The sequence below is a fragment of the Trifolium pratense genome, linkage group LG6 (genome assembly GCF_020283565.1).
Source record: "Trifolium pratense cultivar HEN17-A07 linkage group LG6, ARS_RC_1.1, whole genome shotgun sequence".
In the NCBI taxonomy this organism is placed as follows: Eukaryota; Viridiplantae; Streptophyta; class Magnoliopsida; order Fabales; family Fabaceae; genus Trifolium; species Trifolium pratense.
Genome location: NC_060064.1, coordinates 7990806 through 8062894, shown reverse-complemented (window position 1 = coordinate 8062894; position 72089 = coordinate 7990806). Strand labels below are relative to the sequence as shown.

General features: G+C 32.1%; 5 protein-coding genes, 1 long non-coding RNA gene and 1 pseudogene across 11 annotated transcripts in view; 1 reads left to right on the top strand and 6 right to left on the bottom strand.

Moving 5' to 3' along the window:
• Window positions 1-1009, bottom strand: part of LOC123892925 (probable E3 ubiquitin-protein ligase LOG2) — a 5050-nt gene extending 4041 nt beyond the window's left edge. Inside the window, exon 1 of the mRNA XM_045942809.1 lies at window positions 234-1009. Within this exon, the coding sequence (XP_045798765.1) occupies window positions 234-688 (455 nt within the window). The 5' untranslated portion in view covers window positions 689-1009. The remainder of the gene's footprint in view (window positions 1-233) is intronic.
• Window positions 1010-7399: 6390 nt separating this feature from the next.
• On the bottom strand, window positions 7400-9042 carry LOC123892924 (V-type proton ATPase subunit G1-like). Its single transcript, XM_045942808.1, has 4 exons — window positions 8894-9042; window positions 8296-8384; window positions 7944-8044; window positions 7400-7844 (listed from the first exon to the last, which is right to left on the bottom strand). The coding sequence occupies exons 2-4, from the start codon at window positions 8381-8383 to the stop codon at window positions 7701-7703; spliced, it is 333 nt and encodes a 110-aa protein (XP_045798764.1). The 5' UTR covers window position 8384; window positions 8894-9042; the 3' UTR covers window positions 7400-7700.
• An 8431-nt stretch (window positions 9043-17473) lies between these two features.
• LOC123892923 (aquaporin PIP2-1-like) lies at window positions 17474-19376 on the bottom strand. The gene is made up of 4 exons (XM_045942807.1): window positions 18958-19376; window positions 18411-18706; window positions 18143-18283; window positions 17474-17763 (listed from the first exon to the last, which is right to left on the bottom strand). The coding sequence occupies exons 1-4, from the start codon at window positions 19268-19270 to the stop codon at window positions 17644-17646; spliced, it is 870 nt and encodes a 289-aa protein (XP_045798763.1). The 5' UTR covers window positions 19271-19376; the 3' UTR covers window positions 17474-17643.
• Window positions 19377-34598: 15222 nt separating this feature from the next.
• Window positions 34599-35492, top strand: LOC123892922. The gene has a single exon (XM_045942805.1). The coding sequence runs from the start codon at window positions 34696-34698 to the stop codon at window positions 35161-35163; it is 468 nt and encodes a 155-aa protein (XP_045798761.1). The 5' UTR covers window positions 34599-34695; the 3' UTR covers window positions 35164-35492.
• A 5115-nt stretch (window positions 35493-40607) lies between these two features.
• On the bottom strand, window positions 40608-43197 carry LOC123891658 (annotated as a pseudogene).
• Window positions 43198-46655: 3458 nt separating this feature from the next.
• Window positions 46656-49129, bottom strand: LOC123892921. Of its 2 annotated transcripts, XR_006803314.1 has the most exons (4): window positions 48958-49129; window positions 47491-47629; window positions 47318-47388; window positions 46656-46891 (listed from the first exon to the last, which is right to left on the bottom strand). It is a non-coding gene; the product is annotated as an uncharacterized LOC123892921 (long non-coding RNA). The 2 variants fall into 2 exon arrangements; XR_006803313.1 differs by lacking the exon at window positions 46656-46891 and having other exon boundaries at window positions 47088-47388.
• Window positions 49130-53050: 3921 nt separating this feature from the next.
• On the bottom strand, window positions 53051-57605 carry LOC123892919 (cytokinin riboside 5'-monophosphate phosphoribohydrolase LOG3-like). Of its 5 annotated transcripts, none has more exons than XM_045942800.1 (7): window positions 57294-57605; window positions 56241-56338; window positions 56005-56035; window positions 55765-55864; window positions 54122-54192; window positions 53879-54022; window positions 53051-53428 (listed from the first exon to the last, which is right to left on the bottom strand). In XM_045942800.1, the coding sequence occupies exons 1-7, from the start codon at window positions 57417-57419 to the stop codon at window positions 53333-53335; spliced, it is 666 nt and encodes a 221-aa protein (XP_045798756.1). In that variant the 5' UTR covers window positions 57420-57605; the 3' UTR covers window positions 53051-53332. The 5 variants fall into 5 exon arrangements, with proteins under 5 accessions (XP_045798756.1, XP_045798758.1, XP_045798757.1 ...); XM_045942802.1 differs by lacking the exon at window positions 57294-57605 and adding an exon at window positions 56774-56891; XM_045942801.1 differs by lacking the exon at window positions 57294-57605 and adding an exon at window positions 56734-56867.
• Window positions 57606-72089: the final 14484 nt, after the last annotated feature.

Below are 72089 nucleotides of genomic sequence, written 5' to 3'. Positions count from 1 at the left end.
CGGTCCCGCTCCCGCCATTTTAATCATCACCACTTTCTCATCCTCATATCATGTCCACTGATGTTCTAGTATTCTACCATACCAATTTAACCTATAGATTTCTTATGAAAACAACATAGTTTTCAAGCCAATATCCATACAAAAAGAACCACATCTCTCAAACTATTAGCTAAACACAACAATATACAAAAACCCAGAACATTAAAATAACACATTGATCATTGAAAACTAACCTTCCAGAAACGGTAGCATCAAAGGTAAACGAAACAAGAAAAAAACCAGGGTTATCTTGATCAGGTGAAACAGCAAGAGTCTCTTTCTTAATATTAACATCATTCCTTATAGTAACAGCTTTCTGATGCTCAACAAACGGTGCAGGTTGATTCATAACCGGTCCACAAGGATAATACCTGGAAACCCAATCAGGGTCCATATGTTGATGAGGATGATGATGACGATGTTGATGATGAGGATGATGCATAGGTACCGGTGGTGGATAATAACCAGGGTAATTATACTGAGGATAATGCATAGGTGGATTCGGGTACGGTGAAGAACCAGGGTAAACAAATGGATGATTTGTTGAGATTTCGGGTTGTGGTGTTACAGGTGGTGGTGGTGGCCGATTTCTTCTTGAACTGCTGTGTCGACGACGGTTGTTACCGCCGTTGCTTGAGCTGTTTCCCATGATGATGATGATGATGATGATGAAATTGAAAACCCTAATTTAGAATTGATTTTGGTTGCATATGTGGTGAATTGAAAGGAATAAAATTGATTGATTTGTTTGTTGAAGGTGAAAGTGAAATTATTAATTAATTAATAGAAAGGAATGAATAAAATAGAAAGAGGAAGAAAGGAATATAGAAATAGGGTTTTGAAGATGATTATGATGATGGTGGTTGCGTATATCTCCACTGAGGAGAAACGCCATTGATGAACACTTTTTTTTTTACTTATTTGATTAAATTAAATATTTATTGATGAGTGTTTTACAGTTATGAATTTCCAACCAGGCACTACTTTAGGCGCCACTTTTATTATAGGAGAATGTTAACTTGTGCCCTTAAGGGCACATGTTAAGAAGATAAATGTGGAAAAAATTTATTGAACTTGTAGTGTATCCAATTCTCTAAACATTAAATGTTTTCTATCATTAAATGCTCTATTTCTATTTTTAGGTAGCTTAACATGTGCCCTAAGGGCACAAGTTAACGTAACCCTTTATTATATTATAGTATAGTATTGGAGGAGATATGTTATTTTGGTTGGACTTCATCTATTTTTTTAATTTTTTTTTAATTAATCTTTTGGTACTCAAATGAGGATATGATAATTTAAAATTCGACTGCTGAGAGATAAATAAAATTAATCAAAAATTGTTCCTACCGAAGTCACATAGTAAGTCATTATAAACTCATACACATAAAATAAAGGATTCGGGTTTGAATCCCGATTATAATGTCTAACATAACAATTTTGAAATTGAATTTGTAAATATTTGAGTCTAAGATCTTATTTGAGTTAATCTACTCACTATTTATATACACAAATTTAAGATTACTGGGCTTTATTTAATAAAATTTGTCTCATCAATATTTCATTTATGAGTTTTCCATTTTTACAAGAAAATATAGAATTTTTTTTTTGTCAGCAAAATGTAGAGAATTTTAATTACCTATTTTGACAAACATAAACCCAATCTTCTAAATTTAAAATTTAATTTTCGTGAAGATAACTCAATTGGTATGAATATTGCATTTTTTTTTATTGAAAAGAGATATAAATCCAAAAAAAAAATACACAAAAATAACTCGGAGAGCAAAAACTCTCATTACATAAGCTAAACACCAATGCTCAATCTCAACCAGAAGATCTTCATAATAGCTAATTCCTATTGAAGCACAATCTAATGTAGTCAAGGCATCAACAATTTTATTCGCTTCACGGTAAAATACGAATAATATGAACATTTCAATCTTCCAACAATAAATCTTTAATCTTCTAATCAACTTCATACCACCAACACACCCAACCTCTTCACCATTTAAACAACGAATCACCACTAATGAATTCATTCGAATCTCCACATTCACATACCCTCTAGTACACGCTCAAGGAAGATTTTCATTTGAACCCCATAGCTTTGCTATGTAAGCACTAGTAGAACCAATTTGTTTAGCAAAGCCTCCCAACCAACGATGACCAAGATTATTCCCGAAAAACACCTCCACAACCAGTCATCTCAAAATCAGAGTTCGAATTCAAGATTTTTCATTTATTCACCTTAAGAGATAAATTTATAACCATTTGACTACTTGGCCATAAAAAAATTGAAAAATTAGATTCAAGTGGTTAATGGACTTCATAAAAAACAAATTATTCGATTTTGTTTTGAATTTAAATGTCTAATGAAATAATTTCTTGATAATATTATTATTTTGAATAAATTTTTACGATGGATCCAATTAGAAAGGTAATAATATAAAAATGAAGATCGTAAAAATATACTAATGTAAGTGTTTTAAAGAAACATCTCTCTTTAAATTTACTAATATTCACACAGAGTAACCAATACATTGGACTTAAATGGTTAATGAACTTTTCCTAAAGACGAATCGTTCAAAAAAAATTGAATTAAATTCTTAATGGAATATCACAAAAAAAAAATCTTAATGGAAAAAATTATTGATCAAAACTTACTTTGTGGCTGAACTCTACTTACTGAGCCCCAATAAAAATATTCACATAAAGTGGTTAAGCTCGAAGATGATGGTAAAGATAACTTATTTTGTTTATGGAATGGGCAAGAATCCAAACTATTTATCACGGTCCAATACAACAAAGCTCAATCAATTATAGTCTATCAAATGGCAAGGGATGTCACATCAAAATATCTTCACCCCCATGATTCCCCGTCATGTTACTACATGGTGGAAAATCACCACCACCTCCACGATCCACCATAGCTTGGAGAGGAAGAAAAAGAAACCGCCCAACATCCACGTATGAACGGCGGAGATAATAGTGGCTGAAAACCTAATGGACTTTTCCTGGTCCAAACTTATGTAAATCATACTTCTATTTAATCAATAATACAAACTTCCTTGAGTGTTCACCAGAACAGTTTACTTTTATAAATAAAAAATTAAAGGAGAATGTTAACTTGTGCCCTTAAGGGCACATGTTAAGGAGATAAATGTGGAAAAAATTTATTGAACTTGTGGTGTATTCAATTATCTAAACATTAAATTTTTTCTATCATTAAATGCTATATTTCTATTTTTAGGTAGCTTAACATGTGCCCTTAGGGCACAAGTTAACATAACCCAAAATTAAATTAAGTGAGACAAACACCTTATATGCAATATTAACAATGGCCTCATCATGTAAAAAAAAAATTGCCTCATCACATTAATGTTTCACGTCATTATGAGGAATATTTGAAGTTACTACAAGGATGAAGTTGCGAGAGCTTAGATGAGATAATGCGAAATCTAATTTAAATAAGATCTTTGATTTGATCTCTAATTTGAATATACAACAGCAGCGTTAAATTTTTTAGAAAATGATTAATCTTTACAATTACATAGAGAGATATCTGATTTACGCAGCAGCAACAACAACAACAACAAAAGAAATTGCTTGACGCAGCATAAATTTGGAGATTATTGTGTTATTACAAAAAATTTAAAACAACAAATAATATATTAATGCAATATATCACACTACTAAAAAGTTAAATAAGATTGCTTCAAAAAAGTTAAATAAGATTATTGTAAAAAAAAAGTTAAATAAGATTAAAAACTATGTATGCGGTTTAGTTCAATAAATAAGATTATTGTAAAAAAAAAAGTTAAATAAGATTAAAAAATATATATGCAGTTTAGTTCGATTTGAATCGGTTTTAAAAAATAATCCAACATTAGATCCGATCCGGCAATTGTCACGAAAGGACATTAAAAGACATCCAATAAATGTTCTTGAAAAGACATTTAAATACTTAGAAAAGAAACATGTAAGCTTAATTATAGAGATCGAGATCATAATGAAATGTATGTCTATTTCTACGTATAACATCCTATTTCTTCAATTCCATGCATATATTATGTAATAGTGCCATCCTCCAAGCATAAACCTGTACTAATGAAACTCCAAAATATGTTATAAGAAACAAAGAATATGAGATTAAAACTGAATTTAATAGACATAATAATAAATTAATAATAAACTCTATTTAGTACTAGAAAATAGAAACCAAACCACTTCAGCCTAATCTTACCCTAGCTTTCACAGCATGCTTGACTTCTTGTATGCCATTCACTAAGGCCATCAATGTTTTGATGGGCTCTGCAAATGGCATACAGGGAGCCAGGCACACGAAGCATGCTACTAACACAAAAACCAAATTAAAAGTAACTTTACTTAGCCTTATGTCTCTCCTTTGCATGTAACATGGTAAGATGTATATTGAGCTGACCAAATTTAATTTTGTGCCCTTTGATAATCAATATTGGTCCTTATATAACCCTTTGTAAGGGTTATAAACACTTTAAAGAAGGTATGATAGTAGGGTTACATGTTAAGAGGGTAAGGAGGAGATGAAGGGGGGGCCAGAAAATGAAAGCCCTTTTCTGTTTTTCAGTGGTGGAAATGAGATGGCTCTAGGGATGTCTTAGTGTTTAAAACTCTTTTTTTAACAACATATAAAGGGTTTAAGTCTGTCACTTTTGCCTTGAGAAGCTTATTTGTCTGCAAGTGTTTGGATCCTTTAAGATTCTATTCCCCCACAATTGAGTACTTCCTTCTTCTGTCCCTTTCCCTTTTATACTTAGTGTTGTTTCTTTTTCGAGTAAACAATAATTTATGTACTTAAATGTGTGAGGTGTGTAATTACAAGTTTATAAAAACATGTCTAAATGCATTTTCGTCGGTCAATTTAGACTTTACTAGTGTGAATCCTTACATATATATATATTTAAAATAATTACACATGAATGAAAGACAAATGAGCAATAAGTTGCACCGCTATTTTTTTTTATGACAAAATCAATCCTCATGAAATGTGATGACTCTAGGGATGTCTTTCGTTAGTTATCCTTCGAATGAGTCTGTCGGTCGTTAGTTATCTTCCATAAGAATACCTAACAAAATGTGGTGACTTTACAATTGTTACAAAGATTAAAAGTAGTTCAAGTAAGCAAATAGCTATCATAAATATCTCTCATTTTCTTTACTATACATGAGAAAACTGGAGATCAATTAGCACTATCATCTTATTAATTACTCCAAAAGTAGTTTGTTATTATGGCTAATTAATCTCTAAAGACTCTCTCATTATTCAGCAAGAGGTTATTTTGTGTTTGAACATGAACTTGAACTGACACATTCATTTTATTTAAAAAAATTGTAGATTTTTAGATGCACATGCATAAGCAGTGTGACTAAAGCAGAAATAGAGTTCCCTTGTAGTAAGACAGGAATCTCTCAAGTAGAACAAGAAAGTTGCAAATAAAGCTGCAAATTTTTCAAAATAAGAATCTTGTGGTGAATGGTCGATTAGCTTTCAAATATATATATTTTTTTAAGAAAAATAATAATGTATGAAGATATATGATTGGAGCTATATAGTGTACTATTCTATGCAACTCATTTTGCATTGCATGATTGAAGAGAACTTTAAATTGTCTTTGATTTCCTTTTACACAGAACTGACATGTTTGGCAACATCTGTGTGTTTGTAATAGCCTTGTTACACTTCCTTTTGCAGATTCTATACTCCTGCTCTTATTTGTTGCTTTCTTCTTGTATAGCAGATTTAGTTCAGTGCACATGCATTCTGCTCCTCGTGTAATTCAATTTGAAAATCCACTGTCTAAAAAGAATTCTAAACACTTTTGTTTCCTTTTGTCAAAGAATCCTCACATGAATACTTGTGAAATTGACTCCTGTGACTAAAACTCAAGTACATGAATCAAGTTCTCTCATAATTTGGTCCCTCAATAATTTACAGATAATGTAAAATTTGTCTACAAGTCTCCATGTTATTGCTAATTTTGTGACACCTTATGCATGAAATAGGACAACTTCTCATCTCATTAAACTCCCATGAACTAGAAAAACAACAGTAGAAGGAATAGTATTATTTCATACCACAAGCTAAATTTTGTTCCTCTCATTTCATTTATTTCGTAGTGAGTCTCTCAAGTCTGAAAAAAACTAAACCCTCAATTTGGTATTTAAATCATTACTCTCTCTTCAAATTAGTCTCTAAAATATATAAACGTAATAATAAGTAATATCTTTTTTTTTTTTTTTTACAGTAAGAAAATTAACTTCTTTCATTCATCAAAACATTCACAATACAAGATGATATGTAATCAAATTTTTGGTGACTAGCAAAAGACAATGATGCTCTAGCTAGCAAATGAGCAACATTGTTGGCTTGTCTCCTAATAAAACTTATGCTCAAGTTTTGTAATAACAATAACATAGCCTTACAAACAGCTAAAATAACACCGAATTCAGTTTGAGAATTGGGATTACCGGCGACACCATCTACAACTAGTTTGCAATCTAGTTCTATGGATACGTTAGTATAACCCAAATTCCTAATCCAATTTAGTGCTTCCTTCAAGCTCCAAGCTTCGGCTTCATGAGGTAGAGGGCCACCTTTCCTCCACATGGTTTGTGCTCTAATAAAATTTCCATGATCATCTCGAATGCACATACCCGCTCCATAACAATTTCTATCCTTGAAAATAGCGGCATCAACGTTGCACTTTAACATTCCTTGCTCCGGAGCTGTCCAAACAACATTATTCATTACAGTTCGCTGCTGTCCAACTGTTACAGCTGCTGCACCAGCAGGTTCGCACTGATGTTCTCGCCTTCCAGCTCCATAACACGAACTGTCACGTGCATAATCACCAATAGCAGCCTCTGCTGTCTCAGCCAGCAGCAAAACAGAACCTGCATCATCAATAATGTCGCATTCCTCCTCTAGCGTGCACCTGCTTCCATTGAAATAAAAAGTCCCTTGCAAGTTGAAGCGAAATCGAAGGTCGACACTCAACGACCTCCCATAATTTTTCATTTCTTCTTTTCCAAATACACCAAAGACCCATCACAAAATTTTAGTCATCATTTTAGTCCCTCCTATTACGGAACTAATACGACTGATTTTTATATACTATAGAAACTAAAATGAATGATTTTAAATACTTTAGGTGCCAAAATTAATAGTTTATTCTTCACATTTAACATAAAACTACGTCCAATTCTCGTGAGGTAAATGGTAAATTTCATTTTCCCAACCAAAGCTTCAATCTCTTGCTCACGTTTACATCTAGAAACAGAACACCTTTGAAAAACTAAGATTTGATAGGATAATATGGTGTTTATAAAATAATAAACCATTCATTCCGGCATTACTCAAAACATGCTGACAATGACATAATGTTCCTCACACGCCTCTGTTGAAACGATGATACATATGGGCATGTCTATGAATGCTAAATAATTTATTTTAACGAACTTTGAAATAATGTTGAATCAATGTATGGCAGCAAAATGCTAAGCATTATAACCTAAACAAGAATCTTATCTGCACCAGAATCTAGAGTCGTCAATAAACACAAGACAATATTAATATTAAGCACAACTTGAGAGCTCGCAGCACCAATATATCATCAAGGCTTCTAGTTCTTCACGGTTGTTACATACTTGAGAAGAATGGAAACAACATCCCCCGAAATTCTACCAGCCTCGGTTTTCAGGTGTTGGATCTTTGTATCAGTCTCTTGCTCTAGTCGCTTGACGTTAGCACCAGAATCTCCACTACTCTGTATTCATAAAATGAAAGTACACAAACTTATAATAAGATAGAAAGGTAGTCTAATAGCAACATTTTCATTTATTAACGCGGTCAATCATTAACATACCACTGATACTTTCTTTTGAAACTGGTTTTCCAAATGAGCTCGATGTTCGGCAATCTCCTTTGCAGCCTCTTCTTTGGCCTGTTTCAGCCTAGCATATTTATCTAACAGTAGAGATGCATAATACTGATTAGTGTACAAGTTCAGCATAACTACATAACTGCTTCGATTTAAAATATAAACAGTAAAATACAAAATCTGGGAATGGAAACCGGTTTATCTCATCACAGCAATATCTAATTTGTTCAATGACATATATGAAAACACAGGAAAAGAAAACCCATTACTATCATAAAACCAAGAGTTTTACATGTGAAAAATATGAAAATCTAAACTCAAAGATCAGGTACAATACCATTTTTTGCAGCATTCACAATCTGTTGTGCAACTTGTTCAGCAGCCAAAAGTTGTTGAATTCCACCTTGACCATTGTTGGATGCCATTCTGCGATGAAAAATAAGTTAATAACTATTAACAGTAAAATGAAACTACCTACCGGAAACTAAACATAAATCTAAGTCCTTCAACAATAAAGATCAATTCTTTTGCAAACAAGCCACCATGATTTTCAATTGGAAAGAACAAGATACGAACACCAACACATTAGACTCAACAAATTCGACAAATAAGCCACCATGATCAAATTTTAATTTTTTTTTTTAACAGCAAATATATTATTAACTACAAGACCGGTATAAAACTAACTGATAGGGTGTCGTATATATGCGGAACGCCGGCCGAAAATAAACACAAAAATAAACACCACCTAAATTTGAATACTATTCCGCAAAAATCACCAATCCAATCATGAAATTGTAAGCGTCAAGTAATTTATTTGGTCTTGAAATTAACAAAATTTCAAAACGCGGATCAAATTCGGAAATGGTTGTATTGGCATTGAAATTGCAGATCGTAAGAAGAAAAGAACGTGAGAGAGAGAGTGAGAGGCATACCTATCGATCGAATTCTGAGAAAAATACTGACTGCGTATGAGAGAGAGCCCCGAAGATCTGTATAATTTTATTTTATTTTTTTGGAAAAAAACAAAAGAAGAAAGTTCTGTTGTATATTAATTTTTGAACCACCGATTTTTTTTTTCTAATAAAAAAATCTTTTATTTTTTATTTTTACGGGAAAAAATAATGTTTAATTAGAAAGCTCTGTATAATTACACCGTTGTCCTAGCTCATTTTCTAGGTATAGCAACATTATTATTCACCAAAAAAAACTTAGCAACATTATTTAAGGGGTCAAGGTTCAAATTAGAGCTGTCAAAATGGGCTAGCCCGAATGGGCCGGCCCGCCAAGCCCGATTTTTTCCCGGGTTCGGGCCTTGAAAATCCTAGCCCGAATTATTTCCGGGCTTTTTAGCCCGGCCCGACAAAGCCCGATTAAAATATGGGCTAGCCCGAATGGGTCGCGGGCGGCCCGCAAGCCCGAAAAAATTAAAATTTAAAATAAAATAAAATAAAATATAAATATAAATAATTTGTTTCGGATGATTTGAAATTAGTTTGTAATATAAATTATAAAATATCGTCCGCTACTTAAGTAGCAGGAGTAAAAATAGGGCACCCAAGAAACTCGTAGGTAGCGGATGAGTAAAAATAGGACGCGCGAGAAACTCGTACGTAGGGGATGAATAAAATAGGGCGCGCGAGAAAGTCGTAGGTAGAGGATGAGTAAAAATATGACGCGCGAGAAACTCTAAGTAGTGGATGCGTAAAAATAGGGTGCGAGAAACTCGTAGGTAGTGGATGAGTAAAAATAGGGCGCGCGAGAAACTCGTACATAGTGGATGAATAAAAATAGGGCGCGCGAGAAACTCGTAGTAGCGGATGAGTAAATATAGGGCGCGCGAGAAAGTCCTAGGTAGCGGATGAGTAAAAATATGACGCGCGAGAAACTCGTAAGTAGCGGATGCGTAAAAATAGGGCGCGAGAAACTCGTAGGTAGTGGATGAGTAAAAATAGGGCGCGCGAGAAACTCGTAGATAGGGGATGAGTAAAAATACGGCGCGCGCGAATTATATAATATTTATAGCGGATGAGTAAAAAATATGACGCGCGAGAATTATTAATGCTATTTATATAGTTGAGTTTGAACACTAAAAGTAAAAAAAAAAATAATAAAAAAAACCGGGCCGCCCGAAAGCCCGACTACCCGTTCCGGGCCGGGCTCGGGCACTAATTTTGGTAGCCCGTTTTTTATCTGGGCTTTTTAGCCCGGCCCGACGAAGCCCGAAGCCCGACCGAGCCGGCCCGAAATTGGCCGGGCCGCCCGTTTTGACAACTCTAGTTCAAATGCCATCATTATTTTTTTTTTGAACAATAATGCCATCATTATTAGATTAATGGAAAGGAAAAAAAATAAAAATAAATGTTGTCTATGTGGATATAGTTCATGTGGTTTCAATTTAAAATTCTCCAACATGAAATTCTAATCTATTTGACAAAAAAAATTAATGGGTTTATATGCAATTATGCACTTGTTTTGTCTCCACTTCCCAATTTATTATTTTTATTTGTGAAAGAAATTACAAAAGAAAAAAACTAGGTACTTATACACTATTACATCACAACAAAGTCGTTAGCTAAAGGGGATTAAAGAGTAAGTTAAAGGATCAAAATCACAATTTGTGAAAGTTAGAGGATCAAAAATACAATTTAGCAAAAAAAAAAACTAGAGTTCAAAATAACAAGTATTAGTTTCTTTGTAAATATGCTTTGACGAGACTTTATAATCAAGGGCCGAAGGGATGCAATGTTACTTGTGGTTCGCTAAGCAAGTAGAATAACAATTTGAGAGACATTCAACAATAAACAACGTAATGTTTTGGGATAGAGCAAATTTAAGACCTAAGAAAAGATCCCAAAGATCAGAGAAAATATCAATAGACGTTTTAATGTTATAATGTAATCTTTTGATGAAGTTACCATGAGAGTAACATATCAAACCATCGTTAGTCGAGGAGCGATCGGTAGTTAATAATATATTTGCGAGTTTCAGGAAAAGGATGTCAAACAATATGTAACTCAGTTCTTATGTTGGAATAGTAAAGTGGGATACTTTGAGTTGTATATTGAACAATAAGGTAAATCATATTATTTGAAAAATCAAAGAGACTATTATCGATGATAGTTTTGCCCTAAAAATTTAGGTTGTTCCCTCTTTCTATAAATTTTAAACCATAATAACAAATAAGATATCCATTGAGAGATAGAAGCCAATGTCATTGGAAGAAATATTCCATTGCAACAAATTATGAAGACACAAACATCTTGAACCTGTCACAATCACAAAACATTAACTATATAAGTTCCAAGATAACTTTATTTATTTGTTCTTTCCACCATAGCTAATACTAAATTGCACTACAACATTTTATTTTAACTGAAGATAAATCTAATTAAAAGAAGTTTGATCTTAAACATAAGAAAAAATTTGGTGAACAAAAACCTAGACATGTATAAATTTTGATCAAGTTATATTTTTTTGACAAACAATAACTTATATCATTTCATTAATCAACAATGGAGAAATACAAAGAGGTAATACATGAAAGACATAGCGACTAGCCTAAAAAATGGCCACCCTAACTAACGTATGAGCCACCATGTTTGCTTGTCGCTTAATAAACTTTCCCACAAAGTTTGAATTTAAAGACAATACATTTCTAATGTTACAAATGATGGTACTAAATTATGAATTACCTACACGTAAATTGTAAATAGCGCAACTACACTCTTAGCAAATTGATCAAGTTATATTAATTTGTGTTGACTAAACATTTTTTTTATATATATATATATATTTAGAACCGAATAATAAATGTTTCAAGTTAGATTCATTTCATATTTACAAGCTATTTCAACCGTTAATTTTACTAAACACTACAAATTCAATCAACTAACTTATTATAAGTTAAAAGTTAACTTATAAACTATTCGTTATAAATTCATCCGCGATAAACTAACTTGTCCATTTTCTGCTATTTTTACCAATCTTAAAACATTTGGCATATAAAACTTGTACTCGACCTTGAAACGTACACCATACAGTTTGTCCTTTCAAGAATTACTTTTCTGAACTGTCTTGATATCAAAAGGGCTTCAAGCCTTCAACCATAAGCCTAAGTTTTTCCTCCCTTTTCACCATACAGCTTGAAGGTGTGACGTGCAATTTCATATTTGGTTGGCTGGCCCCTTGTTTCTCCGTATTCTTTGTCGAATATTATTGGTATCGTTTCTTCATAAAACCAAACATCTACCTAAACTCTTTTGTTATAGTTATTTTTCTAATTCATAATGATTTTAAGTTTTACAGTTTCATTGTCCATTTTTACGAGGGAGATAAAGACCTACTTCAAGGAGTGACCATAATTTAAGGGAGATGATAAACTTTCTTACGTTCGCTCACATACATGTTTAATAAAAAATAAAAATAATTAAATAATATGTATTTTTGTGCGAGTCTGATCAACTAAATAGATTAAATATTTACGATCATATATATAAATGTTTTTTTTTCTTCTAAATCTCTAGAATCAAGTACCTCAACAAAAAAATTAAACTTTTAAAACAAAAAGAAGACAGCAGATAAAAAAATATCTCATATTAAAATTTATTTTAGATTCAAAACCCTTAGGCTATGTTTGGACTGATGATACATAACGAAATAGGGCGAAATGAAATAGAATGGAATGTAGCGGGATGAAATGAATCATAAATTATATTCCATTTCATACACCCCAAATTGGAGAGGAAGAAAAATGAGAGAAAATGATAAAATGTGATGGAATGAATACCATCACATACCACTCCATTCCACTCATTTTTAACGAATCCAAACAATAGAACCCCAATTCATACAACTATATATCATTTCATTTCATCTCATTCCATCAATCCAAACAAAGTGGTAGTGTAAACCAGACAAAGACTTCGCAGTGTTACTTTTCTTTAAATTCCAATTTTTTTTTGGTTTATAATAAAATTGAAGATCGCACCATGACCTCTAATATACTATCTAAATTCCTCACGATTAAATCAAAACTAGTGGTTTAAATCCCAATTTTAAATCCTGCTGCTTTTAATCTATGTATTGAGTGAATTCATACAAAATTTTATTTTTAGCTTTAATTAAACCACACTAATGAACTATGAGATTGTTTCTAAGTTAATCTGTCCTTGTTGAGTTTCAAAAAAAATAAATTATTGAACGGCCCGCATAATTTTTCCTTACAGTTCTCACTTTTTAAAAGTAAATATACATGTAACCCACTATGTTTGGTTTAGTGGTGAGAGGTTTGAGTAATATTCATGAGGTTTTAGGTTCGATCCTCGTTAACAATTGTAAAAAAAAATATGCATGTTACTTTATGTACCAAAAAAAATATGCATGTCACTTTGTGTCAAAAAATAAAAACTCGTATCTATGCATGTTGCTTGTTTATAAATTGTAAGGTTACTTCACTTTTTTTTTGTCAATATTTTCTTGCCTTATCAATTGCTATACTATTTTATACGGTACTTACATGTTAAGAGAGATACTACATAAACAAGTGAATAAACTAATACTACTGGATAAGAATGAATGTTTAAAACTTTTATGAATTAAAGCTATTTTTTATTTGTGAAGAAACAATAAAATTTTAGAATAATTTACAAGGTAGTACTAATATGTAGGGTGGGCAAAAAAACCTAAAAACCAAACTGAATTGACAAACTAGACCGAACCAAACAAAAAAAAAACTGAACCATAACAAATGGTTTCAAAATTGAACAGAAAGTTCATGATTACCAGTTTGGTTCGGTTTGGTTTAATGGTTCAGTTATTTTTAGTGAAAAATTAGTTATGGTTTGGTTTAAAACCATAAAACTGGACCACTTTAACAGTTCGGTTTGATTCGGTTCGAAAGACAAACAGTTCGGTTCAATTACTATGAATTTTGAAAACAATTTGCTTCAATTCGGTTCAATTTTTCTTCCAAAACCGAACCATACCCATCCCTACTACTATGCAATTTTGTTACTCTTACCTTTCATGACATTTAATCTCATTAGTCGAATATGGATCCTCGGCTGCAAACACCGGTGCTGCAATCCTGCTGCAATAAATCAGCCTCACAATCAATATACTTTTGTTGGATGAGAAACAATTTAGAATGCCGCGTGCCACTTTATTTTCTACCTAATATTCATGGTTGCCTCTGCAAAACTACTCTATATCATTATTAGCATAGTTTTTTTTTCTTCAAATTATTAGCATAGTTTTATATATATTTTTTTAGTCAAGCAATATTTTATGTTTAAGATCTCGTTTGGATTAACTTATTTTTGAGCTTATACAAACAATTTATGCAAAAATATATTTTTCGTTCCTACAAAATTAGCGAATTTTTGTTTTTGTCACTATAAAATAAAATCACATGTTTTCATTTTCAATTTTATTTTTTTAGTCCCTAATGACCAATTTATATTTATTTTAATGTCAATGTTATGACCATTTTATAAATGTGTCTTATATATTATGTTAAACTTATATACATCTATGTCATGTTAAAAAAATGTAAAGAAAATGTCAAAATTTTGCATAAGCTGTTTGCATAAGCTCAAAAATAAACTAATCCAAATGAGAACTTAAACATAATATTTTTTTTTGGTTACGGGGAATCGAACCACGGTTAAACATAAATATTGCTTGACTAAAAAAAATATATAAAACTATACTAATAATTTGAACGGAAAAAAAAAATGTAGTTTTGCAGTGGTAACCATGAATATTAGGTAGAAACTAAGTGGCATGCGGCAATCTAAATTGTTTCTCATCCAACAAAAGTATATTGATCGTACGGCTGATTTATTGCAGCAGGATTGCAGCACCGGTGTTTACAGCCGAGGATCCATATCCCTCATTAGTCCATACTAGTATAACTTACCCGTGCATTCGCACGGGTTAATATTCAATGAAAAATATGAATAATTAAACTTTTAATATTTTGTTATTTTTTAATTATTGAATCAGAAAAAATATTTTGTGATTTTTTAATCATTTGTAAAATTAATTTGAATTTAATTTATATGCATCGTCGGTGTAAAGTTATTTTGCACATGCATCCAATAATATACCGACACATCATATATATTAATTAAAAACACATGATGTGTCACATTCATTAAATGATGTGGCAACGCGTCATTAGATGCATGTGTAAAAAAAAATTACACCAACGATGCACAACAATTAAACTCAATTAATTTTACATTTAATGTAATAATTTATTTAAATATGAAAAATATTGTTATCAATTTTGGAAATTTTAAAGAGGAATGGCGGAATGGAAAATGATATTCCGCTTAAACTACATGTTATTTTATTCCCCGTTTCATCAGTCTCTGCAGGACATATACATATATGTCCTTGTATATTTGTTCTTTTATTTTTGCAAAAAAAAAAAATTTACTACGCAAAATTAATCTAACGGGTATTATGCATCTATTCTTAATCGTCATCTCTCTATTGTAGACCTTCGCTTTCTTCTGGGAATTTACTCCCACGTCCCCGTGTGGAAAAATATTCTCATATGTGGGAATAAAAGAAATCTATAGAATCTTCAAAACTCAGTATCTATTTCAACAATAAATAAATGCCAGATTTTTTTTTTATAAACAATAAATGCCAGAATTTCAATCTACCCTAAAATGGCGAGATTAGTCCATATTTGACACCACAAATAAATTCACCAATAACAACTATCTCAAAGAGAGTGCACTTCCACCATCACTTAACCCATTACATTGTTCACAACACAAGAATGGTAAAAATTTTAAACATTTAGTGACTATTGGAAAAATACATCATTTGATTAATTTGATGATAGATTCATCAAGTAAATACATCATTGATATTCCAACTTGTATCCAACACATCATTGATATTGATAAAGTGCTATAAGCAAGATTTTTTAAAAAAACAAAACTACAGTTGTTAAAACAGACTCCGAGCTCTCAATTCAATCCATTTTGTGAGAATGTGATGCATTTCGTCTTGCCTCTCAATTATTTCCCTGTCACGAAAAATAAATAGGATTAATAAATAAAAAGATGACCAAAAGAAAATAATCTAAAAGGTAAACCAAAAATATACTAAAAATATAAGAAATATCGAACAAAGAAGAAAAAATAAAGAAATTTAAAAAGGTGAAAATATACAGAAAAAATAGGGATTATCGAGAGAGATGAATAAGAGATAATGAAGATTGAAAAATTGTGAGTTTTAGTGTTCAGACAAATGTTATATATATAGTAAAAAAAATGGACAAATGAGTAATTTTGCCTTTAATATGAAATTAAATTCATTAAAGTCAAATATATTGATTCCATTTTTAATTTTAAAAATATATTAGTAAATTAGTAATTAGTAAATAAGACATATTCCATTATATTATAAATAAATTAAATAAATTAATGCACATGAATATAACACACATATTCCAATTATTTTAAATAATAATAAAATATTAATTATATTATGTGACTCTATATAATTATAAAATTATGAAAATATATAATATATATTTTTTTTTACTCTTCATTAAACTAATTTACTTATTTTTAATATTCTCCTCTCTCATAATAAATAAGGGTAAAAGTGAAATTAAACATTTAAAACATGTGAAAATTGATCAAAGTTTCTTATAAAAATGACTATTTTTTTTTTGTATTAGAATTATTTGAATTGAATATTTCCTTTTTAAATAGAAAAATTAATGTCATGTATTTTTTCTGACGCAATTATAATGTCATCTATTAGAATATTAAGAATCAAAAAATATTGTTCAAAATACAGTAATTTATAAGAATAAAATATTTCTATATATATTTATAATTGAGCATTCATTATTAAAGGAAACTCTTAAATCTATATCAAAAAACATAAAAGTTCTAGTTAAATGACACGTAGGCTGTGAAAGCGTTATTGAATGACATGTAGGATGATTTTTTGAGGAGTTTTGAGAGACTGCCACATATGAATTTTATCATGAGAGAGAAACTCCTAAATATATAAATAATAGATAAGAGAATATGCGTGATTATTTCAAATTCAAACACCTTCACATGACTCCAAATCTCTTAAACAGTTAAACACAAATTCTATTCTGGTCCCCAATAATACTCATTTGTATAATAAATGCTTAATGCATACTAGTACTAGTAGTAACAATATCATCCTCAATAGGATACCCTAAAACCCATATAGGACCACACCTTCAATTAAAACAGAAAAATTAATCATCATGGACCACATCAATGCACAGTACAGTACAACGTTAGATAAATCCATTAAATACAACACAACCATAAACAGACACAGCACAACGGTCTTGCTATTAGTTTAGTAACATCATTTCAAATTTACCAAAAAATGATATAGTGAGTAAGAAAAACACCAACGGGCAACGACTCAGTTGTAACTCAAGAAATTAGACTCATAACGAGAGTAATCAGAGTTCGAATTTCAGCACATTCAAATTTAAGACAAATGATGAAATCAAATTTAACACAAAATTTAAAGTGCATACATTAATTTGTTAAACCATAATTAAACAATGTCGATACATAATGATGAGATTCCAATCCACCATGTCTAAGCATACAATTAAGTGATTAAACCATCTCTAATTTGGCCACATGAAATTGCATTACAGATTTGAAGAACTCCTGAAAGAACCCAAAGCCTTCGCTGCTTGTGCTCTCAACACAAACTGGTGGTAAATTGCAGCAATGGCAGCACCAATAAAGGGTCCAACCCAGAAAATCCACTACACACAAACAACATTAACGTTTCAGAACCCAATTAATTAATTAATTATTTTCTATACTAGAACAAGCTAGATATAGTAACTATTAATTAGAAGAACTTAAATTAGGACTTGTAATCTAATGGTACAAAATTCAAATAATGTTGTACTAATAACCGATAGCGTCACTTTAATTAATAATAATTTTCTTCTTCTGTACTCCCCTGATTGAGATGCATCAAATATTCAATAAACATAAAAAGTAAATTTTTTCTAATATTAAGGATCAACTAGAGGGACTTTTTTTAGTGATGGATTTACTATCTGCAAATTTGGTCATTAATTTTTTGAATAATGCAAAAATATAGATAGAAAATTAAAGAAAGTGATGCATATATACTTGGTCATCCCATGCTTTCTCATTGTTGTAAATCACAGCAGCACCAAAGCTTCTAGCAGGATTGATACCAGTTCCAGTGATAGGAATTGTAGCAAGGTGAACAATAAACACAGCAAACCCAATTGGAAGTGGTGCCAAAACCTTAAACAAAAACAACAAAAAAAATAGATTATTAAACTTTAAAAGTACTCTTTTTACACTTTTCTGAGATTAAAAAAAATGAAAGAAAGTACAAAAATGAGAATTAATTAAGGAGTACGTAACATACAGGAACATGAGAATCTCTAGCATTTCTTTTTGGATCGGTGGCAGAGAAAACTGTGTAAACAAGAACAAAAGTTCCAATTATCTCAGCACCTAAACCAGTTCCTTTACTGTAACCATCATTTAACATGTTTGCACCACCTTTGTATCTGTTATAGTAACCTTTCTGAAAAGCTTTTACTAATCCAACCCCACATATTGCTCCTAAACACTGTGCCACTATGTATAACACAGCTCTGATCAATGAGACCTTCCTTGCCAGAAATAGCCCAAATGTTACCGCCGGATTTATGTGTCCCCCTGCCACCAACTCACATAATTTTTATTAATTCAAACTGCAGAAATAGTCATTTTACAACTGTCTCTTGATAAATTTGAACTCGACATAAATACATTGAGAATATAAAGTTAAACTCTTATTACTGAACTAAAACCTCAAGTATAGTTATACTAGTCGGTTACATTGTTTTTCTTTTCGTTAAGAAAAGAAAAACGAACAACTGACTAGTGTAAGTAAGTAATAAAATGATCGTTGATCAGACTTTACTTACCAGATATACCGGCAGTGCAGTAGACAAGGACAAAAATCATGCCACCGAAGGCCCAAGCGATGCCGAGGATACCGACACCGTCACAATGGGTGCCATTATGAGCTGGATCAGTTTGGGAGTTGTAGCCAATGACGGTTAAAATGGTGACATAGAGGAAGAGGAGAGTCGCGACGAATTCGGCAATGAGGGCTCTATAGAAGGACCATTGGCCGAATTCTGTAGTGTCGAAGAGTGGAGCTGGTGGTGGATCTTGGTAGTCCTTGTTTGGTAAACCACCACCAGCTTGAGGTTCGGTTTCAAAGTCTTTTGCCATTGAAGTTAGAGAGTGGTGTTTGTAAGGGTTGCTCTGTTTTTAGGATAATGTTGAGGGAGTGAAGTAAGTGTGGTTTTTTATACAACAATACATGTGAAATGTTGCTTTGCGTATGAAACAGGGAATTGAACTGTTTAATACTAGTACTTAGTTTTATTTTTGGTTTTAATCCTCCACTTTTTAGAAAAAGAGGTCTAAAATATAAGTAAAGTTAAATAAAAAAATTTCTACTCAAAATCAAATTTTTAATTTAGTATATTAATTTTGGTTGTTGTGTTACGTAAGAATTTGAAAATGGATACCTCTTGGAGTAGTTAGTTTTGATTTGGATTATTTGTCTATTATCTAGGCACCGCTTTGTCTCTTGTATTGGTCCCACTCACGTGGCAATGTAATCCTTCTCATGTCCATCGTGTCATGCGTCTACAGAAATACGATATTCTTTGTGTATTTTGCCACATTCTAAACTCACAGCTCTTAAAAACAAACTGAATGAATGAATGTTCCAATAGGATAAATTGAATCGGGTATACTCCATTGATTAATTTTTTTTTTTTTTGTAAAGGTAAAATAACTTTTATTCCATTAATTAGAAAAGTGAGTTAAGTTTTTTTTTAAAGGTAAAATAACTTTTATTCCACTAAATACATGTTGAGATTTATAAAATGGCAATTAAGTCTTACATTAATTGGAAAATTTGAGGTCGAATATTTTATAAGTAAGATGTATTATAAATTAAATATCTTGAAGGTTTTGATGAAATTTTAGTGTCAAAATCACTTGTGTGATTACTTAATATCTAATGTGTTGATCCAATTCAACTTAGTTAGACTCTCTCTCACGACACAACACTATACACCAGTTCACCAAACAAATTGTTATGGACCGAGTTTGCAGCCCATAAATTGAGGGGATCCATCTCCCAATGCCAAACACGGGTCAAAGCATGTTGAGGCCCAAATCGCCTCACTCTGCTCAACGACCTTAGAAGTTTTGACTTATGTAACGGTCGACATCGAAATGATTGACATTTACTGTTAATCAAGACTCCTCGACCGTTTTTCGAAGATTATTGATGATATTGATATGTTCATCAACAGTAATAACCCAGCACTGGAGACTATATATACTCCTCCCATATAAAGGAGTCAGGTAAATCATCGATTATATCAAATTTTACTAATATCACTAATTATTCAAAGTACATGGTAGGGATTAAATTGTTAATAAGTAATAAATTTAGGGACTGAATTGATAGCTAGTAAGCTATTAAAATATAAGGGTTTAATTCATAATAAATGGTTAATCTAAGGGGGGACTTCTAACATATGCACAAACCAAAATAAAAAATATTTGGGCACACACACAATTGAAAAAATTTAAATATAAACTAATTTAGTCCCATCATAATTTAATTTGATAGTTTAATAAAATCAAACACTATCTTAGAATTGAGAGTTGGACCTAACTCAACACTACAAATGCGGCTTGTAAGGTGAGGATTGTCCTCACTTATAAACACACATTCAGGTCATCTCGCAACTGATATGTGACTTCTTAACACATTGTCTCACGTACAACAATATTGCGCTTGCTTGGTGCGTAGATATAAACTGTGGATGACCTGATAGTAGAAACCTGATAACAAGTGGCCCAACAGATAATGGAGAGCTCTCTGATATTATCTTAGAATTAAATATTGAGCCTAACTCATTCTTATAAAACCGACTTATAAAATAAGGATTGTCTTTTGGTTACAAACTTTTGTCCATACTTCTCAACACACTATTTTGAGATAATGATATATAATCTTAAAAGTTATAGTACTACGTTTAATTTTTTTTTTGGAAAAGGCAAATTGGCATTAGAAGCAAAAAGTCTTGTGTACAAGATGTACAGCAAGCTCTAAATGATACAGGATACCAGTTCAGAATAAAATGCACCAATACAATGGAACTCACTAAGCAATAGCTAAGGATACAACATCAATATTACTAAGCAGTTAAAATACCAGCGACAATTATACACCACTTAGCCATTGCTGAGAATGAAAAGCAGCAGCAGGCTCCATCACAGGAGAATTGCCTCCCTTTCTTATAAAATCAGCACTTTTGGGTCACCTAGATAACAATCAAATGCAGAAGAGACAATCCAAGTCAGCTAATCAGGATCATAAGCAAGCAAACAGTCTACAAATGAGATGAGCAATCTGTCCGCGACAATAACAGCTATACCGCAGCGCACCAACAGCTTCCGCGAAACAAACAATCTGCCTTTACATGACCACGGTACCGCAGTACACCAATAGTTTCCGCAAACAAAATATTCCATCAACTGCTTTTTTAAATGTGGTACTTTAGGACCTCTCGCCAATGCCACAAGCTATACTCAGGCCCCAGAAACAAAAAGCGTTTCCATCCCAAGCCGATCCGGGCTAGGCATTTTTGAGGTACAACCAAGGCACCAGCACAAAAAAGACACAGTCTGTAGCTGGAGATACACAAAAATGAGCTATGTTAACTGCAGCCTGTTACACCGCACCAAAGAACGACTTCAAAAAGTATCTAATTACTCTTCTCCGATCTAATGCACCAAATAATGAAGCCGAAAAGTCCCTTGATCCTAGGCAGAGCTGACCGCGCAACCATTTTTGAAAATGGATGATGTGCATTATAACAAGGTTTAAGAAGGAACAATATCTGCATGGGAAACAGAAAGAAGATATGGTGCTGACTGCTACTAGACTGGTGGTGTGGTGGTAGGGAATATCAATGCGCAGGTAAGACGACACGCGTAACAGACTAACAGTAAGTCATGAAAACGTGGACTGGGCTGGGTTATGGTGGTAGGCTCTCATGGCCCATGAAGATGATGTGAAGGTACACATATGAACATGAAAATTTATACGAAAGAGCACAAAGCAAACAACAAATCTCCAGTTCTGTTCTGTACTGCCTTAGTACTATCCAGCTCACCATCTCATATGTAACCCCACTCCACCATCTTAATAACAAAAGCTATGGTTCATTTATTTTTTAGCTATATAGATATTTTAAATTTCGTATTTATTCTCATGTGTGTTGGTGTTTGGATTATGAAGGGATCTTGAGATCGTTACATTAGATTTGAAGGCTTATTAAAAATAAAATAAAAAAGGTTTGAATTAATTACATAAATGAATTTGACAGCATATATATATTTGAAGTTTTGAACTCAAATTCTTAATGCATTATTAGATTTATGATCACACTTATAAAATGTTTAAAATTCATTTTTTCATCAAATGTGAGATTTTTAATCAGACTTAGAATATCAACAATGTATACTGTTAACATTTTTATAAAACAGAGCCTAAAGACTCATTTTTTAGGCTAGACATTCTTTCTTTAGGCGAAACATTATAACATGCAATTCGTGGTAATTTATGGTTGGAGAGTCACGTTGTTTCAGTGATACTTCAATTAGTTTTGTTAGGACTACTTTTTTTTTTTTATAATTCTTTTCATAAGTGTTTGTTAGGACTAATTGAAGTAAGCTTTTGATGTAAACACAAATATATTAGGACTATAACGCAGAGGAAATGGAGGTATAAGAAAATTACGCAAACCAATGCATGAATTTGGACTAAAGTTAGTCTAAATTCATGCATTGATTTACGTAATTTTTTTTACTTTCACTTTTTTTTCATAGAACCAAACAGACCATTAAAGTCCATGCAGAGACCCATCAAAATAAGAAAAATAATTAAATTTCCATTGCTTTTAATCAAATGGAGAGTAAACTAAAATTTAACTATAAAATAAGTAAAAAAAAATATATATATAAAATAAGTCAAATTAACATTCCAACAAAAAAAACATTCAAGCTCTATTTAAAAACACACTGTGCAAAAAAATAAAGAAGAAAAAAATACAAAATACAGAAATTAATTATAGTTAGGAATTAGACATCATGACCAATTCCATCACAAAAAAAGCAACAAAGAGCAAAACAAACAAAAAGAAAACTTTATTTTTGAGATCGGAAAGAGTAGTCAAAGTCAGAAGACTTTATTTTCAATCACCAAAAATGAATTTTCACCACGTTAATTTCACTTTATTAATCAATTAGTGGGTGCATGCAAAATTAAAATTTGGTATAACATAAGATGTTTATTAAATTTTACATTAAAATTATTTTATACTGTGAAATATATATTCTATTTTCTATTAAAATTATTTTTACATTGAATTGGTCCTCTCAAACTAAAATACTCCAATTGATTCATAATCTGTATTTTAAAAAAGTAGCAATAGTAAAAAATTGCACGATATCCATTATGTAGAGTACAATTGCCAGACTATAGTATTGTTGAATTCACACTAGTCAATCAATCTCTTAACAAAATTGAAGTATTACTGTTTGCCAAGTTTTTCTTGGTCAAGGCTCATTTTAAAACGATATAATGTCCGAACAGTTCATCTTATCTAAAAAATCTCACTAGTCAATAAGTTTTTCTGCGTGATAATTTGCCAATTAATATTGTAAATCATGTGTTAGCTTTGCCGGCCCCTAATGAGAGTGATGGGTCTGAAACCATAGGATGGGAGAACACTAATACTCATCAGTTTACGATTTAGAGTGCTTATATTTTCCTACTTGGGGATATTCCCACACATGAGGTAGATTGAAAGTCCTTATGGAATTGAAAAGGACCTCATCGTATCTAAAATTAATAATGAAGACAACGTTCATGATCACTTGCTGGTTTTTGTGGAAGTGGAGAAACAAATCAATTTTCGATGACTTTCAACAGCTAAACAACTCTATTTTGGCATTACATAATTTTACTAGAGGGATGAATTTATGTTCAACTCAATTATCTAATTGAAATATTCAAATAAAGGAGTCGATCTACATGTTGGCGCAGCAGAAGCAAGAATTTGCTTAGTTCAGAGGATGCAAAGTTCAGAGGTTGTGTTGCCTCTGACTCAAAAGTGCTTCAGAGGATGGATTGCAGGCACAAGCACGCAGGCAAGCTCATAGGCGCGCAGGCTTGAGCACACACACAATTTTGCAAAAACTGTGTTAGACAAGATGAAAATCTTTCTTGGTGATTTTGATTAAGAACTGAATATGAAACTTAGGGAAAATAGATAATTTTATTCTTCCTTATTGGGCCACAAAAGATTTATTACAAATGAATGCACTAATTGCATTTATAGGGTGGCTTGTATAACAAGCAAGCTCATCCCTAGGCCTAACCAATTTCCCTAACTACCTAGTTAGTTACTAACAAACTTTTTAACTAATAAGTTGGTTGTAACTAACTCTAAAACATCTAACAAACTATTTTCAAGATGAATTAACCTGCTGGGAATACCCTATCAAAGTACTCCCTGCACTGTTTGTACCAATAGGGAATAGCAAGCCAACTTCCAAAGTACCTTTAAGATATCTGAGGATTCTCTTAGCAGCTATCATGTGTGACTTCCTTGGATCATGCATAAACCTGCTGATAACACTCACATCATAGCATATATTAGGCCTACTGTTGCACACATACCTCAATGAGCCAACTATTTGCCTAAACACAGTTGGATCAACCTTCTCTTCATCTGAGCACTCATCAATTTTTGTGTTTGTCTCTGATGGATTTGACAATGGATTGCAGCTTTCCATTTCAAATTTTTCAAGTAATTCACCAATGTACTTCTGCTGGTGCATCACTATACCATCTTCTCTTCTCATAAATTCCATTCCTAGAAAGAATGAAAGTTCACTAAGATCAGACATTTGAAATTCACTTTTGAGCTTATCTTTCACTTTTGCAATTTCTGCAACTCTACTTCCATTTATGAGCAAATCATCAAAATACAAGCAGATTATGACAATATCTTCATCTTTAGGGCAATGTACATATACACCAAACTCAGCAGCACACTTTTTAAACCCTATCTAAATCAGAAAGTCATCAATCCTTTTGTTTCATGCTCTAGGAGCCTGTTTCAAGCCATATAGTGCCTTATACAGCTTATACACCATTGATTCTTTCCCTTTTATTTCAAAACCTGGAGGCTGTGACACATACACCTCCTCATCAAGTGGACCATTCAGAAATGTTGATTTCACATCCAGATGGTACAGGCTCCATTTGTTCTTACAGGCCAATGCTACAACCAACCTCACAGTTTCAATTCTAGCAACTGGTGCAAACACTTCATTGTAGTCAATTCCATGTTTCTGTAAGAATCCTCTAGCAACTAACCTTGCTTTATGCTTTGAAATTGTGCCATCAGGGTTCAATTTCACTTTGAACACCCATTTCACATCAATTTTCTTTTTCTTGTCTGGCAAGTCAACTAGCTTCCAAGTCTGATTTTTCTCAATTGACTTAAGCTCTTCTTCCATTGCCTTCTTCCACACATTACTTTTCAAAGCATCTCTGTAGTTCAATGGTTCAGAATCAGCTAGTAATGCAAAGTGAATGAGATCACCCTCATCATTCACTACATTGTCTTGAGTAACTTTACAGTCATTCAATCTAGCTGGTACACGTTTGGTTCTCTGAGTCCTTGCAATCATATGAATTCTATCATCATCATCATCATCATTTGATAAGTTCATATTACCATCATTATTTGTACCTTGATTCTGAATAGTTTCAGCAGCTGGCTCACCTTCATCACCTCCATCTGATTCATCACTTGAATTTGGATAGATGAAGGTTGACTGCAATTCACTATTGTACACTGGTTCCTTCTCCCATTTCCATTTCTCTTCTTCATTCACAATTACATCTCTGCTAATGTGAACCTTCTGAGTAACTGGATTGTATAGCTTGTAGGCACCAGTTGGATGATATCCTATGAGTATCATTATTTCACTTTTATCCTCAAGTTTGGTTCTTCTAACATCTGGTACATGCTTATAGCATAATGAGCCAAAAACCTTGAGGTGTTTCACACTTGGCTTCCTCCCACACCAAGCTTCCTCTGGCACAACTTTCAGTTTCTTAGTAGGACATTTGTTCAGAATGTAGGCTGCAGTAAGTACTGCTTCACCCCAGAACTTGTGTGGCAAATTCTTCTGCTTAATCATGCTTCTTGCCACATCTAACAATGTTCTGTTTCTTCTTTCAGCTAGTCCATTGTGCTGTGGCGTGTTTGGAGCAGTAACTTCATGTGTAATGCCTTGATTAGTACAGAAGTTCTCAAACTCTCTTGAGGTATACTCTCCACCACCATCTGTTCTCAAGATCTTAATTGATTTCTCACTTTCTTTTTCAATTAAGACTTTAAACTTCTTGAACACTTCTAAAGCTTCACTCTTTAACTTCAAAGTGTATAACCAAATCATTCTGCTATATTCATCAACAAATGTGATGAAATACTTGCTTCCCCCTAATGAAGCAGCTTCAAATGGACCACAGATGTCACTATGAATAACTTGCAATATAACACTAGCTCTCTTAGGCATTTCAACTACAAAAGGTTTTCTACTGTGCTTACTCTTCACACATATTTCACATATGGACTTCTTAGTCTTAAACTTAGGCAGACCATACACCAATTCCTTAGAATTTAAATCATTGAGGCTTCTATAGTTCAAGTGTCCATACCTTTTGTGCCAAAGTGCTTCAACCTCATCAATCACTGTGGTAGACATGCACATCATATCTACACTTGAGATTTTACACTTGTAGGTTCTGTTGTTTGACAAGCTGCACATCAAAATCAAGTTCTTCATTTTGTCAAACAGCTTCAGTGCATTGTCCTCCATACTTACAGAGAACCCTCTTTGCACCAATTGACCTAAACTGAGTAGATTGCAATTCATACCAGGGACATATAACACTTCAGAGATGATCACTTTACCTCCCTTCTTACTTTTGATCACTATGTTACCAATACCTTCAGCAGCAAGTTTTCTACCATCTGCTAGTTTTATACTAGACCTTTTGCTTGCATCAAAATTGGTTAACCATTCTCTATGTGGTGTCATATGATTTGAACACCCTGAATCAAGAAACCATTCTTCATTCTTCTCACATTCATCCCCTATAGTAGCCATCATCAAGACTGACTTGACATCACTTTCTTCTACAACATTAGCCTCTTGTTGATCTTTCTTGTACCAACACTCATCTGCAAAATGGCCAAGCTTCTCACATTTGTAGCATTTCACCTTGCTTTTATCAAAGTTCTTCTTTTTGTTTTTACCTTTGGAAAAACCTCCTCCTTTAGAGGATTCAGCTTTGTCATCAGTTTTTGAACTCTGATCTTTAAGCCACTTTGGTTTATCTTTGCCTTTCTTTTTGTAGTTCTTGCCATTATCTTCTTTCTTGTTAATTTGAGCTTGCAAGGCTTGTTGATCTTTCTTTTCTGAACCTCTACTGAGAACTTTAATCTCATGTGCTTCCAAAGCACTTTGTAATTCCTCAATTTTCATAATAGCTGTATCTTTCACATACTCTATAGCTATTACTACATTATCAAAGTTTGGAGTTAAGGATCTAAGCACTTTCTCTACTACCATTTCATCAGTGACAGTCTCTCCACAGTTTTGCATTTGATGAACAAGTGCAAGCAATTTTGAGAAGAAATCACTTACTTTTTGATCCTCTTCCATCACCATAGACTCATATTGCCTCCTAAAGGCCTGCAATTTCACCTTCTTGACCTTGGTTCCACCATCATGGTAACCCTCGAGTATATCCCAAGCTTCTTTGGACTTAGTTGATTTTGAAATCTTTTCAAAATGTTGTGCATCACAATTCTGCTGGATATAGAATAAAGCCTTGCAGTCTTTTTTCTTGTTTTCTTTGTATGTGTTTCTCTGATCATTGGTTGGATTTGCTCCCAACTCATCGTATCCATTTACCACTACCTCAAGACACTCTTGTGCTCCAAATAAGGACTTCATCACTGCACTCCATCTATCCCAATTCTTTCCATCAAGAATCAGAATGTTTGTACCAAAACCTTGAGTGTTCATCTTGAATCTTCAAGAAATCAATCTACACAGCTCACTTTGTGTTTCTCCACTTGATTCCTTCACAATTCACTCTTGTTACCTGTGATTGAACCAGGCTCTTGATGCCAATTGTTGGCGCAGCAGAAGCAAGAATTTGCTTGGTTCAGAGGATGCAAAGTTCAGAGGTTGTGTTGCCTCTGACTCTGAAGTGCTTCAGAGGATGGATTGCAGGCACAAGCACGCAGGCAAGCTCATAGGCGCGCAGGCTTGAGCTTGAGCACACACACAGTTTTGCAAAAACTGTGTTAGACAAGATGAAAACCTTTCTTGATGATTTTGATTAAGAACTGAATATGAAACTTAGGGAAAATAGAGAATTTTATTCTTCCTTATTGGGCCACAAAAGATTTATTACAAATGAATGCACTAATTGCATTTATAGGGTGGCTTGTATAACAAGCAAGCTCATCCCTAGGCCTAACCAATTTCCCTAACTACCTAGTTAGTTACTAACAAACTTTTTAACTAATAAGTTGGTTGTAACTAACTCTAAAACATCTAACAAACTATTTTCAAGATGAATTAACCACTTCTTAACACTACATAGGTCGGAAAAAACCCCTTGAAGGTTGGATAAAACTCAACAATGATGGTGCTTCCAAAAGAGGTGAAGAGTCTTCGGTCTGTGACGGCTTATTCTACAACTCTAATGGAAGATGGATGAAAGGTTACTTTAAGAAGATTGGTGAGGTGATGCCTTTCGAGCTGAATTGTAGGGAATGTATTTAGGCTTGGATATGGCTTGGAAGAAGCGCATTCCACAACTCATTGTGGAAAATGATTCTAAATTTTGATTAACATTGTTACAAATAACTACAAATTCAGTGGAGTGATTTCCACTTTGGTACATCATATTTGAAACCTTTTAGCTTTTGGCGTGTTCAATTTCGTTATACTTGGAGGGAAGATAATTGTTGTGTTTATTGACTTGTTAACTCTAGCCTCTATGTAGATTGTTAGTTTGTGCTAGAGTGGAGACTCCTCCTAGTGAGTTTCATAAACTCATTTTTGACGATATTTCTGAGGTTGGTATGCCTAGAAATGTCCATTTAATTTTATAATTATTTTCTTATTTGCCCCTTAGTCCTCTTTAATTTGTACCAAAAAAATCTCACTAGTAACAAATGAAACACGCATATGACCGATAATTCTGGTTGGAATCATACATCTAATCTAATATTTTAAAAGTTTTTACTAACATGTGTCTTACGACATATGTTAATTTTATCAATCATAATAGATGAAAAAAAGAATTTTCTTTAATAAAAATAGTAAAGTGCAAAAGCATCATTGTGAATATCCGACATTCAACTATGTCGACATTCGTGGACAACAACAATTCTTTGTAGCACAACACACCACAAGTATTGAATAAAATTAATATTAAAAAACTACAAAGGGGATTTGGCCAAAACTCAAGAACAGAACTGAAGCAAATTTTTATGTCAAGCCATAAGATTCCTATTTAAATATTCAACAGTAAAAGAAAGGACATCATCCCACCAATGATCACATAAGTTTAAAAAACTGAATCTTGCAAACTTATCAATGCAATGATTCCAACCGGCCGGTTAATCTGACCAGTCTGGTCTAATTACCATCACGATTTCTAAAAATACCTCTAGCTGAGGCATGTCCATGCACCCCATTTCATTGCACCATTCGTATTGAATTTGATCCAAATGAGAAAACTCCCACTTAACCTGAATAGTTTTATTTATTTTTATTTTTTTCACCACTAGTATCTTGTTTATTAAACTGCCTAATCCGGTAAACTTAATGGTTTCAAGAGCAGGCAGCGGATGACTAGAAATATTAAAAGTTTTAATAGCTTGAAAATCAATAATAGATTTGAACACAAATATTTGTGGGTAATCCCTGCTAATTGAATATAACTAGAAATATTAGTGCAACCACACAGACTGCATCTAGAGACAAACAATCACACAACTTCGATACCTCAAATTATCATTCGTAGAGACCTTGTTATTCAAAAGCCACCAACCCAAAAAAGACTTAAAATGGGGAATACATTTTTTTTTTCTTCAAATGAGAGTACCCCATTAACAACTTTGCTAACAGGCAGAGTCTACTCCGACTATTTAGAGACTCTATGCTTAAATATTAAAAATGACTGTTAATAAGAAATAAAAAAATTCTAAAAAATGATTTTTAAAATATTTGTTTCTTTTGTTTCGTAAGTTTAATTCATTTGGTAGGAAGATTACATTATATGCATGAGTCGGTGTTCGAACTCAACACTTTAACTTATTCATCTTTAAGATGAAATTTTTAGCCGCTAAATTAGTTGACAAAAAATAAAAAAATTCATTTGCATGGTGAGCCATTGAAAGCTGAATTTGGCCAACGATTTCATTTTCCTGATTTATTATATAATTGTATAGTACGTACTTTGAGCAATTCATTCACTTGCATGAATTTTTTTTTTCACACATTGTGGGTTATGAATGGACATTTCTTTCATTTCTTCCTTTCAAAAAAAAAAAAAAAGGACATTTCTTAACGACTCGTTGTTTTTTTTTTTTTTTTATATATATTGTATGTAACTATGTATAGTAAACTTTTACCATACACTATTTCAGTTTTTTATCTGAAAAAAATAACATTTTTTGTAAAATGAAAAGAATAAGAGGAGAATAAATTAAGGATTTAAAAAGATACGAACGGTTAGTAAAATAATTTTACACATACATCCAATGAAAATTTATCAATTTCTTGCGTTATTTCACTCTTAGATAATTATTTAGAAACGATTTATACAACATGGAAGACAGATAATTTCTTATTAGACGTCAATATAAAACTATTATGCAAATAATGTATGTCCATTGAACTCAATAAATAATAATGCGCACATATGTGAAAATTAAACCGATCTAGCCAAAAAAAAAAATTGTTATTTTAATATTACTACTTACATTGTTAAATGTCTCTTTATTTCGAGGGCTGATTAATTATTAGTAAACCATATCTTTGAAAATTCAAATGACACGTCTGTCTCTGGCACAGTATGTCAAATTTGACATTTTCATGGTTGGTTCTTTGTTAATGTTACCTTATCTCCTTTGCATTTGACCAAATTAACTTGGTGTATATATCCACGTCTCTCATACACTAAAGAGATTTTCAGATATCAAATTTCCCTTCTTTGCATTGCTAAGATTTATATAATAAAATCAAAAAATAAACTACCACCTCTTGACAAAAAATTGTCATGACGTGTCAAGATATGGTCATCCTAATCATCATTGAATGGTGATGAAAGACAAAGTGGACCACACAGCTTTAACTTTCACTCAATAATAATGAGGATGGTGAATGCATGATAATGGACAATGGACTAGACCAGATGCATTTGTAGTTTTTTATTTTATTTTACAATGCATCATAAGGAAATTGTTTAGTTCCTGTTTATTTTTTAATTAAATTGATTATTTTGATTTGTTCATGTGAATTAGGGACATCACATTTTTGTGTAGGAGTTGAGATTCAAATTTTGGGTACTTCGTTTATTTATTTTAAATTTTTTTTGACGAATAAATATCAAATGTCATTTGACAAAAAAATCTATTTGATTTATTATATTGCATTAATTATTATATCGACAAAAAATAATTATTTGACAAAAATTAATTGACAAAAAAATTAATTGTTTGATTTACCAAAAAAAAAATTATCAATTTGACAAAAAATAATAATTAATTGTTTGATTTAATTATTATATTGCATTAAAAATATTAGTTAAATGTCATTATCTATTTAATGTAATTTCTACAAAACCACTATCAATAAATTAGTTTAACTAAGTGCTAAGAATTTTTTGGACCTCGAAATTTCAAGGCCATAAAATAACAATTATGTCCCTGTTTGGATTAGTTTATTTTTGAGATTATGCAAACAACTTATGCAATTTTTATGTATTATTATAAGTTTGTCAAGATAGTTTATGATAAAATAGCTTATAAAAATACAATTTTCACTGGTATGAACTTATAAAATAACATAAAACCTAATTTATATTGCATAAGCTGTTTGCATAAGCTCAAAAATAAGCTAATCCAAACGGGGTCTATATATTGTCAGTTGTTAATAACATATAGATATGTATCAATTTTTTTTAATGGTAAATTATTAATAAGTTAATTTTTACGTTGCCAGAACAGTACATCTCAAACTCCTTAACCCTTAACTCAATCAGCTCAGCTATCTATAATACCTTATGTATCAAAGATCTAATGGTTGAATGTGATATTTGTGCGTACAAAGTCTTTTGTTCAATTCCTAACATTATTTTTCTGTATAGTTTTAGTTCTAATCATTTTTCAAATTAAATTAAAACTATGACTAGTTTTTATAATATTATTTAAAATTTAAATAAAAGATGATTTTCTTTTTATCCTTTTTAATATTTGAACAAATCTTTTAAATTGTTTGGGACGACCTTCTCTTAAGCATATGGTCGGAGATTTCTTCTTTGACGCATGTGCATGGCCATGGAATAAAATGATTAAAAGAGATCATAAACACATACATTTTATGTTTTATGTTTCTTAATAAATTTTCTGACGAAGATTAGTCACACTAAATAACGAATTTATAATATAATAAAATATAACAAAAAATAAAATATCAGCCAACAAAATTATTGCACTTTTTTCTTTAGGATCCATTGGTCCAAGTGTCTCGTCTAGAAGTTCCATAACTCTGGCCTTATCTCTTTCTGTTTTCTCCAAAAGAGAAGAAAAGGACAACAATAGAAGGAGGGGTAAAACAAAAATTTGGTCCTTTATTTTTCTTTATCTTCTTCTTTCTTTCAAATAGTCTAATAAATTAGATTTACATTTTAAGTACAGAGAGTTACAGAATTTAACTTACAAATGTGAGTGAATATATATATATATATATATTTACTTCAAAGATATAAAATTACAGTATCAACCAAAAAAATAAATAAATAATTACAGTATATTTGGAAGTTTTTTATATAAGCAAGCATGCATCACTCCCTATTGTCTAATGTATGTATCATGAGGGTATTGTTGCTTGCTTTTCCCTCCTTTTAATGTGTATTGGGAAACTTTTCCCTCATCAATTTGAATTACTATATAAGATTGGATTGAATCAAAATTGCGGTCCCAAACTATTATTGATGTTCACGAGGTACGTACTACAGTACAGTTTGAATGATCATTATTGGTGCATCTCCATGGTTAACATAATTGATCAAATTAAGTAATTAACGAATGCCCCATCCTAAACCACGTGAGGTCCATTACATTAAATTCCACTCAACCCATATTCTACTTCAATATTGTATCATGTGAGTAAAAGTCTCTCTCATTTATAGTTTAGTTGGTAGAGACATTGTATGTAAAATATTGGGATCGAGATTCGAATTCTAATACTCTCATTTTTTTTTACTAAAACATAATGATATTCATTCATTCAAATTGATATGGTACATCGATCAAAATCATTACAAATTCAAATTCGCTAAAAACTAAAAGGATGAATCTGCGAACAAGCTCACAACATCCAAATTAATAGCATTAAACGGCTTAATGTAGCATACATTTGATATGACGGAATTCAAATGTCTGGAATAGTCATACATGCCAATACACAACTTTAATTTTTAATATATTTAATTATCTACTCTAAAAAAATTATAAAAAGTTTACATTTTAAAAATATTCGTCGAGACAAATTGAACAATATCTTATATTCTAAAATTTATTTTTATGCATTTAATTATCTAACTTATAATATAGAACAAATACACTGATGATTTTTTTTCACCACCAGGATTCAGCCCTACTGGTTTATGGGTCGGGTGGTGTCTTCTCTGGTGGTCCGGAAGCTGAGAGATGTATTTCTAAGTATGGGATTAGAAGTAGAACTCTATTAGGTGGTGTCTATTTTGGTATTTTTAGGTGCTCCGCTTATATACAACGCCTATGTAGTTCCTCTTTCACCGGTCTCAGTTCGTTTTGGACAGAGACCTGATTATTTATAATAAATATATTTGTCTTTCAAAAAAATTCAGCCCAACTAGACCACTTAATCTAGTTCGGGGGTCAGTTCTGACCTCAAATAGTTTCAACCTCCTCCAGATCGCGGCTGCAGCGAATCAAACTGTGATCTTCTCTATCAAATTTAATATCAATTAGCACCGAACCAACTAACGATCGCTACATTAATGATTTTTTACTTATTGTGATCGTGACATGAGGGAATATAAATTACTTGTTTATCTTTAATCACGCGTAGAGTGAGACCAGAGTATAAATATATAGAGAAAAACCAGAACAATATGAAAACATAGTAACAAAAAAAAAAACAGAGGAAAACAGAGAGAAACAGAGAAAGAGACAAGTTAACTTCATTCAATGGCTTCATCTAGGAAGAGTTTCCTTTCAAGAAAAAGTTACATTTTTCCAACATCAGATTCGACAAAGACAAATTTCAATACAAAATCATCAGAAACAACTGAATTGGAGTTTGATGAAGCTGATATATGGAACATGTCATATTCAAATTCCAACACAACAACAGAACCAAAAAAAAGTATACCAGGTTTGAAAAAAGTTTCTAGAAAAATGGAAGCTAATAACAAAGTTAATCCAATAGGTTCATCTTCATTACCAATGAATATACCAGATTGGTCAAAGAAGAACAAAGAGAATAGTGATGATGATGATTATGATGAAGGTGTTCATTTACATCCTCATGAGTATCTTGCTAGAACAAGAGGAGCTTCTTTTTCTGTTCATGAAGGGAAAGGAAGAACTTTGAAAGGTAGAGATTTGCGTAGTGTTAGGAATGCTATTTGGAAGAAAGTTGGGTTTGAAGATTGATTTTATTTTATTTTGTTAATTAATTATATTATGATATGATTAATGATGCATAAGAAAACTAATGAGTCTAATCTACCTTCATTTTGAGTGTCTAAGAGTTTTATTAACATTTATGATTTGGATCACTCATTATGCTTGTAATTGTAATTAACTATATTAATCCTTTTAATGCATGCTTAATCAATAATCATGTACTATGATCTTTTGTGGCCATGTTTCTTCTTGTTTTTGTTGTCTATGTTCTGTTTTCATTCCCTTAATATTTGTAAATTTTTGGGATAAATTTGTAAAAATACAATTTAAAAGAATAAAATTGAGCAAATGTAATTTAAGCTGACTCTAATTTCTTCTTTTAACACAAAATTAGATAAACACTTATATTTATATGTTTTTCAACTTTTACTATTCTCTTTCACATTGAATAATTTTTTTTCCTCTTTAAATATGATTCCACACTCATTTACATGCGATGTCTCATTACTTTAGCTCAGGGCCGGACTTGTATTGATGATTATGTGTCTAAATAACACAACGGATAAGAATAGGTAAAAATAAAGATCACAACTATTTCTTTGCCTGTGATTTTTTTTTTTTGGATTTCGCTACATTAAAATGAGTAGTTAATAAAGTTGAAATTAATCGTAAAAAAAAAAAGTTGAAATTAAAATCAAAGGTTAATATTTTAACCACCATGTTTTGTTAATTTCACTTTGCTCTCTAAAATTTTTAGAAGAGTCCCATCCATCTCTAAACAAAATTATATGATTTTATCAGAAATCATGCAAGAAATAAAAGAAAGTAAAAATAATAAATTTTTTGTTGAGTAACCCATAATAATATTAACAATCACATTTTCTTCAAACAATTATCATTTAAAACCATGATTATCTATTCTTTGTTGGGTTTTAACTATGAGATTAACTACATGGTATGTTCAAGAGATGAAAAATGCAAGGGCAAGACACGTAACGAATGGGAACATTGTTGAAAACGACGTCGTGTGGAAAATGAAGACGTCATTAGAGTCTGTGGGTAACAAGATTAGTGGTTAACCAAAAGACTTAAACAAACTGGTTGGTGAGAAACAGCAATGGTTCATCAAAGAGTAGCGTTTTTTACACGTTAATTTTTAATAATATACAATCATAAATATTCTAAATTCTAGCATATTCTTTCTTTTTCATAAAAAATAGCATATTCTTTCTTTTATTTTTTTTCTCAAATAAAGAAAGTGTAAATGATGACATACTTACAAGATCATGTACATATATAACTAATTAAATAATGCAAGTAGTCTATAAGTCATAGCTCAACTGACAAATAAATGCTGAAATTATTAGGTTAGACTTCATGATCAGGTTTGGAACTCCGACTCTCTCACTTATGTGTATGAGCTTATACAGAGTAATAACTTTGTTATTTCATCCATGTAAAAACATAAAAATAATGCAAGTAGTGTTGTCTGGATATGGATAGCTTTAATGTTTGTTGTATAATACCCAGAAAATCATCTATATACGGATCAATTCAACTATGGAAATTCTATTCAAATTTTTTATAAGCAAATTTGAGTCTGTTGAAGCTTCCTTTGACCATAAATTAGGATAATTCCTTGTAGTTGCTATTTGTTCCAACTTCCAATTGTTATCTACATCACTTTTTTTTTAAGTAGAAAAATAAATCTACCTCACTTTTTTTTTTCCTTTTGTGATACTTGTTATCCCTTGCCAACTGATTTGTGTCTTTAATTAGTCAGTCCTTGAATAAAAATGTTATAAAAAATTCTTATAAAAAGCGTTGATGAACAAGTCTTGTCCTACTTATTGGGATGAGATAAGTTACATAGGATAATAAACTATATAGTTGAGTAAATAAAATGATATAGGATAGACTAGAGAGGTGGTTGGATAAAATAACAAAGGTTGATCACACAAGGTATCAACATGTTTTCACAAGGTATAAAAACACCATATTAGTTGATTTAATTCAATCAAAGTATTATTGTCAAAAAAAAAAAATTCAATCAAAGTGTATCTTATCACTTTCAGCATCGATCATTGATCATTGCTGGTATCATTTCATTCATCACTTCCTTAGACTCAATTGGTTGGCTTCTTATCATTTCAACCAAAATATATATTGTGACACTTGTAATAGTCTTGAGCAAATAAGATAACTTAATTATATACTGTTGATAGTTTATAACTTTTCATGCTATATATTTGTATGTGCTTACTATTTAACACTGCAATAAGTTCACTATTTAAGATCAATTTAGAGACTGAAAAGTTTTGATCTCATCTATGCATATATATAGTGATTGATTTTAAATATTTGACGCTAAATTCGTCCCTAAATTAGTCCTTCAATGAACTTGTAATTGATTCAAAGATCAAGTTTAATAAGTTGTTATTTTAGATTATCGAGTCCCTTTCTCTTGAGAACCAAAGGATTGACATAAATTTTTTTTTAAAAAAATTGTTCAATTATTAATCACCAATATGTTAGCGACTAACTTAATGACCGATTAATAATTTTGGTGTCTAGATTAGTAACTAATTCGAGCACTGTATAAGTAACGGTGGGTAATTCCACCGATTTGTTATGGTTTCGATCGAACGTTAGTATTGGTCTGGGGAATGGCAAACATGTTGGATTTTGGTGTGAGAAATAGTTTGGTGATATACCTAATTTAAGGACACGGTAGTAGACAAGTTTGTAAGGAATGAGGATGTGACCTTTAAGGATTGGAACTGGGTTTCAGATTTAACCTTGGTGGAAGAGAATGAATTGGTTGAATTAGAGCAGTTCTTACTAGAGATTAATGTGGTTGAGGATAGGGGGGACAGTTGTCGTTGGATATGCTAGACACCGCAGGCCGTTTTTTTGGTAAAATCGATATTCAAGTTTGCAAGATGATATTCGTAAGCTTTGGAAGAATGACGTTTCGTTAAAAATGAGCGTATTTATGTGGCGTTTATTGCTGGACAAGTTACCCACAAGAGCTGTTCTAACTCATAGAAATATTCTGCCTTCTTCTCATGATCTATCATGTGTGTTTTGTTTATCAGTTTTATAGGATATCGATCACGTTGTTTTGTTTTTTTCACAAAAGGCTTTGGACTACCATTTATATATTGGATGGGATTTGGTTCTTGTAGTAGGTGTGTGGGATGTGAGAATTTTCTTCATTTTGGTAAGTTAATCAAATCAAAGAGGAATCATTTAATTTCGCTAGCAAAAATTTGGTGTGTTTGGAGGATGAAAAATAATATTCTTTTTTAGAAGAGAGATAGCTGATTTTTTTAAGGCTAGTTGATAGCATCAAATTTATTTCTTGATTTGGGTTTATTGGTAGGTCGGATTGTAATGTCAAATTTTATTTGTTTGGGTTGGTGTACAAATCCTGTCACTTGTTCACAAAACATATAACTTTACTTTGTGCTCTGGTGTGCTATATTGTAAGGTTATGAGTATCTCTTGTACTCAATTTATAATATCTATTGCTTATAGTAATAATTTAAAAAAAAGAGAGAAGAAAATGGAGACACGATAATGTTTTGAGAAGAATCATACAAAACCATGATTTTGTGAAGTAGATGACGTCTACTTTTTTTTTTTTTTGGTAGATGACTTCTACTCTTGGAAAACATTGCATGGCCTATTTTTTTTTTTTTATAATAAATATTCATATAATCCACGTCATCTCAAATTGGTTAATATATGAATAGAGAGTGGTAAATCATAGTAATTCATAAAAGGGGTAAAGTTTATAAGGTCTAAATCGCTCATTTTAAATTTAGAAGACAAAATCGTACAATTATAAAATTTGAAGGTTAAAAGTGAATTAAACCTTTTATTAAACCAAAATGCTAATGATGCACAAGTATTGTCAAAAATGTATTTAAATGATTTGATTTATGTTTTGAATTATTTAAGTGAAATAAAATGTGATTATCTTAATAATGTTGTTGCTTGATCCACAATTATAAAATCAAAGGATAACAACTAAAATAATATTTGATGTAAACCAATCACTTTTTTGACATCTACAACATTTGATTAATCATATGAAAAAAATATGATTAATTCAGTCGAATAAATTGTTAATTCAATTTAATTATGATTAATTCATTGAACTATGATACATATCTTGCAGCCCTTTGCTGATGTGCTATCGGTAGCCATTATTGCCATCAACTCATCAAACTATGATACATATCTTACATAAGTTGTTTGCATAAGTTTAAAAGGAGAGGAAAAAAAGCTAGGTCAAACGGTACATTTGTCTTCCTTACCTCTTCCTTTTGCTTTTGTTGTAATTATCCTTTGGAGCTTCTTTATACTTCTTGTGCATAGAACTCTTATTAAATAAAATTTTGCAGTATTAAAAAAAAAAGTTTTTCTTTTTAGTTTTTTTTTCCTAGTCTTTTTAGTTTCCTTGTGATGCTTCATGATGAAGTTTTCTAATCACCCACATTGACTAATGGAATAGGATTGAACGCAGTTATTGCGTGCTGCTATAATAGATCTGAGATGTTTGATCTTAAATTAATAATACATATTGTTTAGTACTGATTAGTCGTTGTTATGAAACCTCTGAAACACACAATAGTTTCTCCTTTCTTAACAGATTTTTTCCGAGTCAATGATCAAATTCGTGAGAACTTGTTTCGGACTATGTTTGCGTGTTTAGAGGAGAGGAAAATGTTTTGAAAAAAAAATATGAATAAATAAGTGGAAGGAATAGAGAAATTTGTGAGAAAAGAAATTTTTTAGAGTTATTTTTTCTTCGCAATACAAAATCCTTCTGGAACTCGAAAATTATTTTTCTTCACAATACAAAATCCTTCTGGAACTTGAAAATTATATTAGAAGGGGATTTTGTACTGTTTATATGAATTTTTTTAAATTCAATCATGTTATAATACTCTCCAATTTAAAATATATTGTTGATGTTGAGACTTGAGAGAATCACCCAATTGAAAAAAAAAAAGGACTTTTTTCATTATGAATTAAATATTTTGAATTATCATGTTACATTACAATAATGGTGAAAGCCCTATATATACTATGAACAGAGAAATAAGCTAAACACACTTTAGAAAAAACTAACTAATGGTCAATCTCATATATAAACAAAAATTCATTTTTAGATTCATTCAATAACTAATAGCCTATGAAAATGGAAATTTTTTAAACTGACATTAGTGACATGATATAAATTTCAGTTTTAGATTGCAAATAATGCAAGATGAAACAGAATTGGAATGAATAAAGTGTCATAGTTGGAATACATAAGCAAATTCCTATAATCCTTCTCTCCCTCACATTTATTCCCAACAAAATTTTGCAACAAAATAAAATACCAATGTAAACCATATTATATAATCCCAAAGAAAAGGAAAAAAATTGCTACAGGAAGGATAATTGATCATCAAGCTCTACAATTTAACCGACGGTTTATTTTCTTGCGGTGCACCCCTCCATTCTCGCGCGGTGCCACTAGTGGAAAAATTTTCAACCAGAAGTTTTGCGATGAAGTCACTGAAAGAACATTTGATTATTAACAATATATCATACATCAATTTCTAGGAGAAGGAAAAATATTTGCAATACAAAGATGATACTAAATTTTATTCGTTCGTACCTTAAGGTTTCTTTGCATTAATTCTTATGATTCAACTCGAATCTCTCACCAGAGGAACATTTCGGCAGGCCTTGTAGATGAAGATCGGAAAAGTTATTAGTCATTTTCTTCTCGATACTTTCATTTCCAGCGTCAGCAGTTGTATTCGAAGAAATTTTATTCTCGATGGTAATTTTTTGGCCAAAAAGCATGAGATGTGAGGGCTTCACATGATCTGATTTCTCTGAAGATTGTGTAGAAGTTAGCGGGCACGAAGCATTCTCACTTGTGGTTGGCTTTTGCAACATTGTGTTATTATAAGGGACCGTCATCGATGTTGTAGCAGTATGATTAAACGGCTGTTGGAAACTAGGCTTAAAGAGACCTAATGGAAATTTATTGAGGTGAAAGTCTGATGAGGAAAAACTGAAATGAGGATGCCTGGCTCCCTGCATGCCGACAGGAGTAGTTCCGGGTAAATGAAAAATTGGAATATTGGGACTTAGAAAGTTGTTCGGAAAAGTTGGCATCGAAAATTGGCCATCAAGGGGATAATTTGGGTGTTGAGGCAATCTCAATTTCTTCCTTGGTGGTACGTAAGGGGAAAGAGGGATCGAAGGCATGTTCGATACTATTTCAACTTGCCACGGATTCACCCTTTTCAAATTTTTAAGTAACTCCGGTTCATCCCATTCAACCTAAAAAGTGTGATATATCAGAAGATTATTCAAAGCCGAAACAAAATTCAAAATGACCTACTGTTAAGTAATATGCACACACACAAAAAACAAGGACAATGTGAAATTCATCAGTACTAAGCTAATTCTCTTATGAAGCACAGACACTCCTCGGATTAGGTGTGTTCCGTGTCGGACACATGTCGGTGTCCGACACCGACACATATGATTACATTGAATTATGTCTTTTTTCAAATTATTATCGGCGTCTACGTGTCAGTGTCCGTGCTTCATAACCTCTTCTAACAGTTTTATCAGTAACAGCAATGTTCCACTGTTTCTGAATGGTAAGCTTGCAAAACAATATTAATTGTCGACAAATTTGATACTCTAACAGGTGATCCAACCAGCGAAATTCTATATATAGCAACATAGATGGTATATAAGAGTAGTAAACATGACTATACCTGGAGAAATCTCCAAAAAGATTCAGGCCATGCTGGATCAGAAGCCTGAACAGAAACAACAGTTCCGACAAACCAACTTATCCTCGTCGAGTCCTCAGTTTCGATGGCCATCTTGAATCGCATTCCATGACACCACCTAATCTGAAGTGCTTTTCCAATTAAAGAAATTTTCACAAAGAACTCGGGAGTACCTGCTCGAGGATAGTAAACAACATCAAACGGCTCCATATTAGTACCACGTTTTACTGCTTCAATAACTTCTTGAGCTTTCACTTTCCCTCTACCCATCATCCCATCACTTATTCTCAATCCATTGCCTTTACCATTTCTTCGAAGTTTATTATTTTCTTCTCCCGAATACGATGTAAATACTCCGTAAGGTAAATCAGGACGAATTCCAATTCCACTGCCAGGTTTCATCTCTGACGAAGGATCAGGTCTAACATCCCTTTTCCTTTTAGCCCTCCGAAGTCCGACATGAAGATCACCATTTTCAGTTCTTACAAACACAATGGAATCCCCGGAAACAATTTTCTTGTCACTAACAAAAGGGCTCCACCCAGTTGTCAACAGATGCCGCTTTGGCGTGCCCCTATAAACGTGTTTGAAAGGCCATATTTCGCCATGAACGTCTTTGGGATAAATGTCCTGAGAAGGAGGGTTACCTGAATAGTCTAAACTAGGAAAAAGTGTTTCAGCACAGTGTCTAGGACACGAAAACCCACCACCATTGTTTGAATCAGATTGTGTCAAGGTTTTCGCAAAACATTGATGTTTATCCTTAGTTTCAGACACGCCAATGCCACCAACACCATCATCATCGTCGTCAAAACGAACCTGGCTAATATGCAGAGGAACAAGCCTGAGTTTTGCAAACACCTCATCTGTCTCAGGATCAGCCATATATTTGATAGATTCAACTCTACATGGAATTAAAGACGGAATTTTGTGCGGAATTATGGAGTGAGCACTGAAATTCACTAGCTCACATGCATGCTCGGCGTGACCTTGAGGAAAGTAGAAGATCTTAGAGTTAACTTCTGGCATTTGCACCATTCCTCCAGCAATGGCATGCCATAGCTGAGGATCCACACCCCTGTTCAAATCTCTCATTTTCGTCTTTGACTCCTTATTCATCTCATTTAGACCTAGATTGCCACCTTTTCTTTTTGCTTTCATTGTCACTTCCTGTAATAAATATTTTTCTAATTATACATAGCACAAAAACAAAATCAAGAATGATAGGGCATGCATTTTTCTTTTAAAATATTTCCCTCACATTTCAAGTACATGTAAAGTTCATTTTAGCTATAATTTCTTTTATGAATTTCTTACCTGAAATGCATACTCACTCCCTGACATTTTATAAGTAAATTTCACTTTTATAGGTTCATTGCATAATCAATGCTACTTTTCTTCAAGAAGTCATAGAAACCCCCAACAATAATTCCTATAAATTCCCACCACAGTAAATTTCTCATATATGTTCAAAACAAAACAAAAAAAAAAACACAAGAATTAGGGCTACTTGTCCACAAGAAATCATAGAAAACTCAAACAACAATAATTCCTATAAATCCCCAACAAAGTAATATCTCATGGTGAAACACAAATACTGACGCGGGACACATTCGAACACTGACGTGTCAACACAGATAATAAGATAATAGTTTAAAAAAAAATGACATAATTCAATATAATTATAACTATCATCGTGTCTGTGCTTCATAGCACAAAATTGCAACAATCATAAATTTTGACAATCAAACTAAAAAAACAAAAATGTAACAGATTCACCATGTGAGGTAGCTGAAACACTAAAAGAGAAAGTAAACAAAGAATGTAATAGTAATTATGAAAATAGTAAAATATAAGAACCTTTTAAAAAAATGAAAATGAAGAGAGAGTTGAATAATGGAGTAGGGTTGAGAGTATGAGAGACAGAAGTGTCTGTGTCTGCGGCAGAAAAAAGGAACAAAAAACATGATAAATAAATAAATAAATAAAAAAGCCATGTAACTGACTAGACGATAATGTTTCCACGAAAATAGTTCCAGTCAAAAAACCTAAGTAGCAGTTGAACATGTTTTTTTATTATGTTGAAAAAGAACAGGATTGAATTGAGTGGAGTAGATGTTGGCGTTCAAATAGGGATTCTGCATGATATAACCGACACGAATGCACAAATAAAATGCCAACACAGACAGAGAGGAAAACAGAACAGAACAGCATCGTGGGTGTGTATGTGTTCTGTTTTTGCTAACCAAACCTATCGGCTTAAAGAGCTAGATTTGTTAGTATAAAACATAATTTTTTTTTTAACCAAAGTATAAAACATAAATAAATAAATAAATATAAAAAGGAACCTATTTGTTAAAAAAAAAAATTCAAATCAACAATGAACTGGTGCAAGTGGTAAGAGTTTTGGTCCCTTAAGCACGTAGTCAGAAGTTCGATTTCTGACTCATGTGTATGAAAAAAATTTGGTTGAAAGAGGAACAGTGGAAACTTCGTACCGATATCATGGTAACAAAAAAAAATTCTAATTTTTTTTGTTACCATGATATTGGTAAAAAAATTTTACAATCGTTAATGATGACCAATCTCCGTCGGTAAATCATGTGGGGCATATTAGTTGTGTTATCTCCTTTCAATCGGATTTTCTTCACAGGTCATAAGTATGAGTTAGAAATTAAACTCTAACAACATACTTTTTTTTTGTTTTCACCACCGGTTTAATCTGGTTTGAGAGTCAGTTCTGACATCAAGTGGTTTCAGCCCCTTTCCGATCGCAGTTGCGGGGGATCGAACTGTGGTCCTCCCTAACAAGTTTAGCGTCAATCATCATTGAAACAACTAACTATTGATACTTTCACAACATACTTAAGAGAACTAATACTCTTACTATTAGAACATGATTGGTTACTCTTTCAATTTTTAATACAAACTCAAATCAAAATATGTCCTTTAATTAATATTGCTTCTTTGTCAAGAATTAATATTGCTTTTATCAAATACAAATCAATTATTTTTCACTTTAAATTTATGATGATAATAATTAATACTCCCTCAATCCCTTAAACAAAAACAAAAATTCACACGGAAAATAAAATATAATAATTTGAAGTATGACTTTTTGTGTTGTTTTTAAACTTTCATCGGAAGATATAATTTTTTTTTTTACTGATTATTGATTATGAAAAAAAGAAGAGAGAGGGTAAATTAAATGCAAATTTCATGAGAATAAGTTATAAGTAAAAATAAATCTTAAAAATAATATAAATTGGTCTTTTTTGTTTTATAATATGAGAAAAAAAAAGTGATTTTCGGTAGAAAGTTTTATACTATCTCTATTGAATATTTAACTATCTTGATCTCTTGTATTGTTGTTATCTTAGCATATGAATTTTTTTTGAACAGCGAATATATTATTAACCAAGTCTCTGCATAAGGCGAACAGAGACCGGTAAAAAAGCAACTACATAATAGGGTGTCGTATATATGCGGAACGCCAAAAATAAACAACAAAAACCAAACCACCTAATAGAGGTCCACCTCCTAATCCCAAAATCAGAAAGACACCCCTCAGATTTCAGGCCATCAAAGACACCAACCCAGCCCCAAAGTTGCCACTAGATCGACACTAACTTCCGATCTCGAATCAAAAGTGATTGGCCCATAAGAATCCAAAAAAAAGTTCTTCATGCTAAAAAGTAAAATATGAATGAATACATATGAATGAATGAAAGTTTATTTTATGGCTTAATTAATAAAATGGTCCCTTAAAGACATTTTTGGTTTTAGATTGGTCCCTTAAAGAAAAAAAGGTTCAAATAGGTCCCTTAAAGAAAAAAAGGTCCGAATAGGTACCTTAAAGACATATCCGTTAATCAGTTTGGTCCTTAAGGGACCTATTCGGACTTTTTTTTTCTTTAAGTGACCTATTTGAACCTTTTTTTCTTTAAGGGACCAATCTGAAATCAAAAATGTCTTTAAGGGACCATTTTATTAATTAAGCCTTATTTTATCGTCAAAAAAATACATATGTTTTGCTGAATTTGACATTTCTTGTGCCTCAGTAGCATTTTGGTTTAATAAAAGGTTTAATTTTACTTTTGAGTCCTCAAATATTACAATTGTACGATTTTTCCTTTAATTTAAAATGAGCAATTTAGATAGAAGACACCTCAATTTTACCTTTTTCTAATTTACCACCCCCGTGCATATTTTGGCCAAAATAAGCAAAACACAATGCGTCGTTAGGTGGAGGAGAAAGAATTTTACATTCGCCTGTGTGGTGGCTGTTTTTTTTTTGCCCAATTCGGATCCAATATAAAGTAGGCAAATTAAAAGACAGTATGCGAAAACCGAAAAGTGAAGTAAAAATCAATGAAGATTGAAGATTGAATATAATCGGGTGTACGTGGGCCGGATTGGGTTGGGTTTGGCTAAAAACAAAACCTAAACCACATAAGCTACTTCAGATTGGGTCTGGTAAAATAACCATCCGTTATAACATCGGGCCGGGTTGGGTAAACCCACTAATTTTCGGGTTGGATTGGGTTGGATAGTGGGTTACCCGAAGAGTCCAATGAGAAAATATATTACTACTACCAAGGAATAAAAAATTTGATTCACCAAACAATTTTTCATTGTTTAACACCATTTTTAAATTATAGAAGTAATTGGAAAGGTTTTAGAAAATGCCATATAAAATAAATGCACTATGAACTACAACTCTAGTTTTATCCAATATTTTTTTCTTCTTGAGAATAAAACATGTATCTAGTAAGGAGGAGAAATTAAAACAGAGTTCTCTCTACAGCATGTCTTAGGAAGGGGGAGAAATTCCACCTTGTTGGCTGTTTGGTCTCATACACAGGTTAAATTCTCTATGCAGCAGATGGAGGACTACCAGATGGCCCTGCATTCATAGCCGCCTCGCCACTGTCACGCTGTTATTAGAACAAAAATATAGTGAGTGACCTCTACTAGAAAGCAAAATCCAAACAAACAAGTCGGCGTTGTCAATCGCGGATCACAGTATATAGCAGTTTTGGTACTGGAATAAGAAAACAGACAATAGACAAAGTAGACCTGAAACCATGTCATGACAAGGAAAATAAATTATTTCCCACGTTAGATACTTAAGGTGCAGATTGTACTAGATAATTTACAGTAATGTCAATTATCACTGTTCTTGTTAATAGAGTAAAATATCTACTTGAAAAATGTCAGAATATGTATCAAATTGTTGTAAATGCTTAAAATACAAGGAAAACATGTGCAATTAATATGGAAACAAAAGGTTGGATCTTCCACAAAGAGTGTTTTTCTATAACATCGTAATATCTTGAAATAGTGGCGGAGACAAAATTTACTGATATGGTATGTGCTCATGAGTCCGAAGATCTCTGAAATGTTTGGCGAGACCATAGTCGATAATGTAGACCTGAAATAAAGTTAAAACCTAAAAGAACTGGAGTAAAACATTAGCATTCCCTCTTAAAATATAAAAACATAGGGATTCGGTGAAAAACTATAAAAGTTATACCTTGTTTGATTGTCGTCCTAGAAGGTCCATTTCCTGTCGCAATAATTGAACAGATCTTCCAAACTAGGTCCAAGAAGGTCCATTGCCATGAGATTGTAGTCTCCATCAACTCCAAACCACTTGAGGCGAGGTACCCCGGCTGCAAATAAGGAACCGAGTTGGGTTACTCAAAAGGAAAATCTCAACTGTTTTCTGAAACTTTTTCAGTCTTAAATCTACTTTGAGGGCATGGCTTAAGATAAATGGTTCTGATTCTAATTAAGTTAAGAATATGATAATCAATGAATCAATCAGGCTATACTTCCAAATTCAAGAAAACAAACACATTTCCATGTGAAGAAGCTTTAGCATTAGCTATTAGTTAATACTATTTCACTACCAAAATGGGTAAACAGAAATAACAACATTGACTTACTTCCTCCTTGAAGAAACTTATAAAATTTTGATTCATAGTGAAGTTGTGGATTCTCGGCATTCCAAGGCTCCTGGAAATTTTCCGGGGGGAGGACATGATGGTTAGGAATTAAAAACATAGAACATCACAAGCAGACTAATATCACTAACTGATATGAAAAGCTTCTTAAAACAAGGCAAAAGAAAGATCATGAATATGATGAACAGTCTAAGATAAACTAAAAGGCAAAAATTTTAACCACAGTTTGCATATCCATATTTGAGGTAATTTAGCATTTCAAATATCACTGCAATCCATAAAGTCATTCTTCATGATTTCTTGAATACCATTACATTAGTGTCGATGGATCCCACTATTGTCCCCAAAGATGACAAAAGAGACTGAGGGGAATGTTATTTCCCCAAGGACATGCATTGTTATTGGATTTGGAACACTCATAACATCGATAAAAAGACTATAGGACGCTAATAACTTGATCTTCAGAAGTGACAATGTCTACAACATGGAATTCTTGAACACTGCAATGGACACAAACAAATTTTACTGTCTATAAAATACATGTTCCATAGAGTAAATCAAAGGTGGTTTGATCCTATACATTAATCACAGCTAAGATAATAAACATGCAATTAGAAACAGGAAAACATTAATCAATCTCAAGAAATTTATGAGAACTAAACATACGATCTTTCTTGACAGCAACATCCTCCCTAGTTCGTATATCAACAGCTGATACAAAAAGGATCAGCCAATTGTAAACAACAATATAAAACAATGCCAAAAAAAGAAATATTACATTTAGGGGCCGTTTGAATTAGCTTATTTTTGGGCTTATGCAAACGGCTTATGTAGTATAAATTGGGTTTTATGCTATTTTATAAGGTCACACGGGTGAAAATTGTATTTTTATAAGCTATTTTATCATAAACTACCTTGACAAATTTATAATAATACATAAAAATTGCATAAGCTGTTTGCATAAGTTTAAAAATAAGCTAATCCAAACGGGACCTTAATATTTCAAAAAGAAACATAAGAAACATGAAAGAAACCTATATAAATATCCGCAGAAGACCCGGTTCCAATTATCCTTCCCAGTTTAAACCTCCCAGCAATTACATGATCCATCGTGAATTAACCTAATTGTGCATAAAGGGGGTAAATCCAGGATTAGGGTAAATAAAAAAGGAGCAAAATTTACACAAATTGTGACCTGTGAAGCGAGGACACTCACAGGTATTGCGGTTTAGTTTGATTTTCTGAAATGAAAACCTCAAACTTTTCTGGTTTAGAAGAAAAATGATATGTGCCGTTTAGAAGAAAAATAATACGTGTGGTTAAAACTAAATGTGATTTTTTGCGGTTTCAGTTTGAATTGGATCGATTTACGGTTTTACTTTTGAATTGGTTCGGATACGATTACCCCTACCCAAACCTAACCAATTGGTCATTTTAATCTTTACGTCAAATTTTTAAATTAATTCATATATTTAATTGTTTATACATTGTAAGATATGACTCCTCTCTATGGTATTAATATTAGGTTTAATTGCATTTTATATCCTCTGATTTATCAATTGTGTGATTTTGGCTCTGAAATTTAAATTGAGCAACTTTACTCCTCTAATTTGTTCCATTTCTTTTTATTTCAAGTCCCCATTTAGATTTTGGCCAAACTTTTTTTTCTTTTATAAAATAGGCAAAGGTGCCTTTATAGATAAAAACTAAAGAAAAATGGAGGAAAATTACATAATATGGGGGACTAGACAAAAACCCACGATAAACAGGCAATGGCTTAACAGCATCTGTCTCATTAAAAGAGAGGCTGATTTTGGCCAAACTTTAATTGTGTGAATTTTGGGAAAAAGAAGATAGAGAGTAAATTAAATGCAATTGCATTTATTTAGAATAAGTAAAAGTAAATCTTAAAAAGTAAAAATTGATTTTTTTTTTTTTTTTTATAATTTGAGACAAGAAAAAATGGTTGGATATAAGAAATTGTAACAAGGTAATTCTTGAGAAGAGAGATCGAAGTAACATCGAAAATTTAGAAGGGGACTAGAGACTTGAGGGTTGGAGGAGATGCATATAAAGAGGAATATATTCGTCATATCCATAACTATATGAAAAAATAGATGAAGTTGGCAAAATACAAAGGTTGCAACAAAAAAAAAAAAGTTGTAAATGAAAGATCTTCTCTCCAAACATTACAGGATTTTTTTTTGGGGGTGCGCACTAAGGACTTTTTTTAATCTCTTTTAGGACATTTTGTAAGTAATAAATCACTCGTTTTAGAATAAAGAGAATCTAAAGTTTTTTTACTCACAATCCCTTATTTTATACTCCTCATTTACTAACACTACTCCCTTGTAATTTTTATGAGGCCCTATGTCATGGGCTCATGGCTCATCCATGAAAGACGCCTCTATCGGAAACATTTTCAAAACAAACGATCCAAAATGTGAGGATGTTTTCTCTCCCCACCCCCCGTGAATTTTTTATCCCCCTAAATTTTCAATTTTGTCCTTGAAAAAACTTTGGTTCGTAGAAACCGAAGTTTTTTTTTGCCTTGAAAACAAATTTCGGTTTCTAAAAACCGAAATTTACTCTGAATTTGCACTAGTAAAAATTCGGTTTCTGCGAACCTAATTTTTCTGCAAAGGCAAAATTAGAATATTGGGAGTATAAAAGATTCACGGGAGGTGGGGAGAGAAAACATGAAATGTGAGTCTACTACAACTTTTACTTGTTAGAACTTTTGATTTTGAAGTCACACTTGACACTTATTAAATATTTATTTGTGTTCATATTAATTCCTTATACCAAAAATACTCGTAAACACGAAAGATATTTAACCTTCTTTTTTTTTTTTTTTGTTCATGGACTCATGGTGCAGCATGCACATGATAATACCATCCCATGTTACGGTTTAAGAAATTGCCATTATTATTTATGATTGCAATAGATGGAACCTTGGTGATGCAACATTCCAATTAAGAAAATTTTAACAGATTTGAGTCGTAATATAAAAACAATGTTACCTAACATAACAATAAAATATTCTTTGGAAGTTACGTTTGCAAAGAAAGTGGTCCTAGACATTTTTATGTTTGCCAAAACAAGCATTACATGATTCACATTCAACCGTTTTTACTCGAGTCAATGGCCAAGACTAGCTCTTGAATTAGGACAAGTAGTTGACTGATATGAATAAAGATAGTTTTTCCTATGACCCTATGCTCTTTTCTTTTCCACTCATTGCTTCAATATAGCCTCTTTTTAGGACATGCTTACAACATTACTTTCACCTTCTATTTTTATTACATTGTTCTCTTCCTTACTCAAAACATGTGTATTTGGTTTTACTAACAAAATTATTATTTTGTAGTGTCTATCATAATGCAATTTTGGCAACAAATACATATGTTTATTTCTGGAATCCGGATTAAGTGCACTCACTACTTCATACAGTTGGATGCAGTCAACACGTCAGGACTAGACGGTTCTTATTTAAAGACAACTTTTAATGTTTTTTATTTTAAATTTTGATTATGAAATTACGATCGTTCGATCTTGATTAGACGATCTTACACTTGTTGACTGCATGCAGTCACTGATTTGTGACTGCAAACAATCTAGCTCCTTGTTTTTGCGGTAATCCATTGCATCACTACTCGTTTATTGAATCCTACAATTTGGAGTTTCTGCAATTTTACGTTGAGGAAATATTGAGACGCAAGAAACGCGGCATCATCTTGTAACCAAACATGTGTATGTGTTATTTGTCTTCATGGTATGTTTTATGATAAATTTATTTTTAAATATCAAAATATAAATGACTTCACTCCAAACATAATTTTAACCTAATTAATTTTAGGAGAATGTTAACATGTACCCTTAAGACACATGTTAAGGAAATAAAAATAGAAACTATTAAATGCTAATTTGTGCTCTTTAACATTTGAAGCATTAAATTTCTAGCATGATTAAATGTTGAGTTTCTATATTTGGATATCTTAACATGTGCCCTTAGGGCATATAAGGGTACATGTTAACAAAACCCTTAATTTTATTCAAAATCATATATGGCAAAAGCTGATCCAAAAATACACCAAACATTTTACATTTTCTTGAGGGACACATCAAAACATTTTACATTGAACAAAAACATTTTACATTTTGAAAGTTCAAAAGTTAAAAAGTGAAAGAAAAACTCATAATGAGAGTTTGTTCCAAATTTATTTTTCCTATAACAAAGTGAAGACATCTTTAAACTTTGATTGAAGCTTTTACCTATAATTCCTCTTTGCAATTTCATGTTTCAACTTTCACCATCATTTCAAAGGTATATCCATCAAAATTCAAAGGTATACAACCACTCAAAGCTTCTAAACATATCTCAAAACCTATATAGCCAATTGTACCAAAGAAAGTTCTTTCAACCACTACCAATTGTTAGATGAAATTGGGGACCAAAGATAGCTATTATATTGTCTTCAATAGATGCATGTGCCACATGACCCTTAAACTTTTTCTTTCAATACCATGTTGCCCTTGGAAACACATGGCATTGTCCCATTTGTTGAAGAATAAATGGCCTACAAAATTCAATCTCTTTGTCCAACATGAGCCTAGGAATATTATCTATCTCTCAATTGCACTTCCACTATCATTTGAAATTGGCCCCCTTCACCTAGTCACCCTCTTGTCCCTTGTTTTTAGTTCTATGGACCATTTGAACTCTAAATTTGGTTACTTCATGACAAGCCTTGAACATCACTGTCCTATAATCGGTCCCATTCTTTATTATTAACACATATTTAAGGTTGGACCACAGTTCAACACATTACCCCTATACCAAGTCATGTACTATCATTTGTGTCCCCATTTTATATCTTAATTAAATTATTTGTCATCTCTCTTTGATACTTAAAAAAATGCTTTTAAAAGAACAACGTATGTAATCGCAATTATAGCCGCAATATTACAATTTTTATGTCTCGCAATTGCATTGTACTTGTAGTTGTCATCATAACAACATAACCTCGGACCTTACACGCCAATTTTATAAAAATGAGTACAACACAAAAGATATAAGGATGACTATGACTATGACTATGAACTTGAGTTACAAATAAAAACTACTTAATTAATCAGAGCATTTAATAATAAGTTAAGAAGAAGGTACTTAATTATACTTACAAGTTACAACTTTAAGAAAATCAAAGTTTATAACAAGGTACTAATAAAGGTAGTTTAACTTTCATAGGTTCAAGTCAATCCAAGTAATTTACATAAGAAATTAAAGGACTATAGAATCAAAACAACATAATACTGATAGTAGTTGAAAAATAGCTTAATCTTCCACCTCCAAAATTCTATATATGGTCTCATCTTCCTTGCAAGTGAAGTAATCTCAGCTAACAGCTACCTTGAGATGTCATAATCTTGAGGGTATGCTAGCTGCTGTTCCATCTGCCAGCTCAACTTTGAAGCAACACCCTCATGACATGGAACATAATCCTGTCAAATTAAACACAATAATGTTATTTGACACAATACTGTGACACTGCAATTTTGTTGAAGCTTCAAAGTGTAACTTCCGTCAAATCGCATTTTTTATCCAAACATGATCTAATTATACAATTGGTTTTAAAAGCTTAATGACATAAATGTGCTTAATGTTTTAATCTTTTTCATTTCAGTTTACAAAATTGTCAATTTTCTACTTGTATACATGAAATCACTCAAATCAAAGAAACATCTGTTTGATGTGACTTTTCAATTGAAATGAAAGAAATTGATTTCACATGGGACATAAGCTTCAACTTGTGAGAATCAAATTGAAAAGGAGTTCTAGAATAAACCAGAGGATATTGGACTGATAAAAAGTTGAGATCCAATTTTTTGTTTTATTGCAACAAGATGCAAATTTAATACATATATAGTCTTAAGTTAAGACAAATTAATTACCTCCAAATTCTTGACTAACTCCTTTGCAGTTGGTGCTGATACAATAATGTGGCGAGCATTTTGACTAATAAATCCTTCTTCCACAGCTTTGTCAATGAATGACAACAACGAGTTAAAGTATCCATCGACATTTACTAATCCAACCTACGATTTCAGAATTTCAATCATAATCAGATAAAAATATAGATATAGATATAGATATAGATATAGATTCATTGCAGAATATGACGAGTCAATTATTACCGGCTTGTCATGAATTCCAAGTTGAGCCCATGTTATGACTTCAAGAAGCTCCTCAAGAGTACCATATCCACCTGCATGCAACTTGCATAAGTTATTACTTCTAAATTGTACTAACATTTAACAATTTTTATGTCTACACGGCCGCAATGTTATCACAATTGAAGACGCATCAGACACATTTGACCACAATTAACAACGAGATCATGGTTCGCAATGTGACCGCAACTTAAATTCTTGGTATATTTAGTTAGTACTCGATCGGGATTGCATGCATTCAAAACAAATCTGACTGTTCGATTAAGATCAGCGGTCTAGATTTAAAACAGCCATACTGTTTGGTTGAATCTTCTTTTAATCTGAAACATCTGATCATGATCGGACAGCCAGATCTATCTTGACTGCATGTAATCCGAATCAATTAGTATTAGTAATTACTTTGTGTACAAATTTAGTAATGGATTTGGTAGTGACTAGTGTCAAGTTAAGGTTATACTAATTACTTTGTGGAGTAGTATACTTATTAATAAGTGATTCCTTGGGAATCAATTTCCATAGGAGGGATCCCAAGAAAAAGAGTGAATGAAAACTGTCTTTGCGTGCCTCCACACTCTCTGTCACAAATTTTCAGTACTCAAAATAATAAATAAAATAACAACTATCACTACTAGCAGTAGTAAGGTTTTTTGAAAAGGATCAAGCATTGTCAGATACAGGTGCTAATTGCAATTGTTATCTTATGAAAGTTCCTTTTCATTTTTTACTTTCCTTCATTATCAAATCAAGCAAGTTTTTTAGTATCACGCCATTGTTCAAACAAAAGTAGTGGAAAAAAATGGTATATAACCTGAAACCTGAACCAAAGTTGCTCAGAGATGCATGCAGAAGCTATGATTTTCAGTCCAATATTTTACTATTTTAAAGGGTAAGGTATTGTAATGTAAGGTCACTATCATTGTTCATTTTCAAGTAAGCTTTGAAGGGTTGTTTTTGCTTATTGCTTATACTACTAATCATAAACATCGGAATGTGTGACACGAACCACAAACACTTCTCAGATTAAATGTGTTTCGTTTCGTTAACTTATTAAACATATATCAGTGTTAGATAATGATTTTCTCAAATTATTATCATTGTCGATATTTCTGATATAGGTGTATGCGTCCGTGTCCGTGCTTCGTAATGATCAAGTAATTTGCATCAATACAACACAAAACATTGAAACAACATGATTTAAGGCACTTTCTCATTATTGTGAAATTCCATTTTAGTCCTTTGATAAATGGGCCACTAGTCAAAGCTATTCATTACGTGTTGTGACTTCCAAATCCAAATCATCCACACACCAACACAACACAAACTTGTCAATCAACAATAAAATTTAATTATAATTATAATTAAACATTTTAATTTAAAAATTGAAAGATAAAAAGGTTTAGCAAAAGAAAAACCCCACAAAACAGAACAATTCTTGGATAAGTCTAGAAAGTTAAGCAACTTTACTAGACAAAAAGAAACCAAGTAACATAACACCAAAAAATTAATACTCACATGAATCAAAAACTTAGATATGGTAATTACTAATTACTTCACGCTATAACTAGAAAATGCTAGAAAATTAATTAACACAAATATTGCATGCTAACCTGGTAAAGCAATGAAAGCATCTGAATGCTTAGCCATTTCAGCTTTTCTTTGATGCATATCAGCAACAGCTTTTACTTCTCCTACTGTTTCACCAGTTAGCTGCAAAATGGCATCAAAATGGTAAGAAAAATTGATTAAAAAAAGTAATTTTTTTTTTTACAAAATAAAAAATGGGTTTTTTATTTAATAAACTTTATTAGGAGAAGGAAAAAGAGGTTAAGCTTTTTGTGGACAATTACCTCTCTAGGCATGAGTGTCTTGGGAATAACACTGTAACAACAACAGACAATAAAATGACAAAGATAGTGTTAGTGTTGATTAATGATGAGTGAAAAGCATGGTGGTTAATTATTGATAATGAGTTAATTCATGTTTTTTTTCACTCCCAAACACACCTTTGGGGGAAAAAAGAGATTTTTTTTTTTAGAAAAATTAAAATGATGATGAAAGGAAACAAAAAAAGTGTTGTATATACCCAATGACATGGCGACCACCATCATGAACAGCTTGTGAAACTAAACCCATTAGACCAATGCTCCCACCTCCATACACAAGATCAATGTTCCTTGAAACCTTCACACACCAAAATCATTAACAATTAGTACTATAAAATTACTATCCGATCGTGAATATAAGCAAAAAAAATTACTTTTTAGATTCATTGAATAAATCATGTATCTGGGTAATCTGAACTATAAAATGGTCCAGATACATCTGATACATCAGTTATTCGATGAAACTAAAAAGTGAGTTTTGGGGAGGGAGTACAAAAACAACAAAACCAAATAATGGTGGTGACTATGATTATGTATGATGTCAAGAAATACACAATGAATGACCCCATCTTGAAGAAGAAGAAGAAGAAAAAAGAACACATTTACAATTACATTAGTACATTTTTTAACTGTTACTTTGAAATGCAAATAGTGAAAGAAAAAAAGCACAAAAAGTTATTCCTCAACAGAGACCATTTATAAATCCGTACAAATGTTTGACTGAAACTAAAACCTTAATAGGAAACAAAAATGGAGATTTCAATCAATGCTAAACAAAAATATTGAAAACTTTGGTTTAATGTTTTGGGGTTATTGTGAATGATGAAAAAAAACAACATTTTGGCCTTCAACTATGACCAATAATACAGAGTATATAACCTTACAAAAACTGAAAATTCACTATAGAAGCAGAATATTAAAGATGTCATGTCACATCATAAAATTAGTTTAATTTTCCTCAAAATAAAATAAAAATTTATTCTTTTATGAATATTCTCATAAGATCTCATTTTATTATCACACCCCATTTGATAATAAACTATTACGGTGAATAAGTTAATTCACCGTGATTTTGTAGAAGCTACGTAGTATAGCTTTTGAAAAAATCACGGTAGATCACTGTGATTCTGACATACCTAATGTGATACCGAACATATATATACTTAAAGAATGAGAAAAAGGGGGTTCTTTGGATTGGATTGAAAAAAAAGAGTGGAAAATGAAAGTAATGAAAACAAAACATTGATACATACCAATTCATTGCCAAGTTGAATGGCAGCATCTTGGTAAGTAGTTTTTTTGCCAGGACTACTACCACAGAAAACACAAATTCTTTTGAACTTTGAATGTTTTATCTCAACAACACTGCGTGTGTCCATTTTTCTTATAGTGCCTTTGTATTTAACTTTGTTACAAACACAGACACAAAGGTTGTTGTTGTTTAAGAAAATTTCCCTCCAAATTAATTGATTCTGTTCTTAGTGGAATGGATAAAGAGAAAGAAAAGTGTAACTATATTGAAGAATTGTTTGGTTGCTTTGTTACTACTACTACTAATCTTCTTCTCATGCCTTTATATATAAAAATTTCGTTGGTCTTCGCACGTGACTGTCTAGGTAGCACGCTTCAACTACTATTGCAACTTCCACACTTCTTTTACTCTTAAAATAAAGTAGTCACAAAATAGAGATTTCATTTTCTCTTTTTAATAAATTATTTTAAAAAAAAAAATATTGCCCTTTTATTTGGGAGCATATGTAGAAATAAATTGTGATTCAAAGTCTCTCTAAAATCCGGTAGACCACCTGTCAGATTATCCGTTATTTATATCCACCCACGAAGTTTAATAGTGCTAGGCATGGGAGATGTGTTAAGAAGTCTCACATCGGATGTTAATTGACCTGAATATGAATTTATAAGTAAGAGACAATTATCACCTTAAAAATCGATTTTGTGTGTTTAAATTAGGCTCAACTTCCTATTCTAAGACTACGTATGAAATTTTTAATATCATTTGACAATGATCGATTAAGATAAAGAAAAATTTTAAAATCAAATTTTCCTTGTATACAAAAATTAGAAATCAGTTACTACTTGAATCAATCTATTATTATTATTCGTGTAGAGTGACTATTTTAAATTATAGGTTTTTGGTTCTTCCAACTAATTAACTTAATCAAAAGATATTAAAGGGACATTTTATTTTATATATGAATTTGTGACGTTATATTCTTTTCAATGTTCACCTCTAGGAGATAATTAATTTTTTATTCTTTATACTCCCCTTTCACTAATTCACTAACTAACTTAAAAGTAAAGTAAAAAAAACATGCGTTGTGACATTGTCTCTTGTAATTGTTCAACATTAACGTCAATTGAAAGTTGATATTCACATGGATCATTGAGAAATCTTCATTTTGTGTCTTTCACAATGTTTGTTTCATGTTTCTTTTTTTAGAATGGTATTGTTTTTTTCTCCTTTCTATTCAATTTTTATGTATAGTGCATTGAATCATCATACAATAGTATTTTTATTTTTATTTAGCAAAAACAAGTCAAACTTTTTTTATTTTTTTTATCTCAACATACAAAGAATGGCTATACTAATTGTTCAACATAATCACGTGGGAAAAAGATATTAAAGACAAAAGTGAACAATGAATATAGGTTATCATTTCAACATGAAAAAATTACATACCAAATTAGTTTCAGTGGAATCTATTCAATTTCCGTTGCATCAACTTTTTATTGTTTGCTATCTATAAAACACGAACACATACATCAGATACAATATAAATATTGACTAACGACATTAAAAAAAATGACATAAATCAATGTGATCATATTTGTCGGTGTCCAAACAATGTCGGTGTCTCCGTGTTTGCTACTCCACACAAGTGAGTGGTTTTACATAAGGACACACGTGTTTGATTTTATGTCAGCTATACTTATGAAGAGGACCATATATAATGGTACTTGGATACTGTGGCGTTACAAGTTACAAATCAAGAAGAATTTGAAGGGGACAATTTGGGATTGTGATTACTATTTTGTGGAGGGAAGTTTGCACTTATCTCGTATATGAGGTATATATCCTTGTATAGTACACATACCCTATTTTTAATAAATTAAATAATCAATATTCTTATTTATTAAAAAATAATGCACATTTCTTCATAAATATGCTTTCCATTTTTTGCTTTGATATTAGACGACAATATTGTAATAGTGGAAGAATTTGGTGGCAACACGGTGGCTATATAGGTTTGATGAATGAGGCCAAATGGCAAAGAAACAATTAAAGTGCTAAGTAGAGATGGTGACATGGGCAATTGTTGCAAGTGTTGATAAGTGGCCGTGAAGAATGCACCATAGATGAATGGTGGAGACTACAGAAAGAGACCAAACTCCTTACGTTACATTAAGTTATTAGATCCAGAGGAGAGGAATTTAGGTAATGTACATAAGATCCTAAATTTAAATTTTCAAAAAAAAAAGACTTCATACGTTACATTAGATTACAACTAAGAGTAAAATATGAAATGTCAAATATTAATTCAACAACTAAGGTGAATTGACTGTGTCTCCGCATCAAATTAATGACAACACCAATCTAGGTAATTATTCATATTCTACTCATTTATACTTTCCTCTAAGAAAAAAAAATACTATAACGAATGAGCATGCACTAGCATATGTTGGGTTTAGCAGGAGAGACTATAAACTCTCACGACGTGATAAATTAAGGTTCAAATTTCAATACCAAAAAAGATATTCACATTTAGAAACATAAAAAACGATATTTGATATGTACGCACAAGAGTTTTTTTTTATTACAATGTAGATATTTAGTATGATGGAGAGCAAGTACGAAGTTAAATTTGTTTAAGCTATTTAAAAATAATAATACTTAAGCAAGCACGATAATGAATTTGTCCTATTGCATTGGCTAAACAAGATCATGAAAACTTGTTTTCTTTCATTTTTATTATCTTGGCCAACAAGTATGCTTTAAAAGCTAACAACATATTTTACTAAATTGAAATGAGTACTAGTACTAACTACTAAGTTGTTTCACTAAAAAAATAATGAAAAACAATGTGACATCTTATTTTAAATACTCTAATACATTTTGGGTACAACTCTAATACATTACTTAAATCATGTCTATGTGCATCTCTATAATTATTTATATTCACTACATGTTCACCCATCAACTAGCTCAGAGTGTAAACAATCTTCATTTGTATCCTCTCTTTGATTATAATTGTTGAGAATGGTCTCCCAACAACTATAACTCGACAACTATAAATTTAGTAGTTGGGGTTTGGAAGAAAAAGGAGGTGAAGGCTCATTTTTCACTTCTAAATTAAAGAGATTATAAAATATTTAAAAAGTCTTCAAAAATTGGGAATCAAATTATTAAACTCAAACCCTATATTTTAGCGGCTTTGACGGACCGACCTATACGGACTAATTCATTTTAACAGCTCTACTTAGTTCTTAGTTTGTTATTGTTCTTGACACTCTTCAACAATATTGTCATTAATTTTTTTTAAAAAAAATCCATTTAGTTTCCAAAATTTTCCTTTATAAATCCTCTCTTGTCTTTACTCTTTACATTTAGAGTCGGCAAAGATTCTTGGTCTAAAAGGAGTTTAATTAAATGGTGGTAGATTTGAAGTCACATTCACATATGATACAATCCCACTATATAGCCCTCATCTCTTATTAAATTACAAACTTTTATAACCGGCTCATAAAATTATACTATAGTATATAATTGAATTCCATCACCTGAAAATTTTATCATATGGTTGTGAAGACTGAAGAGTCTTGAAACTCGTGATATGAATGAACATGTATAACTCTCACTCTGCCTCCACTTGTTTTACTCTGTTTTGGTCCATAGTCCTTACCTTACTACTCTTTTCTTTATTAGCAAAAAGTATGTAAGAAATCATTCAAAATGACTTTTATCTAGAAGAGGACTTTGTCAACCAACAAAGTGAGTTATGCATGACTTTTCAACCAACTAAAATAACTATGTTTAACGGATTTAAAACATTTCCTATTCCTTACCACCATAAAAAAGTAGTAAACATAATTCTTTTCTCAAAAATGAAAAAGTATTGTGGGGATCTCTATGTCTCTGCTTTACCCTGCAAGCAAAGGCATCAACACCATATGAATCTTACCATTGTTTAGATCCTCTGCCGCCACGACATTTGGTTTAATAGTCACACTAATTACATGTTTAGATTCACAAGTGACTTGTTAGGAGTCCTACATCGAGTATTTTAAAGTGTTTGATGTGGTATTTAAGCCATAAGATTCTTTCATTTATTGGACTAGTCTTTTAGGTTAAGCTCTCATCATGTACTTAAATCCTAACAATTGATGTTTTTATTGAGAGTTTGGCAACAGAAAGGGCAACTTATAGGCTGGATTAAGGCGCTGCACCAAATACTGATAGGTGAGTGAAGCCGCAGAAAAGGAAAGGACTACCATCGGGTCAGTGTCGATTGAGTGAAAGCCGTCGTGGACGTCAGCTCTTAAAGGACGTGACAATGTTAGGAGTCTCACATCGAGCATTTAAAAGTGCTTGATGTGGTATTTAAGCCATGAACCTCTTCCACCTATTAGACTAGTCTTTTGGGGTGGACTCTCATTATATGTTTAAATCCTAACATGAGTATGGTAGAATTATATGAGTCATTATAATTTTGGTAAAAGTTACATTTTATTATTCGTTAAATTGTCGTTTTGACCCTTTAACTTTCACAATTTTTGTATTTTGGCCTCTAAATTTTATAGTAGCATTTTTTACCCATTAACTTTAGTCTTTAGACTCTTTTGCAAAAACCCTACTCCATTTAATTTTGATCAGGTCAACGCACACGTTGACAATGACTCACATGTCACATCAACTTGTATGAAAAAGACATTTTGACCAGGTCAAAATTGTTAAATATGCTTGGATCTCAACCCCAAAAGCTAGCACAAAGGGTGAGGTTGTCCTCACATATTTATACACTTCACATCCCGGGAACCTAAGCAATGTGGGACTTCAAACAATCTCAAACAACACAATAACACATTCAACACCCACCCTCACGCCTAGTCCTGGGTCAAATGCCCACATTGCAGTCCTTAACCCGGCTCTGATACCATGTTAAATATGCTTGGATCTCAACCCCAAAAGCTAGCTCAAAGGGTGAGGTTGTCCTCACATATTTATACACTTAAAAATATGTGAGGACAACCTCACCCTTTGAGCTAGCTTTTGGGGTTGAGATCCAAGCATATTTAACATGGTATCAGAGCCGGGTTAAGGACTGCAATGTGGGCATTTGACCCAGGACCACGCTAGGCGTGAGGGTGGGTGTTGAATATGTAGTTTGTGTTGTTGGAGTTTGTTTGAAGTCCCACATTGCTTAGGTTCCCGGGATGTGAAGTGTATAAATATGTGAGGGCAACCTCACCCTTTGAGCTAGCTTTTGGGGATGAGATCCAAGCATATTTAACATGATATCAAAGCCGGTTTTGTAAGGATGAGTTAGGCCTCGATATTCGTGACATGGTATCAGAGCCGGGTTAAGGACTGCAATATGGGCATTTGACCCAGGACCACACTAGGCGTGAGGGTGGGTGTTGAATGTGTTGTTGTGTTGTTTGAGATTGTTTGAAGTCCCACATTGTTTAGGTTCCCGGGATGTGAAGTGTATAAATATGTGAGGGCAACCTCACCCTTTGAGCTAGCTTTTGGGGATGAGATCCTAAATATGTGAGGGCAACCTCACCCTTTGAGCTAGCTTTTGGGGATGAGATCGAAGCATATTTAACATGGTATCAGAGCCGGGTTAAGGACTGCAATGTGGGCATTTGACCCAGGACCACACTAGGCGTGAGGGTGGGTGTTGAATGTGTTGTTGTGTTGTTTGAGATTGTTTGAAGTCCCACATTGCTTAGGTTCCCGGGATGTGAAGTGTATAAATATGTGAGGACAACCTCACCCTTTGAGCTAAGTGTATAAATATGTGAGGGCAACCTCACCCTTTGAGCTAGCTTTTGGGGTTGAGATCCAAGCATATTTAACATGGTATCAGAGCCGGGTTAAGGACTGCAATGTGGGCATTTGACCCAGGACCACGCTAGGCGTGAGGGTGGGTGTTGAATATGTTGTTGTGTTGTTGGAGTTTGTTTGAAGTCCCACATTGCTTAGGTTCCCGGGATGTGAAGTGTATAAATATGTGAGGGCAACCTCACCCTTTGAGCTAGCTTTTGGGGATGAGATCCGAGCATATTTAACATGGTATCAGAGCCGGATTAAGGACTGCAATGTGGGCATTTGACCCAGGACCACACTAGGCGTGAGGGTGGGTGTTGAATGTGTTGTTGTGTTGTTTGAGATTGTTTGAAGTCCCACATTGCTTAGGTTTCCGGGATGTGAAGTGTATAAATATGTGAGGGCAACCTCACCCTTTGAGCTAGCTTTTGGGGATGAGATCCAAGCATATTTAACAAAAATAAGTGGAGTGGGCTACCAATCTTTTGCTAAAGAGGTCAATATTAGGGCTCTAAAAGTGCTATTGTAAAAGTTAGGCCGTTAACTAGGGGACCAAAATCTCAAATTTGTAAAAGTTAAAAGATGAAAAATACAATTTAGTTTTTATCATTTCGACAAAATTACTTGATTTCAAATATAATTAATTAGCATTTTGTACTTTTTATATCACATACTTTGTTAAACAATTCAAATCCAACACATGTGTCTTTTATTAGCTAGATTTAATTAACTTTAGAAATATAAAGAGGTCCAAGGTAAAAAAAAAAAATGCGAAAAAAAAAAAAGAAAATTGGAAGAAATGAGAGGATGCTATAATTAATTAATATTAATGAATGGGCATTTCTGACAAAAAAAATTCTTACTATTATGTTAGTGGTGCAAATTTTGTTTATACTATAGTGAGTGGTGAACAAGTTATGGGGTATCCTCAGATGTTGCTCTAATGATATTGAGCATTGTGCATTGATGATTGAAAATAAAAATATAAATAGGTCATGTCTTATATTAACTTGTAGCCTTATCTACCTTCCTTAATTCGACACCCTTGTTGTATACATAGGAAACATTTAATATATTTCACACGTTCCTTTCCATTCCCCACAGTTCTTCAACCATCTTGTCCCTAACCCCATTCTATGTCTCTCTTTCACTCACTGCATTCCATTCTCTCTTCTTCTCTACTTGCTCAAGGCTTATACTTTTAAACCTTAATCACCCATAACTAGTTTTGTACGATTTTTATAAAACATATGCTATTTAGGTTTAAGTATATGATTCTCTACCCATATCATATTAATTTGAGCCACCTTTGCCTGTTAATTTTTATTTTTTTTGATGCACCGTTCTTCGGTTTGTGTCCCAGTTGATTTTTAAATGGTTTTGAAGAGCCATATTTTCGTGAGCTAAGTCTATATTTCACTCTCAGGGCCGCTCTAACCGACAAAGAGGTCTAAAGCAAAAAAATTAATGAGATCTAAAAAACACATGGCTTGTAAAAATAAATAAAAAATATAAACTTCGAATCATGGAGGGTATGAGGCTTAATTTATCATAACCTAAACTTTGAAGTATATATTTATAACAGCATTGACTTTTTTGAGGTCTATATTTCGTCGAATGTTTTTGTTGTTGACTTTTTTAAGGTCTTTTTCGGGCCCAAAATTTTGAAGTCTAATTAAAACTTTTATTTGAGTTTCTCGGCAAATGAATGTTCAATCTATATTTGATATTTTTAACAAATAAAAGAGCAACATGATAACTCACCAAAAAAAAAAAAAAAAAGAGCAACATGATATTATATGCACATGTATCACAATATTGTTCTTTCAATTTTTTAAAATATAGACTTAACCCTCCAAACAATTCTTCAAGAATTCCAACTAGAAACATCACTCTCTCAAGATTCAAGAAAGGGGTGGTTGATTAGGATCAATTTTAACCAAGAATCACCCCTTTTGATCACTTTTTACTTATTTTTTACATATTTTTAGGTTTTGTTTGAGTTTTCTTTGTGATTTTTTTGTCTGGTGTTGTTTTACTCGCGTTGTAGTGTGTAGTTGTTTGTTTTGATTTCTCATCTTGGTATATGGTGTTTATTTTGATTTTCTGTCTTGGTACAATGTTTTTTTCTTTAGATTTGCATGTCGATCCAAATTCAGTGCAGATTCAATGACTCTGTCGTCATCAATGTTGTAGATCCGGAGGCATCACTATTTCGGACATTTGAATTTTGTCAAATCAATTGTAGGCTTTATTTATCATTATGTCGTTCTATGTTATTAACTCGGATGTTGTGAGCTTGCTCGTAGATTCATCCTTTTTAATTTTTAAGGAACTTAAATATGTAATAATTGTGATTGATGTACACTTTACAAATTTGAATGAATGAAGATCCTTGTTTTTAGTTCAAAAAAATCCCTCACAAATAAGAACCCTCTATAATATTGAACTCGCGAACATCCTAAATGTGGACCTCAAAACAGCGTTGTGGTGTTTAGCTTCCTCCGCCTGACTCAAACCGTGTTGGTACATGTCACTAATTAATTACTACTCTCTATATTTTATATAAAATAAAATAAAATACTTTTTAGATTCACGGAATAATTGAGGACCGGATGGAGTACTAACATTTGTCACCAAAACCATGAATATAGAACCATTTCACAACATATGGTTTAGTTATGACTTATGCGCATAAACTAATTGTTGACATTTTGTTTGTATCTGTTTTGTTAGGATTATAATGACAAGACCTGAACACCCCATGCCTTTAAGCTAGTATTGGTTTTCTATTGAGTTCTAATCCCAAAATAGCTTCTGGCTGTTCTTGTTTAGCTTTATTATAATTTGTCTAGTTTTTGTCCTCCTCTATTTTAGAAAACGCATAATCAGTTATTCTTAATTGGGGATTGAGCTTATGTATAAAAATTGAAGTGAAATTCCTGCATGCTTGCACGCGGGATTAAACTTAAAGCATGTTTTTGTGTGTTAGTGCAAAATGGATCTTAATTATATTAGCTGTCTTGCTATCTACTAATATCTAAATATAGCAACATAGTACTAAGTAACATGCATGATTAAGCTTAAAACAATAGAAGAAATACTAATTAATCAAGGGACTAAGTTTTAGTTGTTAATACAAACAAAGGACAAAGAATTCAATGTGTTAATCGGTTTGACCATGTACTATCTTGTTTTAATCGTATTTTTTAACTAATAAATAAAAAATAAATGTTATTATATAAAATATTTGTTACATTTGTTTCAAAAATATATTTTCAATATATCAACTATTTGCATTTTTTACTAATATATAAATAATGACATTAATGTTCAAATTATACATCGACACATTGACATTTGTGAAACATTCAACCGAATCACTAACTATAGATGGAAGGATTAATAGTTTTCTGCGTATTAAAAAAATAGTTTAATTTGTACCAAAAAAAAGTTTAATTTTCTACGTATTCTCCAAGTCTTCACGAGTTTTAAGGTTTTTGTCATGTAATTTGTAAATGCTTATGATTTTGGCTAGTGGAAAGTGCCGTAAAAAAAATAGAAACTAGATTTAAACTAAAATATTTGAGTTTGGTACATATGCATTTGACTAAACACAAATATATTCCCTCGATTCTCCTATAAAAAAACCTTAATTCTCTTAATTTGAAGCAAACCTTGAGTTTGGTACATATGCATTTGACTAAACAATGAGATCAATACTCTGGGACCACAAGTGAGGGAGACGTCACATCTCCACCAAAAATTTTAAGGCATTAGGTTAATCGGTCACCTATCTTATAAATCCAACATTCTTCCCATACATAGTCGATGTGGGACTTAAATGTTAGGTTTCAAGTGTGAGTGGTTAAGTCCCACATATGTAAGGAAAGAATGTTTGATTTATAAGATAGGTGACCCATTAACCTAATGTCTTAAGGTTTTGGGTGGAGATGTGACGTCTCCCTCTCTTGTGGTCCTAGAGCATATATTAACCTCATTGTTTCTCCTGAGCTCCCCCGAACTCCCCAACAATTTCATCTTAAAATAACTACTATGAATGGAAAAATAAAATATTTTTACAAGATATCATTTGTAAAATTAATTTGCAACAGATGTGAGACTCTTAACGATAACGATTATGAGTGGAGTGAATGTAGGGCAAGATATATAAAACAATAGCAGCAATAAAACGCTGTAAAGTGTCCTACAAAATGGTGTCATGAAATCGTGCACAACATAAATAACCAGAAAGAAGTTAATGGGGAACAAGTTGATGAATGTTTGAAGCTTATTACAGCTAGAATATGTACTTGGATGCCAATGCCAACGAACGTGTGTTATGAATTTATCTGAAACATGATAATAGATTAGATAGTATTGGAGGACTGGAGAGCATGAATCTGTCATTCACAACTATCCAGTACTCCCAACGCCCGACCTGTTTCTTTACTGCTTACTTTCATTTTCCAATGCTTATCTTTTAAGCCATCATTTCTCCATAACTCTCTGGCTTTACTCTGCTGTGACCACAGAGTATGGTCAAATATTCAAAATTAATTATATTCAAGGGCCAGGATGTTATACCTTGTTTCTCTAGATAGATATTTTGATTCCAAATTTATAATTTTATCAATTTAATTAATGTAATGTAGATATTTAGTACGTTCGCATAACCATTTCATTTAGGGTTTGAATATTGACCGGTTTATTTGAAAAACTATTTGTTGGGAGAGGTGTTTGATGTTTGGCAAATGTATAAAAAATCACACAAGTAATAAAAAATTTGAATTCATTGGAGATTGTAGTTAATTTATATGTAACAATTATAGTTCTACTTAGATTATAAAAATGTGCTGGTTTGAGGATTGTTTTGAGAGTGGTGCTATTTCTCCCGAATTAATTTCTCGAAAAATCACTGACTCTAAAAGTTACCAATTAATTTCTCAAAAACGTGAATGGATGGATGTAAAAGATGTCCCACCAAGGGGGAGAGTAAGAAAATGAAATGATAAATCACCGCCTCCTTTTCTTTTTAAACCAGATGTCTAGACATCATCTGGTTGGTCTTGCCGGTATCAACAACAATAAAAAAACAACCAAACGGAAACAACAATTAACTATGGCTCTTGGCCCAAACAACATCTTAGGCGTCGGGGAGATCAGAGCAACAAGAAATGCCCTAGACGACTATCCGCCCCTCCCGAATATGGGTAATATGTTCTAAAAAATTATTGCTTCAATCTGACCTAGCTGGCGAACTGTTGGCTTGTTTGGCTTGTTGTGATGCTCTTTTGTGGCGTTGATTCATGACATGTAGCATTATTCATTTTTGTTTATGAATGAGAGTCATCTAGAAAATCCTATAGATAAATCTTGGTTATATCAAGAGATTAATCTTTCAAAAGTTGCACGCTAATGATACTTTAGTTTTTTTTAAAAATGTGTGCTTATATGAATTTTTGAAATATGTTAACGTTCACCGATTACAGTTAGTACATATGATTAAACTTTCCACTCGCATTTTAACTTACATCTTCAATGAAGTAAATGGTTCTCTCTAGTATTGTATGGCGCCGGAGGTGTGATTCTCATAATCTTGATTTTTATGTATAAAAACAAATATTAACGTTCACACAATATGATTCTATTTCAAATTTTGCATAATGTAATTGTGTAGTACTAAAAAAATTGCAATGATGCATAATGATGAGAGTTGAATGAGACCCTGAAACATAATGTAAGTTAATGGTTGGTCAGATTTCAGAAGCACTACTCATTCATGTCTATGATATTGTGGTGTTCTTGCTAGCTACCACAAAAAAAAAATGTATAACTACAAACGCGGCATAATCACTTATTAGTTGCTCAGTGTTTCTGAATTCTGACACACACTAAGTCCCTTCTTGGAAGAGTATGTAACTAAATAGAAAAGAGAAAGCATAGCTCCAATATGCAATTACATGTATTTTTGTTTTGGTTACCTCTTTCTCCTAACAAGATGCGACGTTCATATAGTCCTTATGTCTACTTAAATTTCTACAACTTTCTTTCTCTTTGTCTTTTTTAATTACTTTGTTTCTCTATTTGTTGTAATATAACAAAACAATAATCATAAGATTAATTTGTCATTTTTCTTTTATAGATAGTGACTCAAATGTGGAACTATTTACATGCTGGAGTACAAGTGGGATTTTGTCAGTTTTTTATTTATTTATTTTTGGGTGAAGATAAATATTAAGGTCTTTTGGATCATGAGGAGAGCTTTATGAGATTAAATCATCACATTAAATTAAGAGAAATTATATAAGTGAAAAAAAAATTATAGCAAATCTTCACTTAAATTAAGTGAAATTATATAAGTGAAATTGGATAGCAATTCATAAAATAAAAAAAAATAAAAATTATTACTATTTTAAAATAGTTATCCCAACCTACTTCCAACCATCGTTGTTCACCGTACCACCCTAAACTTTCATTTATTTTTATTGTCTCTTAGCTCATCAACCAAATTATTTATAGGAGACTTAATTGTTTCTTTTTGTTTATACTTCTTTATTCAGTGGAATTTAGGATATGTTTTTAACAAATGAATTTTATGATTTTATCTAAGGCTATCCAATGAATTTACTAACAACTTATTATTAAAAAAAATGGAAAGATTGAGTTCAATCCATTAGTTTTTTTATTTTATTAGTGTAAATGTTTGGATAAATTTGCCTTTAGATGATTGGGTTGATGTGAATTTTTTTTTTCACCACCAGTTGAATTTGATTCGAGGGTCAGTTCTGGCATCAAGTGGTTCCAGCCCCCTCCCGATCGTAGTTGCGAGGGATCGAACCGCAGTCCTCCCTATCAAGTTCAGCGCCAATCACTACTGAACCAACTAACGGTTGGTTGGGTTGATGTGAATTATTTAACTAGGAAATAAATTCCCTGTAGTTACAGTGTCACGCGGTAACTGATCAGAGCCATCTGATCTAAAATTAGTGGTTGAAATTGTTTTAAAATATAAAATTGGGTGAAATATTAGAACCGTCAGTGGAAAACTGTGTGAAAATCATAGGCAAAGAATCCATATCCCATCCATATCCCTTTTACTACCCTACTTCTGTTCTGTTTTGGCACCAATACAAACATGAGTATTTTTAAGATTAATTTTTAAAGTGAAAGAAAGACAAATATGAAAAATAATAAGGATCTTATAAAAATAAATGTGGTTTTTGCTAGAAAAAGAAAAAAAAACACATACACACACACATTGGTTATTACTTCATTACTATAAATTAATGGTAAAAAAACATTATAAATATAGTACATAAAGTTTTTGTTATTGACCTAAAATAATGGCTTTTACTTTGGATATTCCAGCCTTGTACCAAAATAAAAGCAAAGCATTTGGAATTAAAAGTATCTTTATTTACCTTATTACAAACAGAAATGATGACTCTTGTTTAATTTGGTCATTTGGTGCTTTTCTGACCTTTGTTTCTAACCAACATTAAGCATGACTGTTTTTAGTTTCAACTTTCAAGTGAACTAAAAACTGACTAGGAAAATTATATGGGTCATGTTTTTCAAAAGTATGTTGGCTTCTGAGTCTCACTTTGGAGCGTAATTACAGATCATAGTGGTCCATGGATGTGATGTGAAATGGGGTTTCATGTGAATTATAATCATAACTAGACTTGTAGTTAACATTACAAATCAACCTTTCTTTTTTCTACAACTATATACTTCATACACCAAAAAGACGATTTACCTTTCATTTTGTTCCTTTATACTCTCATAATCCTATGGACCCATTTGTATTTGGAAGAGTTTAGGTTAATATTTTTTTATGGTAAAAGTCACCAATATTTTTGTTGGAATATTTAAATTTATTTGTTTTATTTTAAGATAACTGTGAGGATTAAGAAATTCGTAAGTCTGTAAATTTTAGGATGAAACGGTGCATGTTTAGGATGAACTGGTGCAAGATTGTTGAAGAAGAAAAGATGAATCGGTTCTTTAATTAATGAATCGGTGCAAGATGGCAAAATCTGGAATCTGAGAACCAATTGAGTTGGTTCAAGATAAGTTGAACCAATGCATGGGCGAGTTTTTGAACAAAATTTATTTTTGATTTGTTTCTTTTAAAAGCATATTTGTTCTTAAGGCTTGTATTTTTTCTATAAATAGAGATTGTTATATATATAAAAAAAATACGAAAGTACAAGTGAAACAAAAAGTGAAAATAAGGATTTACGAGCAACACAAAAGCTAGAGTTTTAGAGGAAGAACAAATGAGTTTTCTCTTGGTATAATTTTAAAGTTTGACAAAAAGTTATTGAATCACATCATATTGGGATAAAAATATAACCTAATGCCCTATACCTAATTGAGTTTGGATATCTCCAGCCAGATCACTATATTTTGGAATTCTTTTATTAAAAAAAAAAAAAACAAGGCCAAAACTACTTCATGTCAAATATTTGGTATGATAACATTAATGTCCTCATATCCGCCGCACTCTCGAACATGAATCTAGTCAACTCGGATTTTTCCAAAAAAAATTGGTATGAGTTTGGATGAATACTCACAAACATGAGTATGAGTTATGTTATGATACCCACAAACATGGGTTCGAATTTTTCATATTATTTTAATTCCTAGAAAAGCAAAAGAATATGAAAATGATATAATAACTACTAAGATTGTGGCCAAAAACGGACATTATAATTTTGATACTCCATAGACTAAAGATAACGCGTCATTGCATATGATTTATTTATGAGATTGGAAATTGGAAGTATATAACTCTTTCTTGTGCGGTAAGGAAGACAAACACGCTTAGGCACTTTACTTTTATGGAAACTTCACGTTTTGGACAAATATTTTAACGTGGGATTTGTCTTCTACTTGGCCTAATGCTTAGAGACAAGATTAGTTTGCTAAGTAACGTCTAATTTTCCCTTTTATTAAAAAAAAAAAGTCTAAT

Coding starts and splice junctions, on each gene's coding strand:
- LOC123892922 (XM_045942805.1), top strand. CDS start 34,696: ATGGCTTCATCTAGGAAGAGTTTCCTTTCAAGAAAAAGTTACATTTTT.
- LOC123892924 (XM_045942808.1), bottom strand. CDS start 8,383: ATGGCATCCAACAATGGTCAAGGTGGAATTCAACAACTTTTGGCTGCT. Junction 8,045..8,295: donor TGTGAATGCTGCAAAAAATG/GTATTGTACCTG, acceptor CTCTACTGTTAG/ATAAATATGCTAGGCTGAAA. Junction 7,845..7,943: donor TTCAAAAGAAAGTATCAGTG/GTATGTTAATGA, acceptor TTATGAATACAG/AGTAGTGGAGATTCTGGTGC.
- LOC123892923 (XM_045942807.1), bottom strand. CDS start 19,270: ATGGCAAAAGACTTTGAAACCGAACCTCAAGCTGGTGGTGGTTTACCA. Junction 18,707..18,957: donor CTGCACTGCCGGTATATCTG/GTAAGTAAAGTC, acceptor AGTTGGTGGCAG/GGGGACACATAAATCCGGCG. Junction 17,764..18,142: donor AGAAAGCATGGGATGACCAA/GTATATATGCAT, acceptor GTTTGTGTGTAG/TGGATTTTCTGGGTTGGACC.
- LOC123892919 (XM_045942800.1), bottom strand. CDS start 57,419: ATGGACACACGCAGTGTTGTTGAGATAAAACATTCAAAGTTCAAAAGA. Junction 56,036..56,240: donor GGTGGTCGCCATGTCATTGG/GTATATACAACA, acceptor TTGTTGTTACAG/TGTTATTCCCAAGACACTCA. Junction 53,429..53,878: donor AGTTAGTCAAGAATTTGGAG/GTAATTAATTTG, acceptor TTAATTTGACAG/GATTATGTTCCATGTCATGA.